Consider the following 72,089-nt stretch of genomic DNA (forward strand, 5'->3'; position numbering starts at 1 on the left):
AGGACAGCATCTGGTGAAAAGACTAGCAAAGTGTGTATTGATTGCCCTGCCAGTTAATTCAAAGAAGGCCTAAGAAGGTTTGGGCCTGTCCTTACCCTGCCAGCATGACTGGTGTGTATGGCACATTCCTTCCTTCCCTTCAGAACTTGGAGATAAATCCATAATGTCTCTGAAGGACAGTGTTCAGCAATATGAAATACTGCCTGGGGAAGGATTGGGATCATCTGACAAGTGTGTAAAGATCACCTGAAGGGCAGGTCACATCTCAGGAGATTTCCATGCCCAAGTGGCCCAGTGTCCAATGAGCAACTGGTGCACATGGCCTGGGTGGACGTGGCATTGTAGGTGTCCTTGTGACATTTATGTTTAACTACTCATCTCCCAATGGGAAGAATTATTTTATTGACTCCTGAGTGCGCTCATCACAACCACACCATTGTAACCCAGGACTATTCATGTGGAACTTCATACAAAGAACAGGAGGGAGAGGTGTGGGAGGTGGCAATTTTCCTATTAAAGCAATTCAATGTAGTCTGTTTTGAAAGTTTTGAATTGTTTCCCTAGCACAGATAAGGTCTTCAAATAGGAAGAGATCTAAAGAGTTTTCAGTTTAAACTGGATTTTTGGAAACTGGAGACAGCTGAAGGCTATGGCTATTAACGCAGCAAAGTGATGTTGAAAGAGTGAAATGATACTGGAATGGATCGATCAGTGAGGGACTGTGAAAGGAGACAGTTCATGTTGCCATTGTTTTCTCTTGGTGTTCTAGCTACTGTATTCATATTGTGAGTGCAAAGCTACATGCCTTTCCTACTTATAACAGTTTCTGGGCAGATTTCTGTTTTTGATTTACTTGAGCTGCATATTTAATCAGGTTAAGTAAAAAGGGGGACAATTGCTTTAGCTAATTTGAATTTGCTTTGAATTGGCTGTAGGATTCTTTGTTCCTTGTCTCGTGCCATATGACAATTGCATCTCTGGTGTGAGATGGGTATGTTAGAGCATTCCCTTTTACTAAGCTCCATAAAAAAGGTTTTTAAGAACGAAAAGGCAAATTTTATTTGAATGTAGAAAGAAAGAAAAAAAGATGAAATCCGTCTTTTAAGCATCTATACTGCCCAGAGCAGCTGGGGAAGACAGCACAAAGGTAAAAAGGCTTGTTAATGAGGTTGCCATCACCCTCGCAGCCTCACAGAGAGCCCTGGCTCCTAGCTCACTCCATGGTTCTCCAAGAGCTTGCCGTTGGCCACAGGGACATTCCCTCCATCCCAACGAGGTCCTGAAGCCCAGGGATGTCCATTCCCACCAGCTGGGCTCAGGAGACCCCTGGGTATGAAGCTGCCTCCCCCTCCCACACATGTGTGGGAGCAAGCCACAAGCCGGGAGCACACACGTAACACCGATGCCATCCATCATGGGCGTCATCACCAAAGAGAGGCATTGCGTGAATGCTGTTTCATGTGTCTAAGGTTTCAGGCTGTCCCATGCAGACTTGTTACATATTTTCAAACTTGAAGTTTTGTTTTGTTTTGTTTTGTTTTGTTTTGTTTCCCCCGCCCCCTCCCTTCATTGTTTTCCAGCTATGCTTATAAATGGATACCAAAACATGACACCATATATGCAGAGAATTGGAAATCACTGCTATTGGACGGGAACGAGACGTTGGCGTTTGCCCAACACATCCCCACAGCCCCATCTCACAGTGCCAAGCACGCTGCCCTTCCCGGAGCACTGCCAAGGAAACCTCCTGTGTCAGGGCTCAGACAGGAGCCCACTCAACTTACCAAAGCCAAACGAGGTGCCATGCCTTGGCCATGCTGCCTGAAGCGTAAAATAAAACCAGTGCAAAGCCTTGAACACTACAACTGTGGTGGACTGCGGGTGGGTATGTGGTCACACGTTGTGGCTCAGCCTGCAGGGCATCTCACTGTGCTGGCATAGCTCCAGGGTGTGGGCTGGGCCATGGTAGGAATTGCTCAAGTGGTCTTTAACTGAAGAAACTGAGAAGTTGAACATAAAGGATTTTTTTTAGTTTTCGATTATTGGGTGTAATAGGTCCAGGACAGTTTAATATTGCAGCTCCTGCACAAAGATATGCAAGTTATTTGACAACCACATGTGGTTAAGACCTCAGATTTACGTACCATGTGAAAAATGAAACTTCCAATAATGTATGTCCCTCCCTACCAGCAGATTTTAGTGTTAAAAGCAAAATCAGAGCAAAAAATGTACTGGAACCACCACTCCTTACAGTATGAACATTTTTCTTGGCTTCCTCTCCTGAAAAATGCTCATCTCCAATCCCACTGACTTTAAGTACTTTAAAGCCACAAGGCAACATGAGCAAATGCCAAATGTAGAAACATAAATGCTCCCAGAAACTATTTTTTACCAAATAGGGTTATTCTTCTTCCTCGGAAGATCTCATCTCTTCTGTCTTCATATTCATAATAGATGATCAGATGGTCCAACAGGCAAAAAGTCTTTGAGAGAGAGGTAGACAGTAGGGCAGCAATTACAAGGAGCTTTATGCATTTAAGAGCTGCTCAGAGTTATTTTTACCAGCCTGTTAGTCTGTAACTACTTGAATTATTTTTCTGTGTTTTTCACAATAATGTTCGGTATCAGCATCATCTTCAGTTATACTATTCCCCCAATGGGAAATTAAAAAAATAAATTAACTAATGATTAAGATCATTAACCTAACCAGTGTTAGAATTTACAATTTGCACTCTGCACTAGTTTAAATCTATTTTGTATACATTAGGTGATTTATTCATGGGTACAGATGTTAAAAATTGTGCTGTAAGACCAAGGCCCAATTTTTCTTTTTCCTAGATATAATGCTTCTGTGCAGGGCACCCTGATGGTGTTTCTTAGAACTGTTTTCTTTATGTCTCCAAAACAGCTTAAAAGTTAATTAATGTTCTTTCTTTCTTTCTTTCTTTCTTTCTTTCTTTCTTTCTTTCTTTCTTTCTTTCTTTCTTTCTTTCTTTCTTTCTTTCTTTCTTTCTTTCTTTCTCTCTCTCTCTCTCTCTCTCTCTCTCTCTCTCTCTTTCTTTCTTTCTTTCTTTCTTTCTCTCTCTCTCTCTCTCTCTTTCTTTCTTTCTTTCTTTCTCTCTCTCTCTCTCTCTCTCTCTTTCTCTCTTTCTTTCTCTCTTTCTTTCTTTCTTTCTTTCTTTCTTTCTTTCTTTCTTTCTTTCTTTCTTTCTTTCTTTCTTTCTTTCTTTCTTTCTTTCTTTCTCTCTCTCTCTTTCTTTCTTTCTCTCTCTCTTTCTTTCTTTCTTTCTTTCTTTCTTTCTTTCTTTCTTTCTTTCTTTCTTTCTTTCTTTCTTTCTTTCTTTCTTTCTTTCTTTCTTTCTTTCTTTCTTTTTCTTTCTTCTCTCTTTCTCTCTTTCTTTCTCTCTCTCTCTCTCTCTCTCTCTCCCTTCCTTCCTTCCTTCCTTCCTTCCTTCCTTCCTTCCTTCCTTCCTTCCTTCCTTCCTTCCTTCCTTCCTTCCTTCCTTCCTTCCTTCCTTCCTTCCTTCCTTCCTTCCTTCCTTCCTTTATTTTCTGTCTTAGAACAGAAGCTTTCTGAAAGGTCAGGAAATAAGAAGCAAATATTAATAAGACAATTAGGCTGATAATAAATAGAGGAATAATCTATCAGGATAAAGCAGATGTCTTGTTCTCACCTCTCTTTGGATGCAAGTCACTTTTTTCTTTTTTATTTTTTGATTATTCTAAGAAAAGTCTTCAATGTGTGCACACTATTCATAAAACAACATACCTATTTTCCACTGCCTCCAAATTATTTTTTATGTCTTTATTCTTTCCCATTCTTAGAAATTTTGAGCAATTCCTTTTGACGGGATTCTCTTGCCTGAAAAGCATCCTGGGTTCCTCCCATTACCTGTGGAGCAGATTTGACATGCAAAGCAGCATCAAACCATCACAACACCCCTGCACTAGAGAATTCACCAGGACACTGCACACCAGCAACTTTTTGAGCTCAAGGTTTTCCCACATACCTCCAGTTCTGAGAAATTAGGTCCTGTTTTGAGGTTGACAGTCTTTCCAGAACTATCAAGAAAGAAAGATTTGATTTAGCACCAAACCCTCACAAAGCAGGAGAGGGATGCCAGTTATCACTCAGGAAACTTCCCATGAGTTGACTGAAAACCTACTGATGCTCTGGACGGTAGGCTTGAGCCATTTGTCCCCCAACGCACTAAGCAGAGCACAGCAGCTGTCAATCTCATGATGAACGCTAGGCTTGAACTACCATGAGCTACTACTACTTACCCATTCCTCTCTCTCATTCCCCAAAATACCATTTCTTAAACAGAAGTGATTGCAGTGCATTTGCTGGAATAACCTCATAACGATGGAGGGGCTAATTATTGATCGACTGCCAAGTGGTAGATCAGCTTCCTTTCCATTGCTTCATTATGCTTCTACATGTGAAAAGTGAGGAGCATTTGGATCAATGCGAGATACAACAGGATGCTTAAGGCTGGGAACACAAGTTGTCGAGCTGACCTTGCCTGATAAATGTCAGAACGTTTCTGCTGTTATGGATGGGAGAGAGTAATTCAGAAGGCAAGTGCATTTTTGATTGTGTTGACATGAGGGAAAAGACTTATCCTTGTAACTCTTCAGCAAGTCATTCACTTAATTCTTTTTGAGTCCATAACCAATAATATAGCTATCATAACACCAGCAAGAGACCAGGTATCACGAGAAAACAGTTCTTGAACTAGATGCTTCCTGGGTACAAAATCCAGTGAACTGTCTGAAAGCAAGTGGAGGTCTCACTTGTCATTTAACAATAAGATGTGTCGTGCCAGCTGCATACTTGTGCTTCCCTTTTCTCTAATACAACGGCAACACCTTGGGAAAAAAAGTAGAATAAATAGGGGGTAGGAGATGGAGGGGAGGTGTTCTTTGGGATCTCTAACAGGGTGTAGGAAGATTCAGTATAACAACTAATTTGTACCTCTAAAAATCTCTATTTTGTATTCTCTGGTTTTATAATTGTGGTCTCATACTTACATATTCAAACACAACTATGTACTTACACAGGTCTGTGCAAAACTGACTCAGAGCAAGAAATTCAGCAATGTATGTTTGGTAGTTTTTTCACTGTATGACAGGAAAATATTTTGTTTTGGTGTTTCCTGAAGACTAGCCTAATCTCTGAGTGTTTGGTTATCTCATGTGACAGCACCTATATCCACAGTGCTTACAAACGTGTGAAGAATATCAGCTATCACTAGATGCTGTCTGGTTGATAGAGACCATGGAAACCTAACCCACTAAATGACACTGTTTTATTCTAAGTGGTGTAATGTCTGGTGTCTTCAGTGTGATTCATTAGCATGATTGTTGTTATTAAAAGTGGCTTACTTAGAGATGTTGAAACATAACAATGTTTTGTTTTAATTAGCAATCATCTCAACTATTGGGAACAATACTCTTTCCACAACAGCTACTTCAGGAAACTTCTGATCAGAGAAGCATTGTATGGATTAACCTTCTTTTCTCCTGCCCAAATCACAGTCCATTTTACCTAAAAGCATCCCTTCTGTTCCTTGGCTATATCTCTTCTTTCCTCTCTGACTTTTCTTTGCTTCTTTTTATTTATTTTATTTTATTTTATTTTATTTTATTTTATTTTATTTTATTTTATTTTATTTTATTTTATTTTATTTTATTTTATTTTATTTTATTTTATTTTATTTTATTTTATTTTATTTTATTTTTAACACTCTATACAATGAAGTTTGCATAATGCAATGCTGAATTAATTAAATGAAATTACTACTGACATAGGTGTGTTTTCATCTTGTGCAGACTAATAGGCTAAGGTTGCAATCATTATTTTGCAAAGTAAGGATTTTCTTTAGATTTACTATAGTTTGTCTTGTAACACGGATTATGCCTTCACATGGTGAGATCTTTGACCCGATCTTTAAAGCTTACTGTAGCTCATTTGGATAGCTGTATCTTGGGGTTGCAGGCAGTTCTTCAAGCTGAAATCATTCTTTTCTCTCACCAGGTATGTTTCTGATTAAAACCCAGTTTTATTGTTGGTGTGTATTTCCTGTTTTCCACCTATCCTAATTCCCACACGTCACATAAGGACTCCCCTAATATGATGGATTTGCAGAGAGGCCTGTTAACAGAGCAATAACCGCAGCTTCCCTCTCAGCTACTGCCTGTCAGCACACCCACCAAAGTGCTGCAAGATGGCTCAGGTTTAGCCACGTCTCCTTCTCCCCTTTTTATCACACAGCCTGGCCTTTGCGCAGGTGCAGTTGAGATACTGCAGTCTGCTGTGCATCAGCTGGTAGATGATGTGTGCTGCTTGCATCTGGAAGTTCACTTTATGTGGCCAAAGAGTAGAAGATGGACAGGTGTTTGCAGGTGATACCACCAGGACAAAGCAGTTTGGACAGAGCTTTTATTTATTTATTTATTTATTTATTTATTTATTTATTTGCCTATCTGTATATCTATTTATTTTTTCCTGCAAGAATTACTGGTTAGGGAAATATGGGCCCTAAAACATCACAACAAATGATCTTTAGTCTTGAACAGTGACACTGACGGCAACAAAAATCAGTTGTTGGTTGATAGAAGTCCTTAATTTCTGTGCTGATGTTATCATGAAGGAAACTTTATTTATTATTTACTTCTCTTGGCTTTTCTAATACACATCCTGTTTACCAACATCTTGGAGTTCACAGTCCACCTTAGGAGACAGTCAAAAAAATTTAAGAAGGGACAATATCAAAACATTTTGATGTGAAATACAGGTATGAGTGATGTGGAAATAAAAAATACAAAGGGACAAGAAAAAATCAGTTAAACTCTATGGTGGAGATGCAATGACTTAAACAAACCTGTTCTGATCTCCTTTTACAAAGATTTCTTGTCCCATGTCTCCCATTCTACCATGTACTGAATACAGACTGTGCCAGATTTTTAGATATTCCTGCTAATGTGTTAGGCTGCTTTGTGTGCTTCATGGGTAAATAGGTGTGGAGATGCCTCTGCAATTCTCTCAGCTGCCATCAACTGACCCTAGATGACCCGTCTTTGTGCTTCTAATACCCAGCCCCTACAACAGGAGAAAAGACTTACAGAAAAAATGGGACTGATCCTGAAATGATGTGTATGAGCTCCTGCAGTCAACCTCCTGTCAAAAACCCAGCAAGTGCCATGCATCTTCAGAGCAAATATGAACCAGTTTGGGTATTAAACTTGACAGAGGCTGGTCTGTTAGTAATTTCTGAGTAGCAGTGTTGTTAAAAAGCCTATAATGCCTGTGTCACATCGCTTTTTCTCTTATTGATTTTGACTTGGATAAGCAGATGAATAATCTGAGTGGTGTCTGATGTTGCCTAACATGTAACAAGCAGCATTATTCAAGTCATGGAGAATGCACAGACTACACTGGAGGAGGCGTGTCACTTGCAAAGCTGTCTTCCTCATCACTGCATTTTCCTCCTTTATACTTGTGTTATTAATCATTAGATCATCACTGGAGCAAAGCCACCAGAGGTGTGGGTATTTAAGATAGTGTAGTTAAGAGGTTAAATCCATTTTACCAAAAGCTGGGACTTGTCTTTTTTTTTTTCTTTTATTTTTTTTTCAGTTCCTTCCTGCTCAGAGTCCATCATAGCTGTGCGTCTCAGAAATGGCTCCAGTAAAAGTCTTTTGTTTCTGATCCCCTGTGTTATGGCTGCATGGAGCAACTCAGCCTGATGTAAGATAACTTCCTGCAATGTAGGGTAAACTATCTGAGCAGCTAAGAGGTACGAACCAGATGGAGAAGGATTTCATCACCACATTACTCCAGAGATAGCCTGAACTCATTCATCTACAAAAGAAACAAAGTGAACAAACAACCTGATAATGTCTCACGTCATGATGATTGCTTCTAGATGAATGACTTACTTGTTTGCAAGTATAAGTGTGTGGCTGCTTCTCCTGCATGTAATAAGAATAGATAATCTCTTTCTGCAAAAGGGATTTTGTATTTAAGGATATCTGGTAGGGGAATGAGGTTTTGAAAAATATTCTCCCGTGCATCTTTGTTTCACCATTAATTGGAATTAAATCCAAAGACACAATTTACATTCAATGCATTCAGTTTGGTTCTCTGTCCTATTTTACAAACAAACTTTGATGTTTCTGTTTGAATGTTTACTAATATATTAAAAGTAATTCAGTGAATGATTAATGTGAACATATAATAGACTGCAAACTCTCAGCTTGTTAGGTTAATTCATTTGCAGTTCATAATTTGCTGATGGGACCCAGTAATTATCATTAGCTCACCTGCTATTCTTTTCTACACTGTACCCACATGACCTCTCAGACCAGAGCTTACAAATACAAGCTGGCCACATAGACCTTTCTGTAGTGGCTTTGTTAGCCTGTGATTAAACATGTACTCATACAGGCGTTTATGCAAATTGCTTGAACAAAGTTGCTCTGCTCATTAAGTGCTGCATCACAGTGTTGTGGGAAAATTTGTATTGTTGTCAAGAAGCTGCCTGGAAGGAGCTTTGAACATAAACTGCATTCTGCATCTTGTCTTGGCTGTGGGATGAAGGAGGAATCTGTTTGCCTTCCCTAAGAGGAGCAGTTTACACCCATTATTGCTAATATACCTTCTTTCTTTAAAATCAAATATTTTATTACTACTTATTACCTTCAGTGCTGCTGATTGTATTGGCTGATGGCATGGATATACTCCCTGGCTGGCAAGTGTCTGTCCAGCTGATGTTACTGAGCTCATCCAAGACAGGAGCTTCTGCAAGGGAGACAGCAGTGGCTCCTGCTTCCTGAATGCAGTCTGCTGTCTCAGAGGCCATATCTTCCAGGAGGGAGGGTGTGTAGCGAAGCCCCTGTTGCCTCAGGTCTGCCTTTGGCAGTGCGGAGGGGGGACAGCCGATGGGGAGGTTTGGGCAGGCTCCTGTTGGAGACTTCCTGGTGCCTCAGCTGGAGGTTCACTTTCATTTGTCTCAGATAATTTGCATGTGTATGTGTGTGTGTTTTTTTCCAGTTTTTATTTTTTGTTCATGGGCATATATTGAGAGGAGGCAGATCTGAAGGCTCCCTAAATCAACTGCACACCCCCTGCCACGATTTTTATCACACTGACATGAATATCTTTGCTGCTAACATAGCTGGGGCTGGTGTGAGAAATATTAGGCACACTGATCAACCTGCCTCCAGACCAGCCAGCCCAGTAGCTCGGCTCACATCGGTGAACTTCTCTGTAAACCGTACCAGCTAATTAGAATGCATTAAAAATGACAGTGCCTGTTGATTGTAGGGCTGGAACCCAGAGATTATAGTGTCATACAACACCATGCAATGCGAGCTGGCCGGCGCCCTTTGAACGCCCGTCACATCTGGCTGGCAGTGAATGGACCCACTGTCAGAGGGGCTGCTGCCGTGGTACCTGGTTCCTTATGTACTAATTACAAGCTCCAAACTCAGGAGTTAGGGGAGTCTGGGGACTTGTGGCTGGAGTTCACACGGGCTGGAGAAACAAAGGATGCCCTGTTCCTCATTACGCTCCTACACTTAATTAGGAAGTGAGTTTGTTGATCACTGGCTGCACTAAGAATCACTCATTTATAGCGAGGCACTTTGTGATTTTTGTGAAAGTTTATTTAAATGACATCTTACACTTTGGCCATGAGGGACATGCCTTCATTTTATCTGAGTTTAAATATGGCTCTTGTAGTCTCCGGGTCTGACAGAAAGGGAAACAGGAGTGTTTTGTTTCACGGGGCGTGCAGGGAGGAGAGGGGGAGGGACCAGGGGAAACATTTCATTGCAAGGCTCCCTTGATTGTTTTGGGATTGGCACGTTGCTGTGTAAGTGCTGGTAAGCCATTTAAAGGTTTGTGCCTTGAATTCAGAGGAGAGGGCTGCTGGTGGTGGTGGTGGTGCCACTCTCTTGCCTTCTGGTGAGGAGTTCAAGGTCAGAACGTTTTATTGGTCTGACAGCTTGCCGTGCTGAGCCTGGATGTGGAGATCTGCCAGGTCTGGGAGCTGGGCTAACACTTTCCCTGCTCCTATTGCTGTCTGTCTTGTCCGGAGGTCGATGAGACAGAGGTGGAGGCTGCATGGGGTCCATTGATGCTCAGCGATGTTTCATCCTTTGAGAAGCAAATGCTGCAGCAGTCCTTTCAATGCAGCTTGTGTTGAGAGTCAATTGCTTCCCCTTCTCTATTACAAGGATGTCTTTAAAATCCAGTGCCACTGTAGCAGCTAGCAATTCTTCATTGCTAGAGCCAGTGGAGATGAATGATGGACTGTTTTCCTCGCCCAGAAACAGAGTTCCTGGGCTCCAACACACAGTGGCAAGGGAATCACAAGAAAGCAGAGTGGAGAAAAGCTTTAAGAGAGGAGCCAAGTGTGAGATATAATGGAAAAAACAGACACCCATCTGATTTTTCCATAGTAGCACTAACTGGGATTAATCATTCATTTATGGAAAAAAATTTACTATGATCTTTGCTCAGATCCCATACATCATTATTACTTAATTACAGAGGTTTACCCTGGCATTGCTTGCTATCCATTCTCAAGAATAAAATGCCTCCATTCTCAAAGCTATTGTGTAAATTCTTCTGCAGGAAAATCAGGAAGCAGTGATGCAGGGGAGTCCATGGGTGTTTTGGTGGGCTGTTTTTGTAAGGAAGAATAGGGTACATGAATTCAGCTCACCAGGCTGAACAAGAAGGTTTAGTGATGGGAGGAAGGGAGCAACCCCATTTTGGCAAAATGAAAAACGTCTTCTCACTAAATTTAACTAAATTAAATTACATTTCTACAAAATTTTGTAAATTACCTCAATTTTTTATTACCCTCACCTCACGAAAAAAACTCTTTTTGAGATGTTTATATTTCTTCCCTACCTAAAAGAGTAAAAATCAACTGATAACGGCTTCAGATATAGCTGAAGGCAGGTAATAGCTGATCCTAACCTTCTGCTCATGTAATATTTTCCAGATGAGAGACTGAAAGTTTGCCTTGCTTAGAGGAAACCATTCATTCAATCCATACGGAGTGCCTGGCCCCTGCCCAGAACTCTGAGTGGGTTCCTTGTTGTTACTGTTGTTGTTTTCAAATAGTATCTAATTGTATATTGAGGAAAGTGGAGGGAAAAAAGAGATTAAAAACCTAGCCGATCATGTTAGTGTAGATGGTTTGCATAAAGGCTATTTTCAATAGTAAAATACTACAGTACTCTTGTAAAGGCAGGTAATACCATGTTTCAGTTTGTTCAAAAGCATGGAGCGTTTGCAGATTGTCACGAGGAATTATGCAAAGCTAACAATCCACCAGGAAAAAACAGTGAAGTATTTGATTAAGTTACAAAAGTCTTGTTTCCAAAAAATTAAGTTCAGTATGGAGTCTATAAACATTTACACATGCATTTAACTTCATTAAATGGCAAACAGCTGTAACTTCCTTTACAGTTACCCGTTTTTTTCTTCTCTAAAGAGCTCTTTTGATCTGTAAGATACATGGAGTTTAGATCTTCCTCAGGTCCAGCTCTGACCAGTAGAAGAGGAAATTCTCCCCTTTGATTAAATCAATTCCAGAAGAGGTCTTGATCCTCGAAACACAAACTTCTATGGGAGCTTCATTCCACAGTATATCCCATTGCTTCTACAGGAACTGTCCCTGTAGTAAGTGAACATGAAACATATAAAACAAATGAAGAAAAAAAAATCAACAAAAGTCATGGAGGGATGTCAGGCCAGATCTTCCTGTACAATTATAAGTGGTCTTTAAAAAGTAGATGTGTAAACACAGCAGAGGGCTTCTGTATGATGAATACTGACTTGCTCCAATTGCTGAACTGTGAGAAATTGCTAGTTCTGGGCTGTCTGATTCATGGACACAGTCAATTTAAATCATATATCTACATATACAGTGTTAAAATGTTCTTAAATTGGCACTATTGTCAAGGAAAATAGGCCTGGAACTAAGGTGCCAATCACAATCATATTTTTGTCGTCCCCCCCCCCCCTTTTTTTTTTTGTCATTCCATTTAAAAATATCTCTTTCAAATATTTCCTATTCAATTGGAAGATGTTATTGCTCATCTTCTCATAGTATAGTTTGGTTTCTTCTATGTTATTTAACTCATTAACTCGCTATGTGTTTTGTGATATTAGGATAGCACAAGAATAGTACAAGATGAGAAACAGGGTTTATAGCATTTACCTTTTGAAAAGGATCTTGAAACAACCCTAGGAAAATTTCCTAACAGTCTGTTCTTCTGGAGTTAATCTCTCTGCCTCCTTGAAAGCATCCTCCTCACATTATACTACAAAGCAAATTCTAACATCTATAACATTTTTTCTGCATAAGACTCTTGTACTTCAGGTATCACCTAGCTACCGAGCAGGACCATTACTCTAATTTCTCTCAGATGACCTTTATTCATGAGTGTTATATATGGTCATGTTTGGGCCCACATTTCTTGTTATTTTACAATTCCAGTTCTGGATTTGGCAGATTGTGAAAAAATGTTGTGGATAAAATCCTGTATCACAGCAGCAGAGCTTCTGTTGTCTCAGTGTCTTCAACATTCTCTTTATGATATTTTTGGGTAATGGCTTTGCACACTCATATGGAATATGTGCTTCAGCCAGCTCTTGCTGACATAATTATCATGCTGCCAATAGATGTTGTCTCCACAGAGTAAATCCCAACATTATCCAAGGAATACACTGACTCTTCTACTGGGGAATGATCTAATGTTGCATTTTCCCACACATAGAATAGGAAAAAGCAGTATTTCCAAAATTCTGTGGAGTATGACCTGAGGGTGACTTCTAAAGGATGGCTGCTCTACATGAATCTGGGAGTTAAGCCTTTGGTGAAATGCAGTTTCAGAGGAGAAGCTTTGCCTTTCCATCTGTTCCTTGGAGCTTGATTTCTAGTGTTTCACTATGTTCATATTATCATGCAACATTTCTGTCTGGCATAGGTATTAAAATGTCTGGGCGTGCAGGTTCCATAATCCTACCATTGGCTTCATCTTTCATAGCCTGTAATAATACTTGGTTTGCTGTATTTTTATTGTTACCACTGTAATTGTATTGTGAGGGCTCTCTCTCCAGCTCTGGCTTGTTAAATAAATAGAACATATCCTTGTGTCTCATGCCTCCACGTCTGGAAGGGATTTAAATCTCTCCTTTTGTCTGAATGTTTTGGCTGAACTAAAATTTTCTCTTGAAAGACCCTGCAAGTTTCAGGGTATGTGTGCAATATACTCAGTTTGCTTTCATTAGGCTGTGAGTTATTACAGCTTTGTTTGTTCTTGGGACGTAGGGAGTCCTGGAGGCTTGCTCCTTTTAGGCACTGAAGTGGACGAATGGCCCAGGAATATGTGTCTTGATTGATGTAGTTGCTGCTACATCTCATGTGTGGTGTAACTCTCCATTGTTGTGTTTTCTAAATAGTGAATTTCATAGTCTGCATTGTCCCATGGTGGCATGTAGTAAGAGCTCAAGAATTTGTAAAGAGAAAGATAGTCTCAAACGGTGCAAGGTAGTCAAGGATATTCTTCTGAATCTTCACCTGCTGCTATCATCCAAGCATACTTTGGCCTGCTTACTTTCCACCATTCACCCAGAAATCAACTCAAAATATGTATATCACTCAACAATTAGCATAAAGAAGACTACAGTGAGGTGGGAATCGGTCTCTTCTTCCATGCACCAAGTGATAAGACAAGAGGAAATCATCTTAAGTTGCCTCAGGAAAAGTTTAGGTTGGATATTAGGAAAAAATTATTTACTGAAAGGGTTGTAAAGTATTAGGACAGGCTGTCCAGGGAAGCAGCTGAGTCACCATCCATGGAGGTCTTCAAAAAATGTGTAGATGTAGTGTTTAGTGACATGGTTTAATGGTGGACTTGGCAGTGCTAGATAAAAGGTTGGACCAGATGATCATAGAACCATAGAATGGCTTGGGTTGGAAGGGACCTTAAAGATCACATAGTTCCAAACCCCCTGCCATGGGCAGGGACATGTCCCACCAGACCAGGCTGCCCAAAGCCCCATCCAGCCTGGTCTTGAACACTTTCAGGGATGGGGCACCCACGACTTCTCTGGGTAACCTGGTCCAGTGCCTCACCACCCTCAGAATAAAGAATTTCTTCCTTATCTAAACATACCTCCTTTTAGTTTAAAGCCATTACTCCTTGTCCTATCACTACATCTGCTGACAAAGAGTCCCTCCCCAGCTGTCCTGTAGGCCCCCTTTAAGTACTGTACAGTTGTTATCAAAGAATCATTCAGTTTGGAAAAGATTTCTAAGATCATCTTTTCCAACCTTTAACATAGTACTAAAGTCCACCACTACACCGTGCTTCTAAGTTCTACATCTACACCTTTCCTGAAGACCTCCAGGGATGGTGACTCCACCACATCCCTGGGCAGCCTATTCCAACATCACACAACCCTTTCAGTAAACAGTTTTCTTCTAATATCCAGCCTAAACCTCTCCTGATGCAACTTGAGGCCATTTTCCCTCGTCATATCACTTGGTGCTTGGAAAAAGAGCCTGATCCCCACTTCTTCACAACCTCCTTTAAGGTAATTGCAAAGTATGATAAGGTCTCCCCTGAGCCTTCTTTTCTTTAGGCTAAATAAACCCAGCTCCCTCAGCTGCTCCTCATAAGACTTGTTCTCCAGACCCTTTACCAGCTTCATTGCCCTTCTCTGGACATGCTTCAGCACCAAGATATCATTGTTGTAGTGAGTGGCCCAAAACTGAACACAGTATTTAAGGTGAGTCCTCACCAGAGCAATGTACACCCATCCAAGCCTTGAGCAGCCAGTTTTTCCATGATAATGCTGTGGGAAATCATTTCAAAAGCCTTACTGAAGTCTAGGTGGACCACATCTACAGCCTTTCCCTTATCCACTGAGCACACCACCTTGTTGTTGAAGGAGCTAAGGTTCGTCAAGCAGGACCTGCATTGACCCGTGGTGACAGAGTCTTATCAGTTATAAGGTATCCCCAGAGCTGTATTTTCTTCAGGCTGAACAACCCCAGCTCTCAGCCTGTCTTCACAGAAGAGGTGCTCCAGCCCCTTTATCATCTTCATTATCTGAGAGGTCCCATGATCTTAGAGGCCTTCATGATCTTAGAGGTCTTTCCCAACCTGTATGATTCTATGATTATGTGATTCTATATGGGAAAGGTTCATTCTTCACATAAATTCTGATATTCAGCAAACACAAGACAAAGTTTCTGTGAAAACTCCACTTGGAAGATGCTTGGCAGCTATTCTCATGTGCCTCACCAGCATATGTCAGAGGAAGGAGAGGTGCAAACTTTCTTCATAAAGTTTGGGTAGGAAAAAACAGCTAGTCTACCTTCTATCTAAGCAACATTTAAAATCTTTCCAGCAATGTTAGTCTAAAATGATTTTAACAGATTAAACTGATTTATTTATTTATTTTTAATGAGATGAAGCCTAAGCAGCATCCTTAATCAATCTATTAACATAGTAAATTTTTAGTCTTTTAAGGTGCGTAGTCAATCTATCTTCTCCTTTTTCTCATCTCTCTATTTCTCCTCGCCCAGTGTATGGTTTCCTTGACTCTTTTTCCTACATGTAAGGGACTTTTCTGCAGTAGACGTACATTTTTGAAACCCTCTTGCTTTGCTTTCTGCCAGCTTCTCTATTACAGCATTATTCCTCCCAGCCTTTTCTGTGGACTGTGCATCATAGACTTCGCAGTGCCTTTCCGGTTGGCTGACATCTTTGTCGACGTGCTGTGCTCAGAAATTGACACTACGCTTCATCTGAACATTTATCAGGACAGAGTGGGTTTGAGGGATTACTTCATGTATCCCATCTCTGGCAGTCCTTTTGGACATCCCCCTAGGGTGTCCCTCACCAGTGTGGCAGTGTTGACTCATATTCAGTTGTGGTCCAGGACAGTCCCCAGCTCCTGTCTGCACAACTGATCTGCAGCCAGACACTCCCTATCTTCTGTTTGCACAGTTGTTTGTTTTTTATCTCTCTGATACTTTCACTGTTTATTTACATTGTCTTGTCTTCTATATATTTCAGACAACTAGCCTGGTTGAAGAAATCTTCTAAAATTTGATTCCTTTCTTACTAACTGGCACAGTTACTGTCTGATATAATCAGCAAGTGTGACTGAGATACCCTCTTCCAGTGGTTAGCACAGATGGTAATACCAAATACTGCCAAGCCCCACACAGATTCTTCTGTACTTGATTGTATCCTGGTTTATTTATGAGTTGTAAAGCCTTTGTATTACTCAGAATGAAAGATACATGTGGAATATTGTGATTTATTACTAAGTTTGCATAATATAATTATATTTAATTTATCAATATAATTTATTTACCAAACGGATCCTTTTCCAAAACATCCACATATGTTTTTTCTTTCCTTTCATCTATTTATCTATTTCTCTTTCGCTGTTCCAATGCAGAGTAGCTTTTTTTTTTTTTTTTTTTTTCCTGTGCATATTTTGTAGTTAAGTGAAGGCAATGGAGATTTTTTTCCTTAGTGTTTTTGGCCTAAATGGCCTACAGAGGGGAAAGAAAATTTCCAACATCTGACAATTAGGAGGAGCTCCACAGACTGCAGATAGGTCATTCTTCAATGGAGGAAGTATTTTATGCAAGAGTAAATGATCACTTACAGGGTTTCATTCCTTCCTGAGCTCCCAGCTCAGACTGCAAACCCAGCAGCTTCTCCAGCTTCACGAACAAGAACCGTGGAGGATCCACCTTATGCACTGTGAGCTAAGGAAAAAACAAGCCACCAGAGGTGTCTGGAGCACAGCTGCAGTAATAACCCCATCCACACGTACATGCATGCAGGGTTCAAGGCTTCTCAGCACCACCAACAAAAATGAACTTTCCTGACTGAAGGCTGTGAAGCAGGGAGCTGGAGGAGGCTGGGGAGAGCAGTGGAACTGACCACAGGATCAACGTGCTCTGCTCTTCAGAGGCAAGCTTGATGCTTTTGCAGCTGTGTCGGCTGGGCTGGTGGCTGCTAGGTAGGCTCCCTTTTCCTCCTGACCTTTATGGACCTTTGTCCCCATTCCTGCTTCTTCCTTTAGTGGCAGCCAGACAGCGGTGTTGGCCCTAAGAACAGTGGGGCCATGGGCATTTTGAATAATTGGAGCAGCCTGCTGTGCAACACTTGCATTGCTCATGCTTCAGAGTTAGACCCAAGAATTGTTGGTAGAGATGGTGTGAAATGGTTCACTCTTCAAATCTATATTTAAGGTGAAATTGTATGATAATTTGTAACATTTTGCCTGGTTGCAGATCAATGGCTCATCCATATTGTTAAGGATATTGTTGTTCTTTTCTGAGGCTTGCATTTCCATGTTTGTGTCAGTTCATTCAGTATATCTGTTGTCACACTGATCTGAGCTGTAAAGAGGAAATTAATTTTGTCTGAATTACCCAAGGTGTTACTGGCTTTCAGGGAGCTTCTCTGGACTTGGTTAAAGTCACTTGCACAAAGATATTTTTAATGTGATTTACTCTGTGGACAACTGCCGTGATAACAAAAGGAGTATCCAAGGCACACATGAGGATGCTCACCACCCTTGTAGGCCCATGACAGCACAAAAATCTTGTGAGGACAACTGTTTATTCTTCTTGCAGCATATCTTATGCTTTCCAAGTAGGAAGAGCTCCACTGGTGTGTAGAGGTGTTAACTTTGTGTATGTACCATAAAGTGTTAACTTTCAGTAAGCATACCAATAATTATTGTGTAGGACTTATTTAATTTTTACTGTGAGAAAAGGACCAGGCTATAGTTAAATTCATACTACCAAAAAGTTACAGTAACAATATAGCTTCATGTATTAAATCTAAGTTTGGACTGAAGATGAGAGTCATTGGAAATGACTATATGGAAAACTAGGCTAAGAAAGAAATAATAATCTGAAAATCTGTGTGGAAAAGATCCTACCATATGAGAAACCATTCATCATACTAATATGGTAACAGAATTAACGTATAACAAGATGTATGTTTTTTGGAGACCTTCTTTGATGGTTGAACTAATTTCCTTTTCAGACAGAATATACCTTAACGAAGAAACAGAAATCTGTTCTCGGTGACCAGAATCATTCCAGCTTCAATGAGTGTGAGAGGTGAGTTTTGAAATGACCTTTTTTAAAGCAATGGACAACTTCCATTATTTCGTGTGAAAATTAGGTGGCCTTATTATGTAATAAATTATGTAATAAAACATGTAATATACGGAATCATAGAATTATCTAGGTTGGAAAAGGCCTTCAAGATCATCAAGTCCAACCATCAGCCTGACCTATCATTAAGTGAAGTACATTTTAGTAAGTATCTTTAGTCAATTAACAAGCTCATACAGACTAGCAGCGATCAGCAGACAGATGCTTGGAAATGTCTAGATCTGCTTGCTGGATTGCATACTTGTCTTGTTGTTTTGTGTTATTCCATCTGCTGTTCATAGTCTTTCTTCCCCATTATTTTGAAACTACCAGTTGCCAGGATGCTTGACTGATCTCTGTCTAGATCCCTTTTCTGCAGGTTTTTTAGTTTAGCAAAATTGGCAAATAGAGACACCAACATAGACAAATAACATATAAGTTTGAAATTTCCAAAGATATGCCATTTTGACAAAGGAATTTTTGCTTGTCAGTGAAAAGAAAAAGTCAATTACAAATAAATTTAAATTAATTGAGGAAGAATATGTATTTTCATCTTAACATTTGATCCCCTACAGAAGCGTCTAGGTGAAATGGGTCTGCAATACTATAAGGGTATAAGTTCTCCCGTGGAATAAGAAGGCAGGTAGAAAGTGCAGGAATAGTCTGTTTTCACAATGGAAGAGAGTCAAAATCTGTGCTGGGATCCAGGCTCTTGAGTATACTCAAAAAAGTTCTGAAGAAGAAACAAGAAATGACATAAAGTTTGCTGCTGATGAAAATGGCTCAAAACAGATGAATCTGAAGATGTTTGTAAATATTTTTGGAAAGATTTTGCAATGTTGACTGGTTGGTAACCTGATGAAATTCTACCTATAGGGAAAAAAAATCTATTACTTTACATGCAGTAATAGCAGACTCATTATAGAGATATTATCACTCAGAAGAGAAAGCTTCAGGAATTATTCTGGGTAGCTCTCTAAAACCTGACCTCATTGCTGCAGGGTTATGAAGTCAGACGTAGAAATGAATCCTCTAGGGACTGAAATATATTTAAGGGATGTGTACTGTTTAAAGGCCTTTTAGGACTACTGCACCTAGGCAACTCTTAACTCAGTCCCAAAAATGCTTGTTGCCAGAGACAAGGGAGGATATGCCAGGAAAGATAACACTCAAGACTTGATTATTTATTTATATTTAAAATATATATAGCTGTTCATATTTCTTGTAAGAATGTGCTCCTGAGACATAGAGAGACAGCTAGCCTAAAAAGATGACTTGTCTGGGTGGAGAATGGCTATTTTCTTGCTTTTATGGGCATTATCTAGCTTACTCCTTTGTCACATGTTTCCAAAGCAGTGCAGCCACAGCTGGAAGAGGTCTAGTAGGGAGCATGTTGTGCAATCTGAGAATTTCCACTTTGGGTCCGCCTCAGGAAATATGACCCAAAGTGGAAGTCTGTCAAGTTTCAAACCCACTTGAATGAGAATCATCACTAAATAGACAAATTCTGAAATGACTTTGAAAGCTGTCTGAGATAATACATAAATATCCAGCTTTGTCTTCCTTTCCAGCTGAATTATGCAGTTACAATCTGGGGAAACAGAAGCCCAGGCAAAGTCAAATCCTATTGAATTTGGACCGTTTCTTTCTTTCTGTTTTTGGTGAGCAAGAAAATTCTGGATTTACTCACTTAATAAACACTATACCCTCTGAACAGCTTCTGTTTATAGTGTATTTGAAACTTTGAGTTGGATTAGCTGTGGTGTATAAATTTGAACAAAATGGAATCTCTTCCAACCAAAAAAATTAATGATATACTTAACCACAAAAATGCTAAATTGCTTAATACGGAAACAATATTTCTTCAGTTATGGATAATCAAACATTTTTACCTGCCAAAGATAATAATAAATGTATTATAACATGGTTATTACTGAGAAGTAATACATTATTTTTCAAAAAAGAATTCTGTTCAGAAAATCTGGATTTTTTTCATCTATTCTTCTCCACTTTTCCCTCTTTTCCTTTTTTTTCCCCATTAGTGCTACTTGGGAAAAGTGAGGGAAAGGGAAAATGATAATCTAGAAGCTTAAGAAACCTAAACATTGCCAACATCTTACAGTTAACAACAACAACAACAACAACAACAAAATAAAAGAAGCTACAGAATTTTGGCATAACATAGGTTCTTATTAATGGCTGTTTTGCTGGGAAAGTATTGTTCACCTCTAAAAAAGAAATAGTTAAACAAACTGCAGATGGTTCAATCTTAACATCCTTGCTTAGCTCCAACTGTGCCTTGGAGAATTGCAAATGAAGCGGCTGTTTACACAGGCTTTTCCCTCCTGCAAATAAACAGCACCAGCACAGTCATGGCAGCTTTTCTCAATCCTTCCTCACAACGGACTCCTCCAAGAATAGTTTTATATCAGTTGTGAGCCTGAGACTGGGCGAGGACACAGTAAGCAAGCTGTGTGACTGTACCTAATTGCATGTTGCCCTCAAGCTATGAAACCCAGCTTGGTGTATTGGCCACGGTACAACTGGGATCGAGTTTTGTCTGGGAGATCCTTCTTCTTTGGTGGAGAACCTGGTGGCACAGCCAAATCCTGTAACAGGTCTTCCATTTATTGACTAATTCGGGAAAAAGTACCACAGTGAAGGAAACTGAATAAGAACTCTCCTCACTTTGAAAGGGACAAAAAACAGCTTATGCTCAAGAGTCAGTCAAGAAAGTTGTCAAGGAGCAAAACATGGAGAAGAACATCATAAATGTGAAATTTTAACCTCTGTGCATAAGCAGTGATGAAGCCTTACATGATAGGTTTGGTAAAATCATGTGCATAGGGGTACAGACCCAGGGATCCCACAAGTTTTCCTGTTCTGGGATTAAGATGGCAGTGGGATTACAGCATTTCTTTAGGGTGTCAGGTGTCAGAGAAGGGCTGGAAAGTGTTTGTTCCTCTCCTTTAATCCCTTTGTAGTGATCCAACAAAAAATCCCACACATTTTCAACCTCTCATGTGAAGAGGGAGCCAGGAAATTTCCCAGATGGACTTCTGGGCTAGAGTTCTGTCTGTAGAACTGTTTGAAATAATGGACTCCTCTTTTCTGAATTAATAATTTCTTAACCTAATAAAACCCTTTTTCTTATTTATTTATTTACTTTGTTATGCTTCAGTAGATAGCTGTAGAGAGCTGTAGATCTTTCAGGTAAGATGAAATGCTGTTTGCTTTTTTTTTTATTATTATTTATTTTTTTAATGGGGACCATGTTCTGAAATTAATTCCCATTAGTGTATGTAAGATTGACCTTTAGCTTTGGTTTTCATCCAATAGCTTGTGAAGATACAGCTGCTTTTGGTCATTTTTATGAGAGAAAGTCTAAATAATGTTTTACATCTATTAGACTAAATAGAAGAGAAATTTGGAAGTCATTCAGTGATGCCAGAAAATAGAAGGATATAAGCCGGAACGTAAATTATATGCAGGGATGCTATGGTTGTAAGAATAAGTGAAAGCAGCTGTTAAAGTAGTGGGAAACTAGTGCTGCTCTTTGTCATCAGTGACTTAGGCCAGGATTCCCCAGGCATGACCATCATACTTAGAGGCAATCTGAGCTGGTGGGTCTGCAGTGGTGACACGCAGCTGCGTTGGCCCTCTGGGGTGGCACTGCCAGACACTCAGGGTGCCACACATGGACAATCAGCTACCAGGGCTTCTTGGTTTACGGGCAGCACTGTGTGAGTGCAGTGTCCTGCTCTGTGGTTTGATCTGATGTCCCAGCTGCTCTGTGCTGTTATCTTGTCTCATTGTCCCAGAGACTGAGTACAGTGTACAAAGGAAGAAGAAAAATTCTTCTCCTGATCCATGGAGGAGTACTGAGCACAGCTGCATCTTTGTGTCTTTGATGTAAAATCCCCAAAGTTGTTAGCATTGCCCAATTTCTCTTGATGGATAAAGAGGAGAAGAGACCTTAAGAGAGCTTCTTTTCAGGTCTGAGGGCTGTTTGTGTTGGCTGACATCTATAACCAGCCACGTGTTGGTCCTGCATGAGCAGATTGCAGTGTTTGTCCTCACCTCCTGAATGCATGTGCTGGAGTTGGAGCTGCGATGGCCGTGGGAGTGTTGTTCATGTTAGATCAACCTCTGTGGATGGCTTTCCTTCTTTCAGTGAGTACAGGGACTTATGACAAAAACGTCTCAGGAAGACAAAAATACAAAATAAAGTAATCTAAAACCTTCTTCAATCTTGCTTCTGCTCCATAAGAGCAAGAACTTACTCTGGGAGATATCATGGGGTTTTAACTGACTTAACCCGTTGTTAGCCTTTGGAAGAATTATTTGGGAAGGTTGAGAGTAAGGGGACTTATTTATTAATTCACAGTTCATTGGATTAACTTTTCTTTTTTTTATTTTAATGGACAAAAAATAAATAAATAATAAATAAGTCCTACTGGAAGACCACAAGTAAGAAACATATAAAGCTTTTGCCAAAAATCTGTCCTGACTGTTTTGCCTATGGCAAATTATGAAGTATGAAATAGTTCACGATGAACTGAGACTTTCAAGAGGAGGGTTTAAGAAGAGCCCCTATTTTTCAGTCACATTGTTGTGTGCTTGATCTCCCTTTCACTTTTGTGGCAGTAAAATGATCACAAGTCCGCAGTTAGCAGGGGAGCTGGAGAGCTGTGACACCGGCAGGAAGGGTCAGAGTATCTGGCTCTGTTTGTCTGAAATGATTGAATTATATATTTTTTTGTTTATGACTTGATTATTGTTGATGCTGATTAACCACCAGTACTAGGGAGGCAATGAGCAGAGAGCTCACTGCTTATTTAATTGGACATTAGCACATTAGCTGAAATGGCACTGCAGTGCCATACCCAAAACATGAAGGAATGCTAAACTAAAGGTCTATTTCCTCCTTTTCAGGCACATCCACTATTCCCAGTAACCCAATTATATGGCTTTCTTCACACTTTATCCATAAAATGCTACTAACATCAAAAACAAGTGAATCCTTACATCCTGCAGTTTTATTGCTCATAAAGCCAACTTTACCCATTTTATCGAAAAGAGTGTGCAGCCAAAAACTGGACAAAGCCAATGAAAAAAGAAGTGTGTGTGTGTCTGGCTCTATATATGAATTATGACTATTCAAGGGAAAAAAAAAAAAAAAAAAGGAATGGTTGCCAAAAAGCCAAGTGTGTAAAGGGACAGCTGGAGTTTTATGCTGGAGTTTACAATGCATTACTGTTCAATAAAACAGGAGTCCTTTACAACAGCAGCTCACACGTCACATGATACATAAGCTACCTCTGAATACAGAGCACCTTCTTCAAAGGAAATGTCATTTTCTATTGAATTTGTTATTAAAAGAACAGTAGGTGATCTAGCTAGAATGGTGTGGAAAAGATCTGATTCCAATGTTTATAATGGTTTGGTAGTGGACATACTAGCGGCAACAATCCTTTCCTTCCCATCACATTGCTCATGTCTCAGCACTTAACCTTTTTCTCTTTTCAAGGGTAACAAACTTTAAAACCCAGGCCAAGGTTTCAGATTTGGCAAAAGCAAATAGCTGTTTGGGTGCTCACAATGACGGGGAGAGAGGAAGGAAGAAAAGGAGGGATGCAAGTTGAATCTTTGGCCAAAAGGGAAGCCAGCACTGGTCATCCAAGTCATCTAAGAAAACTGAATTTTCAGAGGTGTGAGGCCTAACTATTTTATTTTATTTTATTTTATTTTATTTTATTTTATTTTATTTTATTTTATTTTATTTTATTTTATTTTATTTTATTTTATTTTATTTTATTTTATTTTATTTTATTTTATTTTATTTTATTTATTTTTATTTTATTTTATTTTATTTTATTTTATTTTCCCATAAAAGCCAATTGAGTTCTGTGAGACATTTATAAGTTTTTCCGCTCTCCTCCCTTTCCCCCTCCCCCCACCTCCTTTACTGTTTTGTACTCTGTTTTGCTTGCAGAAATGGTGGCTGTGGATGTAAAAATTCCATGATTCTTCCTTGTCACTTCCGTGTCACCTGGGGATACCAAGAGATATCCTGGAGTAGGAGGAGAAAGAATGGGAGACCAACAAGCAAGAAAATAACGAAGTTCAAAAGAAGAACTGTAAGGAAGAGGAAGAGCTGGGACAAAAAGAAATGTTAGGGGATGATAAAGACTGCTGGGTTATGGATGGTTCTTGAAGTTCAGAAAAGACTGAGGTTGTGAGGAGAGCAACAAAGAGATGCATTTGTTTGGCCTGGCCACAACTGTTTAACCTTTAGAAAAGATTCCTGCCTTCATGTGTAAGCAGGACAAAGAGATCCTGTAACAGTTGTGTTGCTCACCCATCCCACGCTGCTATCTCCTGCTGTTGTCCACAGGTTTGATCCAGTTACATCTCCCTTCTCTAGGCGCAGTTGGACCTTGGCTCAGACCTGTAACTTACCTGAGCTGCCCCCTTGTATTTGCTAGTATTTCTTTACATATCTGCTGATTTCAAGGTTGTCTGCTTGGGTTTGATGCAAAGCAAACCCCAATGTAGTGCTGTCCTGCATACTGCTTCTAGAGAAAACAACAATTTTCTTGTCACTGATGTTCTGTTTTATCTTTGTGTTCTCAGAATCTTTAATTTCTTATTCTACTTAAAAACTGGCATTCCCTAAATGCTAAGCCCTATGTGCAGAGGGTTAAAGCTTGACAAATTACAAGCATTTATGACGTGCTTATACTATTAAAGATATTAATTATTATTTCAATAATTCCACGACTCCTAGAATAATGTGAATATAAGTAGAGCTCAGCTTTGGTACCTGCAAAAAAAAAACAGAAGTGTTGGAGAAAAGCAGAATGTGTGTCTTGTAGATTCTGACATGTGGAATAGGAAATCTCCTATATGATAAATGTCACAGCAAAGTGCGATAGAGGAACATAGATGCAATAAGTAACAGCTTCCTGCAAACAGTCGGAGAGCTGACTATAACTGGTTTTGATGTATTTATGAGCAGTGCATAGAATCTGTCTCAAAATGTTGCTCTTGAACAGCTATATTTAATAGCCATTAGAGCATACTCAAATTATATATACATATACATATATTTTCTCCTAGGAGAAACACTACGTTAGAAACACTAAGTGTTTAACTACGTGAAAATATGTTTAACTAAAATGAGGAAGTTTCTAAAAAGGAGATGGAGAGGAAGAGCCAAAAGAGTAGAATACTTACAGGTGGTGTGGATATTTTTTAAAGAGTTTCAATGTAGCTTGTAACTGTCTATCAGCAAATAAAACAAACAACTTTGAAAGGAAACTCAAAGGAAAAAGCCAATTAAACAATGGTGGAAATAAGGTTGTCTGGTGATGGAAGCTATCAGAAGTAAAACGAAACTTTCTTCAAGGAGATGAGTCTGTGCCAAAACATGGAAAACAGGCAAGGGTTACCAGGTTTCCAAAGCTAACTGGAAACCTTCAGAGAAAAAAGAAAAAAAAAAAAAGAAAGAAAAAAAAAAAAACGAAGAAAGAAAGAACAAAAAGGTCTTGAGGAAGAACTTTTTAAGACAAAAAATTAATAATAACCCCTTTCTGCAAACACATCTATCTTCCAAATAGTCTGCAAAGCCAATGGAAGATGAAAGGATAATGGAAGCGCTTGGGGGAGATAAGGACCAGCACAAAGCTAAATTAATTGTTTGTATCAATGCTCACAGAGGAAAAGCTTAGGGAGTTTCTCACAGCAGATGAGTCACAGCGGCTCCCTCCAGTTGTGGTTTTGTGATAGGCTTAAGTGGATCTAAATCCATGCTGCTTCCAAAAGGGGCAGTCCTGGTCTCTCTGCATTGACCCTGTCTGTGCCATTGTGCTCCCTCCCTGGTGCCAGGATTAGGATCCTTACAGCTATATGCATGGCCTGATCAATAAGTAAATTCTGTTAAAGATCAGGCATTGAGTTTCAAGACAAAATACATCAAGTAAATTTATTTTTTGGCCATTTAGTGTGTACATGTAGTTAAATGGTGCTATGGGATCTATCCCATAGTTAAATGGTTGCTATCCCCCTTAAAGGGATCTGAAGTACAAGTGACTGCTCTGTTCATATGCACTTCCTAAAGTATCTTCTGTTGGCCTGTGTCTGGGCAGCAGGGTGAATGAAGTTCTGGCCAGAAAATTACCATATTACTCTTTGTGGAACCAGACAGAAACTAACAGGGTAGCTCTCTTTACATTTTGTGATTTTAGGTCAGTCTCAGGAGAACTGAAGATGCAGCACTTTCTCTGGTATCATGTACTTGCATGTATTTCTAAGTAGAATAAATAAGGTGGTTATTGCAGAAGTAAGGTAGTTTTTTGAGTGTAAAAAGTTAATGACACATTTTGATAGAATTTTCACAAAATAAAAAATAAAAAAAAGACAAAGAAAAAACGTTTTCTTTTGTAACTTACTCTTCTGTTCCAATGTAAAAAGAAATTGAAAAGCATGTACCTTTTACTCTGTGCAAGAATTTGCAAGACAAGAGGGTATCGCTACACTCTCCCAGTGACTACAGTTAAAAAAACCTGTCCTTTTCCCCTGCAAAATAAATCTTTTGATCCACACTGAGACTAAACAAAGATTTCTCTGTTTACTTTTGGAAGCACTAAGCATTAAGACACTAACACCAGGGGATAATCTATTAAAGAAGCTTTCTTTGTGTTTAAGTCCAGCCTTTGTAGAAGACTTTGTCAACAAAGCTCACTAAAATATTGCTATATTACCTTAGTTTTCTGATGGCAAAAGTGCATTTGTAAAATGTTCATTTGTGCTTAATGGTGTTGGAAACAAAAGTGAATGAAAGGAGTAAAAAAGTGCATCTGGAAATGTTTTGTTTCTATCAGCAATCAGTCCCCCCACAACTAAGGACATCAGATTTCTGCATCTCTTGTACTTGGTTGTTTCATGTTGCAAAATACAATGTACAAGAACCCAAAGTTTAGGCAATTTTCTTCATGACTCGTAGGTTCCATAACCAATGAAAAATTACTGTTAGGCAGAAGAATTAAGCCTTCCACACACTTCCAGACCTGAGGCTGCAGAAAATATCAGCTGCAGCCAATGGGCTAAGTAGTTGCATAGAAAGAACACAATTGATTTCAGCTACTGGATCCCTACAAGAGACCGAGACTTATTAGAGTGCAGAAGAATGAAAGCAGATGGGAGATTTAAACTACATCAAGTGATTTAAAGATGCATGGATGAGCCTTTTATTACATGGGATGATTGATGATGCATCAGCAACTAATGCTGACCACAGTTTTAAGAATTAATTTGAAGGCCCAATTAAAGCTAAACCGTTACTTAGACCCAGGCTGAGAAAGAAAATCCATCCATTTGTCCAGGGGCATCCAAAGGTTTCAGATAGTTACCCGAAAAAGGAAACATGCTTATGCCTGGCTTTACTGTGTTGTCTTTAGCGTGTCTGCCTCTCATTTGGTCTTGCATGTTTACTTTTCTTCCCTTTTAATGTAAACTGCACCACCTGCCTCAGAACAAGAGTCAGCATACAAGTCTCAGTAAGAGTCTCTATTGATGTAGACCATAACTTTAATACTCAAACAATTTTACGAGTATTATCTGGCTGGACTGCGCTCTGTATCTCACAGACAATAGCAGTATATTGGTGCTGTGGCCCCTACTGTGGTGTTCATTGTCAGCATGCTTGACAAAGGTGTTTTGTTTACCTCCAAGCTTACACCAACGAGTCAGGAGGTGCTGGCCGTGTCTGTACTCAGGACTTCCACTCTTAATCCCCATCAAGTCCTGGGGGCAAGGAGAAGGATTTACTGCATGTGAATGTGTTGGCTTGTTTTGATTAAACATGCTGTGGAAAATCCAAATTCAAAATCTATACAGCCATTGGCAAATGGTGACAGTATTTCCACCATGAGTAGTACAGCTTGTGGAAGAACTTTATTAACTATACACATGCCTATTGCAGACGGGGTGAAAATGAAGTGTAACACTAGCATGCTCACTAAATAGACAATCAAAACTTATTTTCTTTCACATTCTCTGCCTCTGTGAAAGATGTAGCACTCAGCTAATTAGAAAAATTGACTTTTTTCTACTACTTCTAAGTCAGTGTGTTGAGCAGGGGTTTTGAAACCCCAAGAAATGATGGTTGAAACTGTCATCCAGTGAATCTGACATCAATGTTGTCACAGATTGCTCCAAGCATTTTGGTCTGAATTTTCCTACTGCTTTGCCTCTGAGAACTCATGAATACAATAGAATAATCATTATAAAACTCATAAATACTATATAATAATCTTTATAAAAACTCATAAATACTAATAATAATCCACAGCAAGTTGATTCTGCCTAGGGATATATTTTTGGAACACCAAGCCCTGATCAGCATTCCAGCAAAGCCCTCTTGATCTTTTGTGAGCCATTGGCTACCCAATGATTGGCTCCTCCTCCTCCTACGATGATTGTTCGGGTTTACAGCTTTCATGATGTTGATCTCCTTCAGGATGCTCTCAGCTAAGTCTGTGTTAGTTCATGGTTCAGTCTCAAATTTATTCCAAATGTGTGACAGCCAAATGATGTTAATTTGCTGTTGTTGTTCTGAGGGCTGTGGCTGGACAAATGGCCTAGTACATATACCACTGCAATACTTCATAAGCAAAACCCCTAGTCATCCAAAACCCATGGGGTTACTACCATCTTAGGAGACTTAAACTTAAAATTATCCTCTGAAGTGAGTTATGGGTTTTGGAAATGCATACAGGCAGTCTCTTAGAGGCACAAAACCAAGTGCATGTTGGATTCAGAGCACAGCAACATGGCTAGGTAACTTCTCTGGACAGTTATTTCAAAAACCATAATTAGGTTGCTGTACTTACAGCAATCAACCCAGTTTGCATCCAGGTCTTCCACTTCCACTTTGTTCTCTTGTCCTAATTGTATTCTGGACTGATACTACTGGTAGCAGACAGTCCAGATTTGTTTAGTGCAATGGTAAGGTCAGATGTCCACATCTACATGGGGTGGCATTATAGAAAATGAAGGCTTAGGAGAAAACTGGAGAAGATATGTAACAGCTTAGCTGTGTCAGCTCTTCATATATTTCTGACAGTTGTCACATGGCTAGCACAGATACCTGGATACCAGATACCACATATTTATGCTATGCTATCACTAGTATAGACACCTGGAAACAGCTCTATGCACCTTTTGGTTGGCTTGATAGAGACAGCTTCTTGGTGTTTCCCCCACTTTCCTGATCTCCTGGACAAAAGGGAGTCAACCCAGCCAAGGATATTTCATCAACAGACTATGACCAAGTTTCTTGTGTAGGCTGACTTCTGCTTGGTCTCAGGTTTTTTATTGGCAGAGTAATACATTAAGTTTTTTTTTTTTTTTTTTCCGGTATACTTTTGGATGTTCAGCATTTGTGCTGTAGGCTACAACTGATAATAGCAGAGATTTCCTGTGAGATGTATTGTGCTACCATAACATTTGTTTTCACAGCAACAGAATGAGGTACACACACTGAATTAACTTAGCAAATTTTGTGTAAGAGAAGTGCCCTTACCAGAAATCTTGCAAGCTCTCTGTATTTACGAAAAAAAATTTGCAGGTGTGAAACAACTGTGTATTTCATTTTCATAGAGATGGAAAATGCTCTGTTCTACAAGATTTTTCTGTTCTTCAGAATTTTCTTCTGCAATACTTATTTTTGTGCACCTGGCCTTGCAGTCAACCCTTGATCAAAACGGACCACCTAAGCCTTCATTCTCCTTCTTAGCATTCAGAGTGAGGAACGGGTAGCAATAGGAAGAGTAAAACCCCTATGTGAATATATAAATACTCCCACTGAATGTTGTGCCCCATCCCAGATGAATATTGTAACTGCTACAGACATAACCTCTGCTGAGGTTTCTCTCCCATATCACTTTCCTTTCTTATAATCTTGGATGTACTCCTTCTCATCCTTGTAAGCTTTTGAATATCTTCCTGCTCATCATTGCCTTTTGTACTGCTGACAACAGGTAGTCCATCTGGCTGATGTCCAAGTTCTGATGCTTCATTTCCCTCCATCTAATTTGTGGTCCGATTCTCTGCCAGTTTTTATTTGACCAAGGACATATCCATTCCTGGACAATAACATTGTCTTAGGCTGCTTCACTTATTGTACAACTCAAAGGGAGGAAAGTATTTTCATTTGCAGTATTTAGAGTTGAGAATGCTAATGATGATATGAAATGATGATATGAAATGATGAACAAAGTCTGTGAAAATTATTTTATTTAATTGCTCTTTTGAACATTTCACTAAAATTGATATTAGAGGGACAGAACTGGTTGGATCTAAAGGTCATTTTCTAGCTGGAAGTTGTAACAGTTCAATAAACTTATTTTAATATCAGGACTGACAAGCTTATACAAAGATGTTTGCCACATTTCCACTTCCCTTTGTTATTGTTAAATGTTAATGTGTTTTTGTTAAATTATTCATTAGTTAAACAGGAGGCACTAAACACTGCTCTGTCTTTGAAGGAAGTTCAGACTATTGCATTTGTCTCTCTGCTCAGATGAACTTGCCACCACACACAAAGTTACTACAGTGCATGTTGAATAGCATTCACAGTACCCGAAGAAGCTAGTTACATGCTGGGATCAGCATGAACCTGAAAGTGGATATGAAGGTTTATTTTTCCTCATTTCTCTTCTTGAATGGCAGGGAGGGATAGATTTTTCTTTCTCTTCTCTCTCTCTTATTTTTCTGAACAGTAAACACAACAAGATACTCATGTTCACATTAGTAAATGGACGGATGTTCCCCGTGTTGTAAAAATAAGCAGCAGTTGATCGCTGAATGTGTGGCCGTAATAAGATACATCTATATATCAGATGTGTTTTCATGACAAAAGATGAGAGAATAAAGGCCTGAGTCTAATTCAGGAGGAACTCCACTGAAATCACCAGAGCCAGATCTGGAAGGTTATTTCTACTGCTGTTTCCAGATGATTGGTTGTATAATCTAAATCACAACAGCCTGGATTACCCGTTTCTAAAGTTCTCTGGAACCTCTTTCTACTTCCCACCACCAAAAACTCATACTTACATGGCACTTCCCTTGCCACAAGACCACCACCTTCTTTTCACTGTGACATGCTAAAATCTAAGTAATAATGATGTTATTGTTTGCTACATCTGATTTTTATAATGCAATCATTGTGTCATCCTTTCTGTTCATTACACCTTTTGGCAGTTTAGGGCAGAAATTGTGTGCTTTATGGACACAAAACTTACAGTGCACTGACTGTACATTCCCAGAAGGTACAGAAATTATTACAGTTGTGATGAAAATTTTCTTTTCCAAGTCTTATGTTGAGTCAGGATCTAGGGACTGCTAATCTGCTATTACTTGTGTGGCAACAGATGGACACAGAACAGAGCTGAAATATTTTCTCCTGTGGACCTTTCTTCATGGAAGGAGAATTTCATTAAAAGTACATGCTAGGGTCATCTTTTGATGGTCATGGTGTGATTGATCTCATTGACCACCAGTTGTCCAAAATGTAAGTAACATAATCTAAACTTCTGGAGCTCTCTCTGTTGTTGATGGAGAGCTTTGTGATCTTTCAGAAAGTGTTTCAACTCACTATCTTAAGATAGAATGTATTATCCACCTGTCCCTCTAATGACTACAAACTATTGAGTCAAGATGAGCAGTTTAGACTAGAAACTGATCATCCAAAGTGCAAAAATTGGTCTAAATGAATCCCAGCCCAAATCCCAAATCTAGTACTGAACAAAACAGAATATCTTGAGTTTGAAGGGACCCACTAGGATCCTTGAATCCAAATTCTGGCTCCACACAGGACTACCTAAAGGATAAACCAAATGTCTAAGGGCATGGTCCAAATGTTTTTTTTGGAATTCAGCAGGCTTGGTACCATGACTATTTCCCCGAGGAACCTGTTCCAGTGCCTGAGCACCTTCTCAATGAGGATGCAGTGACTTATGTTCTAGGTAATCAGATTCCATCTATTGGGATCCCTACCAGACTGGAGGAGTTTGAGGTCAGGAACACAGAAATTAAATCTAATATGAGAACTTTCAGTGAATCTGGGAAAAAATGCAAGCCAGTTTGCTTTACATTATCATTCTTTAATCAGGTGCAGAAAAAGCCAGAGTCAGGACCTGCCAAGCAACATTTATAATCTGCAGCAAATACATTGTAAAATTAAGATAGATTTTTCTATTTTATGGGTTGATGTTGCTAAAGAAACCAGAAAGATAACAAGCCAAGGAACACATTTTATAAGGTAGCAAAAAACAAACAAAAAAGCAAACAAAATAACAAAACAGTATTTTACATTTGGGGCAAACGGAACTACAAAATCTAGCAAAATCTGAGAGCTACAATTCATGGTCTAAAATTTATTGAAATACTGCCTCAGTGCAAGTAGGGCTGTTAGCTTCATTCCCACTAATGCAACCTTCCTTTCTGTGCCATGATTAATCCCATCTCTTTTTTGTACAGAGCTTTTTGTACAGAGGCACAAAACATGCAGTTTTCAGAATATCTTGAAGAATCTCTGTGTGGATAGGTGAGGTGTTTGATCTGCAGCAGGCAACACCAGCTGGCTGTGAGCTGCAGCACTTCCAGACAAGACTTGTTCTCCAGTCGGACAGCAAGAAGCGCAGGTGGACCGGATGCACAGCTGTCTGCACCTGGCTGTCTAGACGTGGTGTTCAGATGAACTGTTGTTGGTATTGATAGCATCCATTGCCCTTCAAGCAGTCCCTTTGAAGACCACATCCTTCTTACATTTTTGCTGTATTTGTTTATAGTGTGGCCTCAGAGGATAAAAGTATAACTGAAATTTTGTTTGAGAATGCAACATAGCTTGCAGCAACGTCATAAAATGGAAAGGCATTGCTGAGTGTTTAGACTCTTCACTCTCTGAATTGTAAAACCTGCATGGCTATGGGTTCAAAGCTACAGAATTAAACAAATCAGCCATATCTCACAGTTATATCCCCCTGTGTGCATGAAGTTCATATAACTCAGATCCTAAATTCATTAGGAAGGCAGTCCAGGTTTGGTTCTGGTCCAGTGGGGTTGGGTTTAATCTGGTGAATTTTACACCAGAATCTCAAGCAGCCACACTCCCTTCTGTCTTCAGGAAGAATACATGTGACTGATGTTACTGTAAGCATCCACAAACTCAGGCTATGTACATTCGTTCTTTTAGTAGGCACCTACAAAACCTAAACATTATTTTGAATTTGGTTATGCATATGTTCATCACCTATGCTCATCTCATAACACTCACTCTAATGTAGATAATGCTCTTTTCCACAAGAAGTAACTTTATATGACATTTCATTTGTTCAGAAACCTGGTTACATTTATTGATATAAGTTGTTATTAATGTCTTTAGAATCTTAACCTCATCTAAGAGTACAGCTATGGAGTTTTCCATTAGCTGTTCTTTATTTCTTACAGTCTGTGGCAACTTTTTATATTTAATATTTTTTTTATATTCTTATGGTGCTTCATGTCCTGAAGACACTATCAGCATATTTTATTTACCAGAGAAATGGATAGTTAAAGGGGTTAAGCAGATAATTAATTGCTTGGGGAAAAGTCTTGAGGAAGGAAACTGAGTATAAGGAAAGGAAAGAGACACGGGAAATTAGTTATACACCTCCCATGTGTATTTTGCACTAGGAAAGCTTTAACAAAACCAATCCACAGAGAGTTTCTGTCTCCAGCAAAGATAAAACATATTTTCTAATCAGGAAGTTTCATATTAAGTAGTTGGAAACCAAAAGAAAAATCTGCTTTTTGCATATATATTGATCACATCTAGAAGGCTAAATATTCCTTGTAGATGTGATGAGAAAAATTACTGCCATAGTATGCATTCAGATACATTGTTTGCCTTTTGAATACTCCTAAATAATTTTACTGAGACTGTAGTGAGAAAAACTGCATTTATTTTTTGTTGGTCTATGCTAAGTTACAGTTCGTATAAATGCAGAAGTCACAACCTTCCAGTTACCTCTTGTAAGTATGAAGCTGTAGTTCCTGAGAGACAACCTGGTGATGCAGAAAATATCATAACTCCTCAAGAGGCAAAAGAAGAAGAGACATTTATTAACAGAAATTTCATTACTGAGTTAAGCAGAAAGAGCAAATGTTCTTCATGCTCTCAATCTGACACCTTAGTCTAACCTTTTGAATATGAATAAAATTGAGTTTTTGCATATATAAATCAAAACACTGATAGTAAAAACACTCATAGTAGACATAACACTTTTTTTTTTTTGTAAGACATGGTGTAAACTTCCTTCATAAGCTTCAACCACATGAAATGTTTGTGTTCCTTTTGGTGTGTTCGTCTTTTGTAAAGGAGAGAAGTTGTAGGTAATTTATGCCTGAACAAACATAAAACTAAGCCAAGCCAAACCAACCAACCAACCAACCACCACCACCACCACCACCACCACCACCAAAACAAAACAAAAAAAACAACCACCACCACCATCAAAAAAAAACCAAAAAAAAAACAAAAAAAACTTTTTTATTTTATTTTATTTTTTTTTTTTTTCAAGGTAGAACTAGGTCTTAAGCAATACATTTGCAGATCTTTAGACTATTGAGTATCTGACCTTAGAATTATGGATATGTTTTTGTCTATACAGAATTTTTCTTGCTGTGATATTATTGCCTTTCGTTTTCCATTTATATCCTGTAAAGACAGCTTTCCTTTTCTGGTATTTCATATCTTGTCATCCTTGAGAACATGGCTAAAGGTACATTTCTTACAGTGTCTGTTGGTCCCTGAGCCAAATACTCTTCTTGGTGGACAGAGTAATGAGAAATGTTTCATTGCTTACCAAGATTTTTCTCTATGTTATGTAAGATTTATAGGTTTCATTTTATGGACAATATTTTGTTTCTGATCTGTTCTAACTTGTTTAGGTCTATGGCATTTCTAACATACGGGGCACTTCCAAGAGCAGGTGTTTTAAGCAACTATAAAATGAACTACATGTTTTGAAGTTGGGTGGATCACCTCTTTTGGATCCTGATCTCAGGAAAGACTCAACAAACTCATGAAAAGCCCCTTTTTGTTTAAGAATGGTTGTTTGTATAAAGCCCTGGATGAGGTGCAGCTGCATGGATGTGGGTCATGGAGAGTGGTGTGCACAGACAGAGGAAAGACTTTGACCAGTAAAATTGTTAAAAAACCTTGCAAGTAATACAAAACTGGTTTGTGGGTTATATAAGTTTTGTGATTCTGGGGACTTTGTCCACAGGCTGTTTTCTTGCACACTTTTTCTTCTGCCTTTCTGAATATAAGCTCTTCAAGGGAGGGATGCTGGAAATACTTGGGCAGCACCCTGTCTGTTTGGGGAGCTACAGTAGGTCAAGTTCCCCTGAAGATCAGAAACAGGGACAGAATAAAGGAAATTACATTTCATGCTCTAGCTCTAAATCATGTCAGACATGATAGCTCAGTATTCCCTGGCCTGAGCCCAGAATAATGAGTATAACCCCGAAAAAGGAAAGCTGATATTCAATCATATTTTTCTTTGAAATGTTAATCTAATAAAAGGTATCTTTTTGTTGTTGTTGTTATTGGTTAAGGGATAACTACTACCACACCAGGCTGAAGGTATTAAATGTTTCCTGTTCTTCCTGCTACCTTTGTGACCACATCCAAACACCCAGGAAAATTTATCAAGCTGGAGGCATTTTGCTGTCAGTTCCACATCCTAAAATGAGCTAAGAGTAGCCTTAATCCAGCTGTTTTCTGGGTACTTAACTATGCAGTCTGATGGTGATAGAACAGTTGCAGATGCACAATGTAATTATGTCTGTATGGTCCTAATTATTTTACCAGCTGCCATTTAGATTTTTCCAAGAATGAGTAGTTTGTGAGCAAGTTATGGAATGAGATATTTTGCCTTTCTGAGATGGTGAATTTATAACTGCACAGGGGACTGCTTTGGATTCTTATCAATTCTTTCAAGATTTACAGCATATTATTTCCTCTGTAAATGGATTTCTAACATATAATTTGTTTATGTTGTAATCCCACCAGTTTTTGCGGAAGAAATCTTTAAAGTGAAAAACCTTCTTTGAAGTAGAAATTGAAAGCAGTCGGTTCATATTTAAGGGGCTGGAACTGATGTTACTTGAGGAATACCATATTCATATATGTGTTAGTCAGGTCACCTAATGAAACTCACATGGGAGAAAGGACATGGGCATTATGGAATCCACAGAAGTATTCCAGATCTGGACAGGGATGTTCTGAAAGAGTCTATGAAGGACAAAGCAGACACAACTGCTCTCAGAAGATGTACAAAGGGCTTTAACAAGTGGAAAATGTTGGTTAATAAGTGTAAGATCAAGGTCTTTGGCTAATACAGTGGCTGACACACCACAGGATCATACAGGTATCTGAGTATTAATTATAAGTGTTGCAATTGCTCATCTAGTCAGAGGTTATTATTATTGCTCACTTTGCTGGCTGCTCATCAAGAGTGGGGAGAAAGATGTGGCTTATAATCTCAGGAAGGGGGTACAGGGAAAAATATTTATGAGGTATAAACAAATGTTGTCTTGTGAATTCAGTTCACTCAAGGCATTTATTTATATAATGTCCTATTTCAGGAAAGCCCTCAGGGTGGTGCTTAAATCTGCCACTGCTTAAATCTACATCCAGGAAGTATAGATTTCCAAAAACTCAACTCTTCTGAAAACCTAGTAATTTTATACATTTTATAGGCATTTACCAGACACAAACATTTAAAAAACTATTGTAAAAATGTTAACAATCATAAGATAGGATTAAAAACAAAAAAAAAATTCTGAGACTTCAAGAAAATACAAGTGCATATCACAAGGACATTTGTTCCTTCTGGTACAGTAATCTTTCTTCCTTTATAAATCTCCATGGTTGCTGAGGAAAGTTGGGAAATGTGACCAAAATATATCCAAAACAGGACATCTAAAATCTGGGGATTCCAATGTCATGTTAGTAATTGTATTCCTATGCATTAATTTTAAGTGGACAAGGATGACAATATTTGAATTTGCTTCTGAAACAGGGCTCTGCAAACACTGCTTCTCAGGCCATACATGGCCAGAAAAATCCTCTTGGCCCATGGCCTCATTGTTGTAGCCCTCTTTCTTGATAACTTCTTGGGGTTACAGAGGTGGTGAGTTAAGGTGCTGTGGTGCTAGCTGCCCCTCCCCAGCCACCAGATTCCTCAACTCAGAGCTTGTGATCCCCCCCAAAATATTTCAGCTTCTAGATAAAATATTTTCTGGGTAAATGCCATTTTACAGAGATCAGTCGATAAATCAATCAACCAAGATTTCTGGGTAAATCTGTTGTTTATGTGAGCAATATTCTTTAGTCAGAGATTTGGGTTGTCATTGACAAACCAGTCACCTGGGAGTTTTCTTCTGAACAGTTTGGAAGAACATTGAGAAATAGCAGGAAACCATCAAAAAAAAAAAAAAAAAATTTGGAGTCTGAAATCAAATAAAACACAGAATCACTGAGGATTTAAAGGAGTTACTGAGGGGAATGATCCATTAGCAGTACTTCAGATGGGAACTAGTAAGAGAACAGCCCAACTAGAAGAAACTAAAACCATGAAAGTAAGCAGTTAAGAATTTGTGCTAGGAAGGAAGACTTTAGAGAGACTTAGAAACTGACATGATCCATTTATGATCAGTTTTCTATGACTGTTTCTCATCTCTTCACTGCAAAATATCTGAAAAAGGGAAACTGTGCCATGCTTTGGATCTGACTGCAACTCACTGGCAGATCTCCCTTCAGTCTTCTGAAAACAGCAAACCAATAAAATATCACTAGCAATTTTCAAGTGTGGGGTTAGTGTTTTGCTTGGACACCAATGACAAGTTAAACCAACCTCACACTAGAAAGTTGGCATTTGCTTTTAAAAATCCAGTTTTAGCACTGGTAGTTTCAGCTACAAAATTTTGCCAAAACAATAATTAAAAAAACTTCAAGACACTGCTTGTGCTTTCTGTGTACTGTGTGTTCTGATTTGTTACATAGTGAAAGCTGCAAAAACAAATCTGGAGTTATACTGTATATGTGACCCATAAACGTCTTTATGTAGGACAGTACATCATTACTCCTTGTTTCTGATATGCATCATGTTAAAACAGTTTCTCAGACCATTGTTAATTCCTGTTCTCCAAAACGGTGTTTACTGAGAGGAAAATTCAAATCCCAAAGTTCAGTAAATAAAGCCTGAATTGTTTCTGTCTGCTCTAGCCACTGCTGTTCTTCATTTTCATTTCCCTTCTCTTCTCTCCTGCTTCCATTGCCCCTGTTGTTTCAGCTGCTGTTCCATTTTCCTTTGATCTTGTTGATCCCTCTGTCATCAACAAGGGTCCAAATTCCCATTCCCCTGGGCTTAGGGGCAGCATTCTTGCAGTTTGACTGGACTTCTGAGCTGAAAAGATCATTGCATTGCTTACCTCCTGTGGTACTGCTTCCTTTTGGATACTTCACTCACATGTGAAGTGTCCCCTTCCAGAGGATGCAGCATTTCCCAGCTTTGGAGGGAACAGGAATGCCCACTTCAGCAGGATATTTACCTGTTGGACTTACACCATGCCGGCAACTCAACTGTACAGGTAGGTTGTCCAGGAGGCTTTCACATTCCTAACGCTGCCACTATCCAGAGAGAGGAGACAAGCAGGACTGCAGCCCACTGCAGTTCATAGGGACACTGTTGCAAACCAGGTCATATCAGATGGCTTTTGCAGGCCGTTTGTACACTAAGACCCCACCCCAAACCTACATCGCTTAAGACAGGATCTCATTTTCCTGTCATCCTGCCTGTCTCCAGCCTGCCATCCTGCCATCTCTTCGCCAAAATGTGCAAGCAAACTGATTGAGTTCATGGTTTATGTGTGTTCATGCAGGCTCCACAGGTTCCTGCTCATGTTTTCAGCTGACAGCAACAAATGTTAGCAGCTCACTGCCAGCTATGGCTCAGAGGGTGTCACTAAACAGCAGAAGGTGGGAGGTATTTTCTTTGCTTTGCTGTAACAGGTAAAAGGACCAGGTGTGAAGCCAATATACACATAATGAAGAATTTCAATTATACGGATGATTACAGCAGTATTTGCATATATTGGAAAATATTGTCTCTGATTCTCCTTTGTTGGATTTTATTACTATTAATCTTAAGCAAAAAAACAAACAAAAAACACAACATGTGGCATTAGGAAAAAGTGCTCCTTTGTTTTTGTTCTCTCTCTTTCTTTCTTTCTTTCTTTCTTTCTTTCTTTCTTTCTTTCTTTCTTTCTTTCTTTCTTTCTTTCTTTCTTTCTTTCTCTCTCTCTCTCTCTCTCTCTCTCTCTCTCTCTCTTTCTCTCTTTCTCTCTTTCTCTCTTTCTTTTCTTTGTCTATTCATTAAAAAGATTAAAAAATAAACAAACATAAACACTAAAAATACTGGCAATGTAGTGAATGCATTAGTGGAACGTGTCACATTAAAATAAAGTCAAGTTAGCTAGCATGCACACACACAACTGTGGGCCTTAGTGTTGTTTTAATGTAAATGGAGAAAGAACATTTCTGCTAGGCTTTCTGGCGGAGGTATAAGAGAATGCTGTGTGGGAAACCAAATAAAGAAATTGACGAAATTGAAACTAAGGATAAATAAATATTAGCAAAAAAATAAAATGAAAGGCCAAGTAAAAGCTGGCTGTGAATGTGAAATAGCACCTTGAATGAAGTTCCAATTTGTTCTTGTCTGTGATTTATTGATACAGTCTCTCGGCACTTGTGGTTTATTTAAACAGGAAAAGTAGTTGCTATGTACAACTACCATTGCTACTCAGCAACCTGTGGAGTTACTGAGAGCTGTGCTGAACCTCTGAAAGCAGATTTACCGCTATGCAATTAGTGGCTTCTGGTTGTGGCAATATCTACTGTTGACAATTCTTACATCTGATTCCCCTCCTGATATGCTTCATTGCTATAAATCAAATCATGCTATTTGTTGAAGGACCTGCACAAATGATTTGTGGTATGAGGGTGAAAGGTTTCTTTGCTGATCTCTCTTGGGGATCAGATGTACAGGTCCTGAATAGCTGAGTAACCTGACCTGTGATTTTAGAGGATATTGTGAAAGAACTTCTGCACTCTTAAAATCAACAGCTATTATTCAATCGAGATAATGAACCATGGGAATTAATTCAGTACTTGTCTATTGCAAAGACTAAGAAGAGAGAAGCAGATATTTACGACACTTCCTACAAAGAATTAGGGGATGCTTGTATGTTCTTGAGAACTTAAAACCAAGCCTAATATTTACTTATTTAATTTTTACAGAGTCTTAGCTTTGTGCATAAGCTTGTGAGGATCTATGAACCTTAGAACATTAGGAGAAACTAAGATAATAAATGTTAAATGACTGTTTAGACTGTTATGCAACATAAAATTCTATGAGAAACAGCAAAAGTCAATGAGTTGAGGCCCTTTTACTCTAAAATCACAGCACCCACAAGGAGCAGAGGAGAGAAAACATTTATGTATGTTTGGAGGAATCACAGAATCACAGAATGGTAGAGATTGGAAGGGACCTCTGTAGATCATCTAGTCCAACCCACCTGCTAAAGAAAGGTCACCTAGAGCATGTTACACAGGAAGGCATCCAGGTGGGTTTGAATGTCTCCAAAGAAAGACTCCCCAGCCTCACTGGGCAACCTGTTCCAGTGCTGATCTAAACTGTAAAATTCTTCCTCATATGGTGGTGAAACCTCCTGTGGTTCAATTTATACCCATTACCCCTTGTCCTATCACAGGCCACCACTGAGAAGAGTTTGGCCCCATACACTTTATATTTTCCCCTTGGATGTTTATAGAGGTAGATAAGATCCCCTTTCAATCTCTTCACTAGGCTAACAGGCCCAGCTCGCTTAGTCTTTCTGCTTAAGGAAGACATGAATCTCTTCAAAGGCTTCTGGATAAAATCCCCTTTACTTTCTTGAGTGTCACAACCCAGACACAACTTAGGTAAGGGCGTGCACTGTTAAAATTCTTCAAACCGTATATACTGACTTAAGCCAAAAAGCTATTTACTGTACTGTCCTCTGTGCTGTGGAGAGTTGTCTTTGCCTTTAATCAAACCAAGGAGAAGATAACCTAGAATAAGATAAAGAAAAACCTAGAATAAGACAACCTTCTTTTTTTCTGTAGTGAGTGATAGTGACATTTCATTTTCTCTTTCATGAGTTCAAGAAAGAGACAGGAACTGGCTGCACCACTGTCACTGCAGGCTCTGAGGCATCTTTGCATCTCACCAGCTCTTCTGAGAGGGATATTTCCTATGTACAGGCATAGCTTACCATTCTATGGTAGTATTTCTGACACTGCTGCACTGATGAGCAAAGGGATGAGGAGTGAAATGTTCAGCTATGATGAATTTCTGCTCAGAATTGCCAATGTCTGGGAAAGGATGCCATGGGGTGACTTGTCTTCCTCAAGGTCCTCTTTACAATTTACGTATGGCCTGTGGCAGGGGATGTAAGTACCTGATTGGTAAGAACTAGAAAACATTTCTTGAAACCTCAGCAGGTGAGTGTACCAATGGAAATGTATCAAATCCAGCGTATGCATTAAACATATCTAATATTAAGGGAGGAGGAGCCTGCAGTGTGTTGAGCCATACATGCATCAAATGAAAACGGCTTGTTGGTAGTTACCCAGTATGCATGTGAGCAAGACAGATATTCAGACAATGAGAAACTGTGGTTCTGAGGCTTTTCTGTGTTTATGTGACTTGGTCTGTGCTCTAGAAGTGTTTGCACCAGCTGTGAGTGTGCTGTCTGAAGAGCGGAAGCAGCAAATACCATAGCACAAGAGAAGCAGAGCGTGAGCTGGGATAGATCAGGCATAGATAATGCAGTAGATAATATGGCTATACAGCTTTCTGCACCTGCACTAATTCTCCAGAGCTGGCTCATGTGTCTACACAGCCTCATCTTGCGCCATCCAGATGTGACAGACTGGAGGGATACAAACAGCTGGTGAAATGCCTGTCTTCAATGGAAATGACTTTCATGAAAGAAGCTAAGTTTTGCTCTGTGTTATTATGACACCTTAATTACAAATAACAATATTTATAGCTGAGTCTTGAAATTATCATGGATTTGCTTTTTTTTTTTTTTTTTTTTTTTTTTTTTTTAATTACATAAAAATCACAATATTTGAATAAATCTGTTATTTTGCCAAAAGCATGCTGCAAGTACAAGGAATATGAGATATTGGGAGTGATTCAGATGTCTAAGCCTTTCTCTCCAGTACTATTTGAGTTACCTCTGAGTGAGATATTTGTTTGAGGCTGCCAAGTACATAATAGGACTTATTGGAGACCTACCCTTTTTGGAGCATAGCTGTAGGCCATCTGGGATATTTGTGGATGCATGTGTATCTGAGAACACCTTCAAGATGAGGTTACATGCTTACATGTAAGCACCTGAATCGGCTTATCAAATCACACGAATATAAAGCCTGGAAACAGTGAAACTGAAATATTGCTCCATAAAATGTGAGATTGTAGAGACATGTGAGGATGAGTGTATAAAAATTACAAAGCAGCAATAAATATTTGCAGATTATTGTCTGCAAATTTAAATGCATACTTTATTTCTTCATCCAGTTTTTTAAGGTAAATGTTTACAATAAAATGAAAACGTTTACATTCAAATTAATAAAATATCACAAAAATAAAACATGTAAAATCATACCCAAGAGATTCTTTCATTTTAATGAGGAACGGATAAATACACTCCAGTCTCACACAGATTTCAAGCAGCTGATAGTATTTTCTTCTAGACATTGCTTATACGTTCTATGAAGTGTTTTCAAAAACCATCATCAAGTCATGATATAGTTATGCTTTTCCTAGGAGTATCACACTTTGTGGAATCATGAGAAAAGCTATTTGATTTATTTGAAATGTCTTGGGTTTTGCTCAGCACTTTTCTGTTGCCTGTTTATTCATGTTTTTCTTCTGGCATCCAGGTGGTACATACAACGTAACTATTTCCTCTGGTATGTTTGTAGAAACTATAGTCAAAGTGATCAGCCTCTCTTTTCCTGTTCCATCCTCTTCACTTTTAAAGAGTTATGTTTGACCTCTTCACCTCTTCTGGTGCTTCACCTGCAGACTGCAAGTTTTCTGAGAACTAAAGTTTATACCCATCTTGTTTGAAATAACTAAATTACTTGTATGGCTTACTTTTTATTTATTATTTTTTTCTCCATACCTGGTAATGTCTTTCCTTGTTGTCGTGTGTGTTAGTCATGATAAACTGATGACAGCTCACCTTTAAACTGAAGATTGATGCAGAAAACAAACAAACAAACAAACAAACAAACAAACAAATGTTATATTTGCACAGTTTAATGTATTCATATGGTGAAACAATATCAATATATGAGTAGTGAGAAAGCAGACGATTGCCACGTGCAGTGCCTGAACTCAATAGGGAGGAACTTTCTCTTTGAAAACCACCTATTGAAGCAATCCTCTTAATAACAAAATCTGTCATCTCTATTGATTTCCTGGGCCCTAATTAGATTCAGAGCAATCTTTCCATTCTATCAGCCTGTCATGATGTTGTTTTGTTTTAGGTATTAAATGTTTAATGTTTTAGCTATTAAACTATATTCAGGTGAATGTGGTTTAATATCTGCAACAAATACACTTTGTATGAAAGCACAAATACTGTAGCACAAATAACCCTAGGTGATAAATACTTAGTCCCAAAGAATATGGCTTGATTCTTTAAAGAAGGTTGTAAAAGAAAATTAAAAAACTTTATATTTTATGTTGTTATTAAACAATACTTAGGTCAGAGTGGTGCAGACTAAAGAGTAAACTCAAAAGAGGAAAGTTTGAGCTAAAGATTTAGGGTCCCAGCTAATGGGAAGAAAATCTTGATGTATAAAATCTGTGACACAGGAAGACAGACCAAAGCACACAGGATCTCATTTTTTGTGGTAAGAAATTTTTACTTGCAGGTGAATAAATTGTTGACAGAATTTAACATGGGTAGATCCCTTACCAGTTTTGGCAGTATGGCGTGACAGCAAAAGCTGGAGGTGTTGGACAAAACCCTGCTAAATGTTCTTTTATATGGGTCTTAGGAAATAGAGAGATTGCATTGTAGAAGGGGATGATTTTGCACTATTCTGAAAACTCCAGCAAAAGGAATAAAGAAAGAGCTCTGTAAAGAGAGCACCATATCTTACCAATGGCAAATGACATAATTCCTACCCTGAATGGTAACATTGTATTTCTGAAGCTTGATGTCATCAAAGGATATCACCAGCTGCAATGAGCTTCTGCTTTCTCTCTGCCAAATGTTTCAGCACATACTCATCTGAGACGGTAAGAAAGGCAAGCATCTGGAGTTTATTCAGCCACAGAAATTTTTCAAGATATGCTTCCAACTATTATTTTAGAACACCTCCTATATCTTCAATGGCACTGGTGACATCATAAAACACGATATAATCCACAATGTCATGTTTGATTGTATTACTGTATGTATATTCCCCACCCAGGAAAATAGAAGTGCTTCTTAAATAAAGCCACCCTTTAAGTTTTGGTCATATTTCTTAACCCCAGTGAACACTTTTTAACCCAAAGAAGGTAACAGCAACAGACACAATAATAGCTCCCAGAGATGATAGGGAAAGTTAGGCTTTCCTTGTGGGTAGAACCATAATGTTTTACATAAAATAATGCTCTTCACTGGCAACTTGATATTCATGCTACTTTCTAGTGTTTGCCCCGTTCATGCAATAAGGCTTTTGTGAACAAGCTTTTTGAACAGATGGGCTCATAAACAAAAGTTATGATAATAGCAACTGCATTAAGAGAGTCACTTCTGTGGGGAAAATGAACAAAATTTTATGACAGTATTTCCCATTAAGGAGTGGCCTGGTTTTTACTCAGAGTTATACTCAAGTGAGCTTTAATTAATTTGTTTATGGGTTGCAGTGTGGCTATACAAGCACAGACTAATAGCCAAACCAATTACCCAGTGTCTCAAGTACATTTTGGAATTTGTGCTAAGAACTCTACTAATATGCTGAAAGTAAAGGCTACATAGTTATGCTGTTAACTATTATCAAGCTAGAAATTAGCTAGTACAAACTTTCTCTGTTCTGCTCAATCTGGGCAGATAACACCTATTTTTGATGCAGATCTGTCTGTGAAACTAGTCGTTGGCAATGTTACAATGAAGTCCAGCTCACTATAATCAAGGAACTGAAACTGTAAGATATGTGGAACATGCAGGCCATGTACAATACAGGTAGAAGAAAAGGATTTAAATATATATATGTATATTAAAAACAAAAACAAAACAAAACAAAAACTGATAGGCATAATCATGAGAATGATTTGAAGTCCATAAAACAAATCTTACACTGAGAAATTCGAGGAATTCGCCCATTTATCTCATCAAAGAGAAATTTAAAAGGCAGTTTGCCTGCGGCCTACAATTAGGATCTTCAAGTCCTTTTGTGAACATGCAAGTGCATAACAATATCCCATAGTTAAAAGAGAAAGAAAAAAAAAAAGAAGGAAAAAAAAAAGTGAATGAAAAGCATACTTATCTAGACTTTTTGCAGAGAGAGGTTTTTTTTTTTTTTTTTTTTTTTTTTTTTTTTTTTTTTTTGTGATGACTGATTTTCAGCAGTGAAATAGTTTGTCATGGTTTTTGGAACATTCTCTGTCATTTGGGATGTTAAGCTTAAAGTGGATGCTTTCCAAAAGATATTTGTTTAGTCTAACTACATGTCACGTACTTTGTGTCTAAATAGTTGGGGTTAGTCTTCAGTCACAATGGCTTTGTGTGTGTCTCTGTATGCCTTGTTGGTAACATGAGAGAAGAATAATGCTAGTGAAGTGCCTCCTGATGAATGGTTTTTCAGTTAAAACCCTAAAATACATAGGATGGCACTGTAACCTTGAAAACCTGGACGAACCATTCAGCATCCACTACTGCCTACAGTAATGCACGAGCTGTTTGGAAAACATGCAGAAATCTTGTGTTTTGAGGGCTTCGGCTACACATACAAACCTAAGGTTGCCAGGGGCTATTATCTGGATGACTTATCTTGCCACTTAATGTTCTTTTGATCATGTCATTGCATTGAAGCTGTAAACATCGGTGTCTTATGCAAGCATCAGGAGGCATACAAGGACCATGAACAACCTTACACTGAGGGTTTAGAAGTGACAATCAGATGCTTATTGGAGACACAAGTAGCATGAGGTTATTTCACACAAAGATTACCAGAGATGTCGCCGTCTTAACTGTGATATCATACATGATAGCAGTGAAAACCTTCTATTAGCCTTACTTGCATTGCCTGCATTAATGTGGATCTCTGGTCTTCATGTTATTTCCTTCAGGCTCCAAGGTTCAGACCTAAGGAATTGCCAAATCTCCAAATTCTTTCCAAAACAGGAATTGCATTAAGACACCATTGTTAAAACTTGCTAAAAGGTCTGTGATGCTCTAGATGATCACTGTTTGCCAGGCTATTAGAAAGGAGTCTGACTCAATACCTTCTGACAGCATAAGAAGGAAAATATAGCAGTTCAGAAATATTACCTCAAAGTAACTTTTTTTCTTCTTTTATTATTATTATTTTTTCTACCCATGTTGAGAGTGGGCTACAATGTTGTTTTATCAGCAAATGCTTTTCTGCTTCTGCTCTTCCTGTGGTGGCAGTTTGGAGTTTTCCAGGGGGTCGCTGCAGAACTGCAGGAAGCTGGGGGCAGAAGGACTCCAGGAAGCTCCTCCAGGGTTGTTCTCTCTGAGCAGTTTAATGAGGACTCCAGCAAATAGGATCAGTCAGGTAACCTTGAGATGGAGGGCTGGAAAGACACCTGATATCCATCCTTAAGGCTCACTGCAGGGCTTTTAGTCTGTTCCTGGAGTAATCCAAGCCAAGAGGCCGTTCCACACTCACTGAGCTGCTCTTTGCTTTGACCTTGTAAACAGGCTCTTTTCTTTTCTGTAGCACTTGTGGTTTCTGTGGTCTTCTTCTTTTTATTTGAACGTGTTAGAATGCATTAAAGTCCAGCTTTGCCTTGACATCTAATTCCCACTGGAAGCAGGATCTGGTATATTATTACTGACCTGCTCTGTTGGAAGAATTGCAGAGACAGTGTAATAAACCATGGAGAGATCGCTTGCCAGACAGGCAATAGACTCACAAGTTACCAATGCCAAATAGAGAACGAGGTTATTTTGTGTGATCCAGTTTGTGATTTTTCTCATTTCTTCACATAGAGCAGAGACCGCAGAAAGTGACCATATAACCACATTAGTCAATGACCCCTCTTTGTTCTCTAAAGGTTGTTGTTAAGGGAACTGAGGAGGTAATGTTTTTGTGCTCAAGAGCCCCCAGCCCCCCAAAAAAAAGGTCTTTTTCTTTTGGTGTGTGTCTCTGTTTTCCATAAATGGGCAGGAAGCTAAGATGTATATCCTTAAGGTTGTGTTTTGCTAGTGGCATCCTTCCCAATTACAACTATTCTAAATCTGTATGTCTGGTAGGCCTTTGGCATGATGGCTTCTTTTGGTTTATTTGTTTTGCTTTGCTTTGCTTTGCTTTGTTTTTCACGTTTTCAGTTTAGTATCTCAGAGTGATCCCCAGGGTTTAAGAACTTCCACATTCCATGTATGTGCAGAGTAGCACTTATCAGAGAACATTTCCTTTCTTGATGTGTGTGAAAGCAATTCACAGACCAGCTAGAACATCTTCAGTAGGGATACTCTTTTTCATTCTTTTGACTCTGGATAACACAATTCTTCTTCTCACCCACTTTGCTAGGGTTTAATTTTTAACAGACTCCTTAGCTGGGAAGCTGGTTTTCATGTGTTTTCATACGAAGTTGCATTCACTGGTAGGTACCTTTCAAATGCAATTTGGTGCAGGCAGCTAAAGCATATTTTTCCTTCTCTTTCTTTCCTGAGTTCCTGTGAATTTCTGTAAGCACATTGTTTATTTAGCATGTAAATAATTCTAAATATTTTTTATTGTCTAACATACTATGCAAATATTAATGTGGCTTTTGTGTTAGCCTAGCTTAAGTTAATAATTACTTCAAGATAAGTGGTTAACAATAAGTTAAGTTCAACCAAAGGTGGAATAAATTATATAATGAGAATACTGGGATATCTTAATTATTACCCTGGGGTCCTAAGCTTGTTCTCCAAAATGGCCAAATAGCAGAAGACTGTACCCTGCTGTGATCAGAAAGAAAAAAAAATAAATAAATCTCTTTAATAGAAAAGGTTGCATGGAGAGCACCTGAGTGGTGGGGAGGTCAAGAGGTCCATCACATCAAGGCAAAACTGTTGGCCAATACATAGGTTTTTAATTTGTGTTTACCTTTGTTCTTCTGAAATCCAATGCATTCTGCATCCATGTGAGTAATGCACCTTCCTTCATCCAGTGGGTATGAGTGAGAAACAGTGATTTGTTCTCGTTAGGAAGTTCTAACATTCTTCTGGAATGAAGATCATTTTGGATCTTAGTTTCAAGCTTTTTAAGTGTTCAGCTTAAATTAAGACTCTGAGGATCCATTCATTCTTCATATCCTGAATGGTGTCAAAAGCCAGCTCCTGGCACTATGGAAATATTGGAAGTGACATCTTCATTTTTGCTGTTTGCCATTAGAAGTACCTCCAAACATCTTCAGCACTTTGCTTATTTTTATATGTATCTGTGACCCTGGAACTCATTTAAAGTCTTAAACTAATAAATCTGAACACCAAAACTGCATAAGAGAGCAATTTGAAAACACAACCTTTGATCTCTAACATCCTTTCTACCTTCAGTTATAAGAAAAACATATTTTGCTAAGAGATATGTATTCTTATTGGCAATTTAAAATCTAAACATAGCAGAAAGAAAATATTCTTTGGCTTCACCTGTATAAGTTTTTGCTCATTTCAAACCAGAAAAATATAGTTATATGTTTATATATAAAGTTATACAGTTATATATAGTTGTAGTTTAAGGTTATCCCATAATTACAGGGATATATTTTTGCTTTTTTTTTTTTTTTTTTTTTTTTTTTTTTTTTAGCAATAAGACAGTAGTTTAAGCATGACAGTAATATACAATCAGAACACCAATCAGAGATCTGCTCAGCTCCATTACCCCTGTATATATATATATACATATATATATATTACCCCTGTATCTATCTCTATATATAGATACTTTATATACAAATGAAAGTTAGTGTTACTCAGTACCTTTTCCCAAGCATGATACTGGAGGTGTAAAGGATGCTGTAGATAACATTTATGAATAGACATCAATTTTTATATGAAATGATACTGTCTAAGATAATTTATCATGCAATGGTGAAAAACAATGGTGGCCTATCTAGTAATCATTCTAATTATATTTTGTGCAATATGAATCCCATATAAATGTTGCCTCCCTCAAGACAGGATTTTAATGGCAGTCCCAGAAAGACATCATATTCTAATTAGACTACATGTAAATGAGCACTAAGAAAACAGAAGTAATTGTAGCCCATAAAATTAAACATGGTTTGTCAGGCCTGTGGTTTTATTTCTATAACAGAATATGGTTCATCATAGCAATGGGTCTTCAGGTATTTTGGAAGTGGTGCATCACCAGAGATTGTCCTACTCTCAATTAATCACCTGTTTTGATTAGCTAATTTAAAAGAAAATCTCATAGAGTTTTACTAAGCAGAAGTCAGACTGGTTTCCACAGTGTGGAACCCACAGGAGGTTGCAGGTTTGCCTGCTCTCACTAGCTGAGCTAACAGGAAGCTGCTGAGCTGTAGAAACATTTGTGCTAATTTCCAATTTGCGAAGGAGCAGAGGGATATTTATAATCATGGTCGCCTTCTCTTACTTCAGACTTTCCTCATCCAGACAGAAATTCACCTAGCACAGAGTTCAGTTACTTTGGTCAGGCATTTATGGTGTGTATGTTGGGGGTGGCCTCAGTTTAGGGTGCTACATGGCTTTTTGTAGCTTCTGGGGGGAGGTTTATCCATTAGTGCTCATCTCAAATCTGTGCATTCATACTCTTGTTATGGTGACACTGTGCCTACCAGGAAGACTATTGCAATAGGGCAGCTGTGTGACTTATATAATATACATAATATATAATATAATACATATACATAATATATATATAATATACATAAACATATATTTAATGCATAAAATATAGTTAATCCCAACTGGCATTGCTCATCCAAAAGTGAGGCATGAAATTGAGCAGAGAAAGCCTGTTTTACTGTCTGGACTGTTTGAAAGAAAATTGCATTTGAGCTCTGATTAGCAGCACCCTATGCTTATTATCTGTGGAAGGCTATCTGATAGCTTGTGTGATGAAGTGACTGCAGACCATGGCTTACTCCTTCACAAAGAATCACCTGTGGCCATTTCCTGGCATAAATGCCAAAATCTGAAGGTCCAGAGGGCTGAAATGCTGTCAGACCCGCAGTGACCCTTCCTAATGATTTCCACACTTCTAATGGTAAAGCTGTAACACTTTGCTCTGCATCAAAGCTCTCAGATCAAAATCAGAAAACTTTCTTCTTCTGCAAGCTCTGGAGAAACCAAAATCTTTTCTCTAGGTCTAGGAAAAGGCATTGACACTGCACTAATAACCTGCAAGTGCATCATGTGTCTGTGTTTTAACTGTTCATTACAGTTTCAACAATGACTGACTTAGAAAAAGGGTAAGAACAAGAAGCAGTACTTTAAAAGAACAAGAGCTGGTGGTTTAGCAGAGCATGTGGTGGCAGATGGTGCTGATTACAGGTATGTGCTGGACAGAACAGGACATGAGTCATCGCTCTGTTTACATGAGTGAAACCTGAGAATTGATAGCAACATTTACAGAAATATCCAGCAGATAAATCAGTGAACTAATACTAAATACACATTTATAAGCTTTGCAACTGTACTTCACTAAAAACTGAAGGGAAAGACATTTCAAGAGTGAATGAAGAGTACACACTTACTGTACTATATATGGCCACATTAGGCAGAGACCCCAAAAGAAAGAGGTTGAAAACTAATGCACATTTTATTTTGGGATTAAAAGGTCAGTTTGGCATCAAAATTGTGTAATTGGTTTAGGCAGAAGGAGAACCTGGGTGCAGTGCAGAGTAAGCACTCATCTCTCCATCTCGCACTGCGGAGGAGACCCCCTCCATCCTAGGGACGTGGCTCCAGCCTTTGAGGTAAAGTAGTGGCAGCAGTGGAAATCAAGCGTGAAATTAAGTCACAAAAGGTCAAACAGAATTCTCTTTTCAATCATCACAGCCAAGTTTTATGGTCCAAGAAACAGGACCTTAAAGGCCTTTAGCTACATTTTAAGAGGTAGACAACTCTCTGAGTATGTTTCTTCTACCAAATCCCAAACAGTGTAAAGAAAACAGTCCTTATTAAAATAAAGCACTTGAAGTATGTTGTCAGAACATATATGAATCAAAGGGTAAGGCTTCATGGAAGAACTTGGAACAGAAATGTTAAATTCCCCTCAGCTGAAGTAGAGTAAGAATGTATACAAAAGAAAATTACGAATGGAGAAAAGTGAAGGGTTATTACATTACTGGCCAAGGGGAAGCTAACTAGGGGTGATATCCAATATGGGAAATGATGTATTTTTTACAAATAATACCTCGGAGGCTGATGAATTAATGTGTTCTTTTGCCAAAGGGTGCTTTGTGGAGTGTTATAAGAAACATGGTTTCATTTTATTATATTTATTTATTTATTTTTGTTACTGTGCCTTTCAAAGGGACTATAATTTACTCACACATACATAAAGCATTTACCTACACAAACTGAACATGCATCAATGTAACATCTTTCACCATGTGGAAGAGCACCTATCCTGTAATATTTGTGGCAAGATACTGGGAATATATTTACTTGACGAAAATTGAAGAGCCAGTAGAGCATTTAGATACTATTGATTATACTCTTTCTTTGGTGAGCAGAAGCTAATTTTTAGATTGCAGAAATGTCACTGGCAGCAGTCCATTCCCTTTAGGAACACCTGAGTTTGCCCAGTACCACCTCATATGTTGGCATCCTGCCCAGGCATGTATCTTTTATTTGCTCCTCTGGACATCTTAACATCTTCCTGAATGACTTTCGGCCTTTGCATTCTTTCCTGTTCTTGGAAACATCTGATGGGTGTTTACCCATGGAAATAGAGCTTCTGCTTGTTTGTAAAGAAAATACAGGAATTAAATCCATCCCAAATTTCTCCCATGTGTCTCCTGTCATCCCCTCAGATTTCTATTCCTAAAAAAATACTCCCATGCCAGTTCTCTGCCACATGCTTTTTTAATAAACGGTCACCATGACCCTTTCAATGGGACTTCCTTTTTTTACTGTGGCTAAATAACTGTTAATTGCAAGCCTATGTACTCATTTCTCTCTGCTCCCAATTAATTTTATTTTTCAAGCAGGCCTGTACGTTGATGCTTGTAGGCAGTTAAAAAGTTTATGTATTGTTATCTGATCTACTCCCTTATCTACATTGGTGTGACTGGAAAAAGAGAAGCCACTGAAAACAGGAGAAATGGTTGTCTGAGCAAGTGCCCAGTATGACAGTCTATAGAAAGTAGGCCACCATTGTTTAACTGAAATATCCAGAGTATTGAAGTATCTTCAGTACTGGCTAGATATTAACTTATTGGGAGTAACTTATATATGGTGCATCTTTTCACTCTAAATGTTACAGATAGCAAAAGCCTTCATATCCACATGCAGTAATGGCCAACTTTCTTATACTATTTACTAAAATCCCAAAATACAGATAACCCTGAATAGTTAAAAATTCAGCGAAAACAGAATAATTGAGGGACACAAGATCTGAAAAATTCTTAATAAATTACAGTAATTAAAGATTTGCAAGTTTAAATTGAAACGCTTCCTCACCATTTTGATTTCTGATAAATTAATGCAATAAAACAGTGTTTGTTTGTTGTTATTGTTTTAAATCCTGTTTTTATGCTCTTTTGTCACCTGTTTTAGGAATAATGCTTGTTTTTAGTTAGCAGATTTGAAAAAAACATGTGCACAATGTAGTAAAGTTTTGGCTTATTTCATCATATAAGAAAGCCTAAGAAATACTAACTTTTCCAAAGTAGAAGTAATGATCAGTGAAATGCTGCTTTACAGGAAAAAAATAGAGCTTGTAAAAGATCCATGAGAATTTGACCGGATTCACTTCTAATTCCCACAGTCTGATTCAAACTAAAATGTGGGCTTTGACAACTAAAACAATACTGCAGAATAAAAAGAAGCTCTTACTGGAAGAGATGGACTTGACCATGGATATTTTAATGAGGGGTCACGCTTCTATACCAGAGATAATAATCCCCTTTCATGGGTGAGATATCTTTTATTTCATCATGAAAGCTATACTTGAGTATTACATTTGTTCACATTCAGTTATGGGATCCAAGTGTGCAATACCGCTTTGTCGTCCCCCAAGCTTTGCTTCAACTCACAATGTGCATGTCACACTGGGGATGGATGACTTGACATTGACAAGTGATTTCTTGGCTTTTAGAAAAAAACTTCTCAACATGACAGGTCCATCATTCTATGAGGCAATTGTGTTCTTTCATTCTATGTCCTACACAACAAGACATACCACAAATAAAATATTGTGCAGGGCAAGGATCAAAAGAATGATTCTTTCCCCAAGACACTAATAATCTATTTTTTCCACTGTGTGCTTTTTTGTTTAATACCTCATAAATTAACAGATTTATGAGTCACTTAGGGTGTTTTACTTGTTATACATCACAAGATATATTGATAATGCCATGAGATTATTAAATGCAATACTTCATAACACCATACTGTGTAAGCCTTCTGAAGTAATTCACTGATTAAAGTCCCACTGAAATCAGTATTAAAAACATTGGATTTCATAAACTTTGAATCAGTCCTGGCTTAAAGTGATTATGTGTATTCCAGTCTTGGTCTTAGCTCCTTGGTGAATATAGGTGCTCCAGATGGAAAATTTGCATTGTGAGCAGTTAATTTCATCCAAGAGTTTACTCGGATGTTGAGTATTATTTGCAAAAGTCCACATTGTGAGTTGATTGTATCACAAAATGTATTAATCTTTATCCATTCAGAGCATGTCAGAATTTTGAGTCGCCTGTGTAACCAGCCAGTCTATAAACTAAAAATCACAAGCAGAGAGGAATGTGCATTAATTGCAATACTTTGGACTGAAACAATGAAGTCAGAGATGAATGCAGTAATCAGTTCTGTTTTTTTGTTTTGTTTTGTTTTGTTTTTGTTTTGTTTTGATTTGATTTATTTGATTTATTTATTTATTATTTCAAAAACAACCTACTACATACAGTGGTTGAAAGTGCATGCAGCTGTGGTCCACAGTTTCTTAATCAACAGTTCTTATGTTTGTTGGCTCCATGGAAGCCAGGGAATTTATTACTGACTTGAATTAGTGATTCAGATCTAAATCTGTAGCCTTTGTTTCTGATGTCAAATCCACCTGAATACAATGAGCCAATATATAAAGCATGTTCTCTTGTTCTCCAGCAGTATCCCAGTTTTGTAAATGAGAAAAATAGGAAAAATGAGAGTACTTCCTAATTTCGCATACCAGTAGGAATTTAAAATTTTGAGAGCAAGTGGTTAAAATAAAAATGGCAGAGATCTGACAGTAGAAGAGATGGAAAATAAGAAATAGAAATTCAAGTGGAAAAAAATACCCATTTAAAAATTTCCCCCTTTTAAAATTTCTCTTTTCAGTGTGTAATTTCAATGACATCATTAATCCAGAATCACATCACCATAAGAACAAAAAGGCCAAGTATAAAATAGATGTAATTTATAGGTCATTCGTCAGTCTTACCAGATTTGGAACAGCTGTGCATGTTTTAAAAATGCATTTACTTCTCTTTGATTAGGAGAATAACTTAATGACTGCATAACCAAATTTTAGGGAACAAAAAGATTTGAATGAGTAATAGCAAAATAATTTGAATGGAAGTTAAAAGATTTATTCTTTCCCATATCTCTCCAGGTTACATGTAGGACTTGTCTTGTAAAATTAAAAATCTGGCAATGACCATTACTGGCCTAGATGGAAGCCTTGTTCTTAGCTCCTACATGTGCACAATAACTTCCCCTGTGCTATTTTTTATTTCAAAGCTTACATTTTCTTTTAGGTTCCAATTTTATTCTGTTTACAAATCCATCTTCAAATTGCTCCTAAGTTTCTTCACCATCTTGAAATCTTAATGGCATTCTGATAGCAACAAAATTGTGCAAGGTTGCATGATGGGCAATACCTAAATTTCCTCTGTTTTCCAGATAAGGTGAACCTTGGTCCCTGGGCAAAACACCTGTAAACATCCTCTAAGATATTGTTTTCTTGCAATGGGAATGAAATGGGTAACTACATAGTGGATGTTAGGACCAAATGATGTGTATATGATGTATATACAATCAGAATAGGATGTGTATATGGTGTGGATGATCAGAGTAGGATGGCTACAGTAGAATAGTCTGGATATCTCCCCAGAGTTCAAGGAGACTGGTTAACAAAATACTTTGGCCTCCCAGTCACATCCATGACTGAATATCTGTATATTAATGCAGAGACCTGTAGCTGCATTTTCATAATAAATATACATGTGTAGTGCCTACTGGATGAACAGAGCCCCATATATTTACCACATCAATTCTGCAGGTTTAGCTTGATATGAAGATTTTCTCAGGAGTTCCTTTGCAAGAGGAATTAGGCACAGTCTGAAATAATCTTTCCTATGAGTGTGAAGTTTGTTAGCAGTCGAAGTATTGCTTACTGTGCTTTGCAATACTTGCTTGCTGTATGAACATACATATATTAAATGTATTTGGAGCCAAGGCATGACTTATCACAATCAAAACCAGAGATGTGTCTGCTATGTGTGCCACACTGTTGCAGGCAGTAGGAAAATTTGCAATAATTCTTTCCTTAGCACAAAATGGTTTCTTTCCAGATAAAAAGGTATTGTTATAACATGTTTTCTTCATGGTGTTGTCAAGCGTGACCTTTGGCACCTCCTAAACATGAGGCACTTTCTCATAATCCAAGAAGTATGCTCAAGATACATAGGCACATTAACTGCTTTTTTCCAGACAATTCCAAAAAAGTGCTAAACAGGGCTCTGTGCCACATGTGGATGGTTTTGTACAAACTGTGGCTGCTGCATAGCCATGAGTACATTGCACAGCTTGCCAGCACCCAGAGCACTGTGATCTGCCCTAAGGTCTGGCCACCACTGAGAAACTAATCAATTTATTTTATTAGATTTATTACTAATGCATGAGGGCCTTTAATCTGAAAGCCCAGATTCTTGTTGTTTCCAATTAGGGTCGGATGGGGTCCTTAGGAAGGCATATTCTGTTTAAAACAATGGATATCACGTAACAGTATTTTACGTGCTGGCAAGCGGAGAATATTCCTGTTAAAGCTTAGCTATGTGGTGGGGTCTTGAGGCCAGCAGGGACCAGCAGGTCAGATCATGCTGTCTGACCTCACAGGTTTTAAATTTCATCCAGCATCCAGCATCTCCTAAACAGAGTACATTAACTTGGGCTGGAGTTTTTCAGCTTTAATTTTAACACAAGGTACTAACCTGTTTGTATCATGGGCAGAGAATGGGAGCCAAGAGAGATACCCCTAGATCCCAAAAGCTGCTCCAAAGGAAGGAGCTGATGGGTTGATTAGTTCCTTATACTGGAGGGAGATATAAAACATATCTATGGTGTTCTGGCTTTAAAGGGGAAATCCTTTTAGCCCCCAAATCCAGCACCCCCTTTAGCTCTTCACATGCATAAAATGCTGGAAACAATTGGTTGCCACACACAGGAGCCACTGTCCACTCCATCAGCAGGTGGTGGATGCAGGAAAATGGAAGTAAAGCTGTGCACAGAGAAAAGAAACAATTCCTGGATCCTGAAGGCATCAGAAAGGGAATGGCAGTTAGGCTTGTGGGAACAAGACAAAGCAGACTTGTGCATAGTCTGACCTGTTGGTCAGTGAAAAATGGATTGTTAACCAATAGTTTTTGGAAAAAGTTGAGAGGGAAATTTAAAAATTTTACAAATTATCCTGTGAAGTTACTAAGTAAAATTCTGACTTTGGAAATGCCATTTTCATTCAAACCTGAAGGTAAAATAGAAAAAATAAAATAATCTTAAAATAAATACAAATACTTCATTTGCTTACTTATTTTAGCATAAAAACATATTTCATTTATTTTGAATTGATTTTTTTTTTCCTGATTTTGTTTTTAATTTTTTTATTTAGACAAAAAAAAAAATTCTCCATTCTAATTTTTACTTCTTTTGTGCTTTGAAACCTGTCATGAAAAGCCCCTAATGGTGGCTAGGTGGCATTACTATTATTTCTACAGTTTTTACTTGACTTTTTTTATCCAAAGACTAGACTGTACTACCCCTATTTCCAAAGATTGACGCTCAGAGCACATTTTGAGGCAATTATTTATGATGCTCCCTACTTTCTTCTCTGACTCACTGCTTCCTGAGAAAATCTTCTCTATTCTAGGAACAGCCTTTACTCTTTGTTCCCAAAGATGAACATCTTATTATTCATAGTGTTTACAAACATGACCATTAGAACCTCTAATGAGTGGTTTCCAAGAAGAATTTTCTAGCTTTTTGCTTTATTGTCATAAGGTATTTTACATGTTGTAAGCTAAGTTTTCTGTAATACAGGAGGTTGCATAAAATGCTGAATAAGAAATAATCACTATTACAATTTTGCATATGAACTTCATGGTTGTTACATTAATCATATCCTCACCCAAGGGGGTGTGATGATATGCAGCCTAACTACTTCATGTGACTAGCTTTACTTAAAGACATAAAGAACAATCCTGAAAGTGAAAAGATCAAAATACATGCATGTCCCTGCCTTTCTTCCAGACACATTTCAGTTTGTGAAGGAAGCAATTGTCCCAAGAGCTGACTCTAATTACAGAGTATTCCCTTGGTGCCAACTGGTGCTCTCCCAAAAGAAACTGTGATGAAAACCAACAAGGCCCATTCATCTGACGCAAAAATCATTCTTGAATACAGCAAAACCAATTGTCAAATTGCGTTTGTGTGCCATCTGAGAGTCTCTGGTGTAAAAATGTTACATCTCTTAGTACAGGTCTGTTGAATGATTATACAGAGAGTGTGCCCCTTGAAGTCCTTTTGGAGAAATTCGAAGGTGATGGAGAAGGTCATATTGATTTGGGCCAAGAGAAGCTTCTGTCAGCAAATCTGAAAACATGTCTTTATCCCTAAGTAACATCAAGGCTAGATGCAAAAGATGACTGGGACAAGACCATCTGTGCTACTCTCCATTGCAAGAAACTTGCTGCCTTTCTGCATTAATGATTAATAAATGGGTGGGGAAGAGAGGCATTTGTAGGTGTCTTCATGCACACCGAAAGAGCAAAAACCTTGTTGAGATCTAAGTTTTCTTCTGCCTACAAGCTTCTCTGAGATGCATGCTTTACCTCACTTGCAATGGGCCCATTCACTGGGAGACACGTGGAGACTGTTCAGCAAGATTGCACTGACAACCTTCAGTCTTCCTCCTGTCTTGATCAAGATGCAAGAGGTGGAGAGAGGAAACCTCTTCACTTGTTGCTTTCAAACCTTCTGGGGTTTCTTTCACTGCCGTGCATCAATACCGAGTTTTGCCTATGAAGAAAGGGGAGTTTTGTCCCTCTAATATCTGCTGCTGCGCTAAGGCTGTTCCTTCATGCTTTGTGCTGTTGTCCCCAGACCTTACAGGAACTGCTGCTACACAGAGGTACACCATGTACTTGACAGGGTGCACTCACTAAACCACATGTTTGTAAGTAGTGTTCTTGTAGGAGGTTTTCTCAGTAATTGCTGCTGGCCAGTTAAATGGAGATGAGTGCAAACTGCTGTTTGGTGGGTCACTCTGTTTCTTCCCCTACAGCTAGCATAAACAGTGAAGAATTGCTTCCAAGAAGTGGCAGGAAAGGAAAAAGCTATTATCACAATAAACACCAAATTGCGAGCTGCTCTTTGGAAGCAGTCATTTGGGTTCAGAATGGTGTGATGTCCACTTAAGAAATATTATTTTCTGTCAGTAAAAGGACTTCCCTACCTTTAGCACAAACAATATGGATCAATAGTAGTAGCTTTGTTAAAAACAAACAAACAAACAAAACTCACCCTGTAACTATCATCCAGAATAATTTGCAATGAGAAAAGCAATTGCACCAGTTACAAATACAGAGAGACATTTAAATGTACACCCACTCTCCTGTCCTTATGAGGTATAGAAACATTACTAGGAATTAATCATGGGCCCACCAACTAGATCAAACTAGGCCAAGCAGCATTTCTTTAAAATCTGATGAGGGACATAGGTGTCCAAAAGCTTGTCTGTTCTGCCCAGCTATATCCTTTGATCCAATAAAAGCCACAAACTCTTTTCAGCCCTCCACTATCCCTGTTCAGGGGATGGGATTTTAGTGTGGCCACCCATTTGACATAAGTTACTGCAGCCATAAATCTCCTCCGACTTATATCTGAGCCAAATTTACTCGAGAATTCCTCTGCTAGAAGGAAAGTTTGTGAAGTCATTCATAAATCTGCTTTCTCTTTTTTTTTTATTTTTTTTTTATTTTTTTTATTTTTTCTTTTTTTTCTCATATGTCAAGGCCAACAACTTCACAAATTTGCTCTACACCTCAAAACACATCACGGTAGTTCTGTATTGGTTAAATATCTTATTCTCATTTACATCACTTTGTATCAGTAAAATCAATGAGTGTATTTACTAAAATAATCTGTCACTGAGTGCAGAATGTAGATGTATGTAATGAACACAACTCACGCTGTTAAAGCAAAACTACTAAAGGTAAACATTCAGGGTAATGAGGGTGTTTTGAAAGTTTACTCTGGAGGAGCAATGAAAGAAACTGAATTTGGGTCCTGTAATATGTCAAGAGTTAACTAGGAAATGAGACTCAATTCTTCTGCACTGTGAAAGTGAAAAGATAGTGGGTTGACAGAGAGATTTTTACATAACAGTGGCAAATAACTAAGTAGCAGGTGGTCGCAGGTAACTAAGGTAGCTTGGGTTTTGTAAGAGTTCATCACAGCAGGTTGGAGCCTGTGAAAAAAATGACAGGCCTGGGGTGCATCCAAGGCACATGTGGTGCTGCAGTGCCTACAGTACAGACTTGTTCAACTCCCCTGATATCTCTTAGCAAGGAGCACCACTGCAAGAAAAGCTGTGGGGAAGAGAGAGATTGGAAAACGCACGCCTTCCATGGAATTAGGAAATCTGGTAAACAAACCATCTGAAAGGAACCTTCGGTGTTGTTAAGGCTAAACGTCTTTCATTTAAAATGGTAGAGAATGTTCCTTCCTGCCAAGACCAGAGAGCATTGGAGAATCTGTTGGAGTCCAGAATAACCACAAAAAAGGTGAGATTTAGAAATAAGCTTTGCAGAAGGGAACAAGAAAAAGCAAAACAAAATAAACTGAGCTTGTTTGGATCTGCTCCTGGAAGCAAATTTTGAGCCAAAATGAATATAGTGTACTAAGTATACAGCACGTACAGTACAAACTTAAGAGCTCACATGTACGTAAAAAAAAATATAACCCCACAAACTGAAAAAAACACAAACCCCATCCAAAACCACCACTGCCACCATAAATCTGATCTATAAATGACTTTAAATAAATATATTTTGTATCTTCTATACCTTTTAAAGCAGAAAAAAAAATATGGAGGGAGGGAATCATGTCATGAAAATGTTGATTAAAAATGGATTCAACCATAAAGAATTATGGTCTAAATCTGTGAGATCACAAATTTTTGAAGATCTCTCTCTCTTTCTTTTTCATAGAAAGAGTAGGGTTATTCAAGGGTATGTCTTTCAGAAACAGATGAATAATTCAGAACAGCAAGCCCCATTGAAAGGAGAAGGTGGTCCTACAGTAAAGACTCTGCAAGCCCACGAGAGAGAATTCAAAAAGGTTCTTGCCTGTTACTGTGTTTTGAACTTGAAATCGAAGTGCTTTGAAATAAAAAAGACAAATGAGCAATCTGAGGCAATGTCTTCCCCTGATGGTCCTTTTGGGAGTGTGTATTCTGAAGAAATACAATCTTGGCTTCACTGCTTGCCTCCATTCTATGGCTGCACTGATAACACTAGGCAGTAACACTTGGGAATGCTGTGACTTGATATAATCAAAGTATCTTTCAAGGTAATGTCTACAGACTAGTGGCAAAGGAAAAGTGTTCTTAATAAGGAGGAAAAGAACCAATACAAGGGACAGGAAACATGGGAAAGAAGAGAGCTATGGGAAGGTAGAAAAAGTCAGGCAAATATGAGAAAAAAGATGAAACATAGAAAAGAAGGATGACAGCAAAATTAGAAAAGTGAAGAAATTCAAAGCTGTCAGTGAGGAGACAAAGGAGAGACGCTGAGATGATAGAAATGATGCACAAGGGAGGCTTCCCCTGTTGAAGATATTGAGGGTCAGATGATGATCCTTAGTGGAAAGCCAATAAAGATGAGACCTGAGAAGCAATAGAGAAACCTTGGTTGAGATCAGCTGAGGAGAAACAGCTATTTGCTGCTAAGAACTGAGTGTTAATTCACCCAGGGTCTGGAAGATGAAATCTGCTCAGAAAGCCTGCCTTTCTGTAGTTACTTCCCACCACTGTAACAAAAGATCTGAATGATGACAGCCAAACTGAAGAGGAAGAAATGTTACTTATGGACTGAAGAAGGAGGCAGACTGCTCTTCCAGTGAGTGTGCAGGTGACACCAAGCCATGGGGACCAGTGGATGCACTTAAGGGCAGGGCTGCCACCCAGAGAAGCCAGACTGGGTGAAATGGAAAGCAGGAGTCATAAAAAGGGACAAGTGCAAAGTCCTGCCTTGGAGAGTGAGAGCTGTTTTGGGGTCTCCAGTTCAGAAAAGGCCTGGATAAACCAGGGTGAGGTCAGGGGACACCACTGCACTGGTCAGGGCTGGAGACCCTGCCCTCCAAGAGGGTGTTGTGGGACATGGGTTTATTCATCCTGGGAAAGGGCTTGCAGGAAAGGGGACAAGGAAAAAGACATGGACCCTTCACAGCAGTGTTGAGGTATCTAGCCTCTCAGGTTTTCAAGACCTGACTGAAAAAGGCCCTAATCTGACCTTCTAGTTGCACCTGCATCAGGCAGGAGGTAGGTCTTGGGATCTCCTGAGGACTCTGCCAGAGTCAATTACCTTGGAGTACTATGAGTACTCCAAAGCCTACCTTGATTACTTGGTCTCCTGATTGCACCATACTGCAGCTCATACCTTACCTAGATGCCCATTTTTCCTTCCAAGGTAAGGTGTACACCCTTTATTCTAAGCTCTGATTTCATTTAGATATGTTTTATCAATTTTTAGGAAGCATCAAAGTCTATGTGGATCAGGACACTGCATGAATTCACAATCTGAAACACATTTTGGGAAATATTTTATCTGAGTAACTAAGATTTTAAGAGGTCAATAACTGAGTAAGTGGTCATTATCTCTACACCTTGTGGAATAAAATTTTCCCATGCCAGTGCCATTTGTATTAAACACTAAGTTACACTGTATGAAAGTTACTCAAGCGCATTACCAGGGAAGTAGCTTGTAGCCTCCTTACATCAGATATGTGCTTATAATGGCAATTTTAATTTGACTATGCTTTGTGCTGTAATTGCATCAGACACTTAAAGTTACATTATAGTAACTAATTCTATACTTGCCTATGAATATCCAGGACATTCAGAACATGTTTTCCAGCTGTATGGCTAGCAAACAAAAAGATCTCACCTCCAGAGAGCTGCCATGTACATTTCACGTATAGTCTAGACAGCAATAAACAATAGCATGTGGAAATCCTGCCTTTCATTATTTTCTGGGACATGCTGTTAAAAAAAAAAAAAAAAAAAAAAAAAAAAAAAAAAAAGCTTGTTAGCCTTGTTAGCCACTTTGGTGAGCAAAACAGTGCTATACATGATATTTAACATAAGAAACAGGCAGTCTTTTATTTGTGTGTTGCATGGAACTCATTGGCAACACTACTAATTTTGACAAGTGTTACAATTTCTAAGTTTGTGCTGATTCACTTCCACTAAAAGCAAACAACAACAACAAATGTAAGAAAGCTGGAGGAGGAACCTGCATATTTTTAATGGTGGATTATTCATTTTTGCAAAGTGCCTGATTCAAGGCCCTTTGTCTGAAGGGAACTGAAAGGCTTTTACTCTTTTTGATGGCAGTTGTATCAGGTCCTAAGAAAAATAAAAGACTTCTGAAAAGCTGCTGCTGTTGCTGTATTTAAAGAAGTAATTAACAGCAAGGTTAGAGGGAGATCAAAGGGCTATGGTTGATAATTAGAAAAGTTGGGGAAATTGCTTCTTATAAAACAAAGCCAGTACAAAAATGAATAAAAACTACTACTACTACTAATAAAACTATGTGTTGCTTTCCTCTCAAACAAAAAATATGTTTCTTATTTCTGTTGCAAAACAGGCTCAGAAGATAGTCTGTAATTTGTTCCTCTCTGCTACTCTAGCCCGTCATGGTAAAATTCAGTTATGCCAATAAGAAGCAATAAGAGCAACCTAGACATATGACTGCCTACTTGCTTTTTCATTAGGGGAGCAACAGTGAGAGCCCATTTCACTGCAGGCAGAGAATTAGAGGATTAGGTTCATTTGCTGCACTTTTACTTCAGCCTCCATGTGGTCCCCATCTGGAGCTGTCGGATGCAGAGCTTGACAACACATGCTTGCCAGCTCCTTTCCACCAGTGCTTCCACTTTGTTTTGGCTGACGTGACTCCAGGCCCTCCCGGGCTTGCCTGGCCACCCCCAGCCCAGCCCTGTGGTGGGTCGGTGCCGCAGCCCTCCCCGAGACCCTCCACACATGGGCGCCTATCCTTGCTTTCGCCCCTCCTCAGGTTTCCTGTTTTCTCCCACAGAGCTTCCTTCTTTGCGCTGAAGCTGGAAGAAGGAGTATCTGCCAGCAGGATGGGTCCTTCCCTTTGTAAAATACCCTTTTATTTGGGATTCTGCACAGCAGGTGACTGCTGGCAGGGCGGTGGGCCTACAGTACAAACCAAACCTGGGTGGAAACATCACCCCTTCCCCAGGTTCTCACTCACTGTCCCCCCAGCTGTCTCCTTGAGCAGGACATGGGGGAACAGCATGGAAACGCTGTGTGGGGATGCATGACCACAACACCGGCTGCTATTTACTATCAAAGGAAGGACCATCGTGCTGCAGCAGGAATCGGGATGGACCCAGGGCAGCGGGTGAAGATGATGTGAAGTCTGGCTAATAGGCATGGTCTGGGGATAAGGCACAGGCAGTCACGCAGGATCAGGCACATGGCATGCAGGAACGACAACAGATGTCATAAAAGCCCCCTCTTCATTCCGTCTTCCTCAAGGAGGTCATACCGATGGGAACTGTGCCAAAATTTTCCAGAGTCTCAATGTCTGAGTAAAGGGTTATTACTTTTCCATGATTCAGAAAGCAAGCATTTTCATGAAATAAGGATCAGTCTGTTTCGATCACTTTGGCTCCTCCAGCTGCAGAAGACCCCACACATTAGCTTTACAAGGTAACTTTGAACCGAGGACAGATGTAGCAATCTCAGACAAGAGTGCCTGTTCTGTGCTCCTAGCACTGAGACAGTGCAAACACTGATGATGTGGTGTTATCACTTGTCTGTGTCATTTTTTCTCACCAGTACAAGATAGTGCATCCCCTGGGGAAGACACGATCTCATTAGACTTCAAGTCTCTTGCATCACATTGATGTCAGATGCTTGTTTTGCCTGCCCCTATCTAAAACTTACTCACTTTTTCTCTGTTTACGAGATTTGTGCTTGTGTGCCGCTGTGGTCCCACCTGGTCTTCCTGTCTCCCTAACCAGGTTCAGGCCCTGGGAGCTCACCAAGCCAAACCCGAAGCTCAGCACAAGGAAAGGTTGCTAATGCTGTAGGTGGCACTCTTTGATCCCACACAGCTGGTGGCTGAGGGCCGCCCCTGTCAGCCATCACAGTATGGTTGGAGGTGCCGCTGTTCTGCAGAGACATAAAACAGAGGTTCAGGCAAATTGCCATTGTTAAAAATGCCACTGTACTTTCCTTGCAACAGTAGGAGTGTTAGCTCCAGTGATCAAGCCAAATTTTAATTTGAGTAATTTGTGTACTACCTACCAAGAATTCTCCTGGTGGTTTCAACTAGATAAGGCATTTAGGGTATTTTGTTGTTGTTGTTTGTTGTTTGTTTGTTTGTTTGTTTTTTGTTTTTTGTTTTTTTTTTTCTTTTCTTTTTTTTCCTGGTCACTGCCATGTTCCATGGTGCTACTGCATGTTGTTGCACAGCTGTTGCGTTTCACCTCGAAGTGGCTGTACAGCAGCTGTTGACAAAGTGATTCTACATTTACAACATGTGTAAGTCTGTTGGTGGAGCTTGTAAAGCATGTTGAGCGCTTTCTGAGTTAAAAGCATGGTGTGCATGCAAATGCATCGTAATTACCATTGTGCACATCTTCTTCTAAATATACATACGCAGAACCATTAGCTCTAATGGGAGCTACAAACATGCTTCCTTAAAAGACTCTTAATTCTCCCAGAGCATAATAGCTGCATCAGTAAAGGATGTGTTAATAGCAAATGGCCCTATTCATGTGAATTTATCAAAGAAAAACTTCAACAATTTTACTCAATAGAGCAACTTCAAAAACATCTTCATTCATTCATGTACTACTATCCCAGCCTCACTAAGGATGAACTCTGAGTAAACAGTGAAAGAGAGAAAATAAGATAAGGCGCTTGGGAGATTTTAAAAAGAGAGAACACATTTCACTCTTCCCACTGCCCTACATGGGCTTAAGTGCCTGACCATGAACCCCCAATTATGTTATTGTTGAAGTGCCTTTGAAGCACTGTGCGAGCTCTTATATCCAAGGAGTCACAGGAAAAGATATTGCCATTGTTTTTATGTAGTTCACCAGTTCTTAATGGACTTCATATGGTCTCTGCTCTTTCAAAGCAGCCTTTTTTAATCAAAAGTACTGCATGGCTCTCCTGTCTTCCCTGCAAATTCTTCATAGCAAATTTATCATTTCTGTCTCTGCAAAGCCATACACATGTAAAACCCTTTGAATCCTGCAAAGGCATGTGAAGCAGCATCCTGAGTTAACTATTAGTTCAAGCAGCAATGGTGCAAGCACAAAAAATTACTTTAGATCAACTACATTACTATCTGTCCTGTATATCATAGAACCATAGAATCATTAAAGTTGAAAAAGATCTCCAAGATCGTCTGGTCCAACCATCACCCTGCTACCAATGTTACCCACTAAACCATGTCCCTAAGCACCACGTCCAACCTTTCCTTGAACACCCCTAGGGACGGTGACTCCACCACTTCCCTGAGCAACCCGTGCCAATGCCTGACTGCTCTTTCTGAGAAGAAATGTCTTCTAATTTCCAACCTGAACCTCCTCTGGAGTAACTTAAGCCATTCCCTCTAGTCCCATCACTACTTATCTGTGAAAAGAGGCCAAATATTGTGTCTAGACCAAGCATAGAATCCAAACTTGATACTAGGGGAACATACTCAGTGACTTACTTTATGAAAATGCCACCAGACTGCAGTATGACAGTGCCAACTGATGATTATTCCTGCTTCAGTAGCTCTTGGCTGTGTTTGTGAGACAGCATCAGGAGCAGGCCCTGGGTCTGACCTTTGGGGTACCCAATTTGTGGTGATCCCAGAGGGTCATGGAACTGAAAGTGGAACAAAGCTGCTGAGTGGAACAGTCTGGTCTCTTGGATGTGCAGAGTTGTTCTTATAGTCATTTTTTGTTTAATTCTATGCATGACCTAGGGGATGAATTAACTATTAACTTTGACTTCAGTGTGACTCAAAGAAAAAATAGTCATGAATAGTCCTTGACTATTTCAAAGGAAGATATTATTCATTTAATCCTGTTGTGAAAGTGACAAAGCTACAGCCTTTTTTACAGCTGTGCGTGTGACATAAGCCAACTTGGCTTCTTGCTGCTAGGCTTAAAAATAAAAATAAAATAAAATAAAATAAAATAAAAGAATAAATAAAAAAAAAAGAAAAGAGAAAAAGGGAAAGAATGGGCTTATTATCTCGTTATCAGGCTCTTCCTCTAGAAGTAGCTGCCCACTTTGTTTGAGTGAGCCCAGCTTCCGCAATTCAAAGCCTGAAGCCTTCATCTGAACCTCATGCTACAGCTGGTCAGGATTCTCAGCTGTGCATGCTGACGGCACTGTGCAGATAAGGCAATATTTGACCAAACACGGGTTGGGTTTGGAGGTGAATATGCTTCGGAGGAAAATGAGAGCCTTCAGCTTACACCAAATTCACATAGAGGAAAAATGTACTAGAATGGGGATTTCTTTTAGGGGAGGTGGTTATTTTGTTCCTATTTTCTGACAGCTGGAGGTTGTAGTCCACAAAATGTTGTCACCATAGTTCTGTATATGAACTAAGTGTTAAATAATGCATTTAGTAATCACAAATGTTTAATATCTTATTGAGGAGAACAACACAGAAGCTGTGAGCTTGTAAAAGCCAAGTTACTCATAGTCATATTCTGGAAATCTAAATATCACCTGCCAGCTTTGTTTTTCACTGGCTCATTTATAGCTAGGTACTGCTTTGTCAAAAATAATGGCCTATGTAACCCAGTCAATCTTTTGTAGTCCAGATTTTTACAGGGTCAAACTGTTTTCATCCTCAGTGCCTGGAGACACTGAGCACAGTTTTGTTCACCAGCAGCCACTGAACCACTGGTTCACCAGGCAGCTGTTAGGCAAGTGCATGGTGGGCATTGAACCCAAGCAACCAGTCTAAACATCAGCCAAGGCAAACCCACACAATATATGTGATGTGGAAGTCTAGGTGGCCTCAGTACCACCTGCTTTCATTTATTGTGCCAAGCAACATGTTAATGTGGAGCCACTCAAGAGTGGGTGCTGACTCTGTCTTCCCATGGAATGTAAAAGGAAGATGGGGAAACTTGAGAGGGGTTGGAGCTGGTAAGGTATGAAACTGCAAAGGAGAGACAAAGCTGCAGCCAAATCCAGTATGTAATTCTTCAGTCCAACTCTGAAAAAACATGAACTTTGCTCGGGAACTACCAAGATCCCCCTGGAAACCTTAGTCTTTCTCAAGAACCATTTATTTTTTTGTACATGAAACCCAGAACATGGTGCAAACTTGCAGAGACCATTTTGTCAGGCAGCACTGCAAACATCTCACACTCTTTTTATTCTTGTTTTCCTTCTTCTCTCTCTCTCTCTCTTTTTTTTTTTTTTTTTTTTTTTTTTTATCTCCTCAGGTTTTGTTTGAGCCTGTAAATAAGAGCACTATCTCTAAGAGCAATCTTGGTACGTACATCATATTATAAGCATTCTATCTTCTTGATGTCTTTTATTTCAGTGTTTGATATCTGAAAACTTGTTAAAAGTGGGCCTTTCTGAAGTTGTCTGTGCAAAGAAACACTGATTTCCTGGTCTGCAGCCAGCTTGGCTGACTGCCCATTTCTAAGTAGGGAGACTAAAGTGGATCTTTCAAACTTAAATTTAAATTTAAATACTCTTTTAGTTGCGTAGGAATGAGATCACTTCCTTAGTTAATAACTACCAGGGATGCTGGTTTACATTGCTCAGTGGAAAAAAAAAGAATAAAAATTGTAGACCTTGTTAACTACGCAAATTTTTGAGAACTTCCCATTTTATTCTGATATGATTTTAAAAAAGAAAAAATGTTCCATGACTGGCAAGCATGCTATTTTTTCAGGTGCTGGAATGTACATTAATAATTTACACTGTAAGGAAAAAGGAGTGTAAATGACATTTCATGCATTGTTAGTCACTGACTGATTTCTTCTCTTTGTATTATTTCATATATTAAATTCAAGTGACAGTCTTTCACTTAGCAGAATTAAGTAGCAAGGTACTGTCATTCACAAAGAGCAGCCAGGCAGGTCATGAGGCTATTTTGCTGCAGGTGTTAAAGTGAGCTTTAAATGAACTGACCTGGGTACCTCCACGCAGCACTGTACTGTCTTGCTTAGGCATACCCTTCCCTGCATAGTAGGTATAGCTGCCTGCTGTACTGCACCATTTGAAAGCTAGATCAGAAAAAAATTGTTTGTTTTTAGTCACCTTACTTTTAAAAGAAATAAATTTTGTGAGAAATTAATTAATTAATTAATTAATTTATATATAAGGAATACTTGCAAAGTTTCCCATTACTTTCATCCACATAAATGATATGTGAAGCATATTTGTATCTAGGCTGTGCTTCTTGGAGGACAAAAGAAGAGAGTGTTTTAATCCATCCATTGGATTCTTTTCCCTGATTTTTGCAGTCAGACATAGTACAAAGACAGGCTGGTTACACAGAAAGGCAGAATCAATACACAGGAAGAAGAAACATTTCAGAAATAAACAATGAAAAAGATAGTGTCTATGATATGAATTTTACCAATTGGCAGATAATCCTCCTGGTTGTGTATTAAACACCTTTTGTTTGTTTGTTTGTTTGTTTGTTTGTTTTGTTTTGTTTTGTTTCTTACCCCTACAAACACAGCATATTTTATTTTATATGTAATTTGCAGGAAAGGTGTAGTAACAGCCAAGCAAGGAAGTCAAGTCTCTTGCCAGCATTTCTCTGAGTCTCACCTTCATTACCAAATAATTTACTCCTGGCTGGGCAGGCCTGTGAAGCTTAGTTTGCCTTGAGAAGGAACTTTGAAGCTAACATCCTTGCAAATTGGATAAGTGTTGCATTACAGTGGCTCACAGCCCTTGATAGAGCCCTTATCTTCTTTGAACTTCAATAACAACCTCAGAAGAAATCTAAATGCCCTTAGCAGGCAAGAATTCACTTTCCACACTCAGGTTCAGGTTTCCAAAGCACAAAAGGACTCCCCCCACACCCCTAGGTGCCCTTCCCAAAAGCGGTGCTAGCACAACTGTAGCAAAATCCTTCCAGTTTAAGCTCCCCCAGAGAGGCAGCCCTGTTGAGCATGGACATGCTTCTAGTATCAGAGGAATTGCCTCTGCGAGTATGAGTTGCTCGCCGGAGCAATCGTCGTGCTGTGAGGCCCTTCAGCATCATTTTACTCAGCCTGAAACAGCTGAAACCTTTTGAAACTGTTTGGACTGTGTGTGCCAGCAGCTTAAATCAAAAGGGTTTTCTTTCACACAAAGTCGGATGGTCTTTTTTTTTTTCTTCTCCCAGAGTGATAATTACAAATGTAGTTAATCCAGCTCAGGCTGTATTGGGATATAGCTATAATTCATTCCGGCAAGTCAGCCTTGCCAGCCATTTATAAACTCTGTGAGAAAGGACTGGGCTCTGCACTTCTCCCCTCCTCTGAGGAAGGCTTGTCCATGCAGCAGGACCCTGTGGATGCTGCACACCCTCCCTGCAGCTTACGAGAGACTACTGCTTCCACAGAGCTGGCAAATCAGTCCATCCTCAGAGCAGAAATATCCCTGGTTGCTTCAATCATAGTAAAATGCTATTTCTTACCTTCACTCTGACTTGTTTGCAGTTATTCCTCATCCCGGTGTTGCATCCCTGTGGATGAGCTGGGCTCTTTGATGCTTTACATGTTCTTTTGAGTCAGAGAAAGGGAATCTCCGCCTGCCTCTGTCTGCCCTTGTAAACCCATGTGCCTTATGGCAGGACAACACCCTAAGCAACAGTTCCTTATCATGGTTCAGCACAGCTTGGTCTCTCACCAGCACCCCTTCCTCACACAGTCCCCAGAAGTCATGGAGGATCCCAGCAAAGTGCATCTGGGATCTCCACTCCTTGGGTGAAATCTGTGCTCCAGCAAAGTTGTGGGGAGTTTTGCCATTGACTTGCCAGGGGAAAGACTGCATCACCATTGTTTAGTGCTGGTTTTATCTAGGTCAGCATGTGTCAAACTTTTAGTTGCTTGTGTTTCCTGTGATTGCACACTTAATTTTCTTTGCAGGATGCAATAACCACAATTGGTTGCTGCTCACACCAAGCAACACTGCATGTCACGCAGGCCTTTGTGGACATTTTAACCTCTGCTGCAGCGCAGACTTTTTGTATGGCTGCTCCACTCAGAGGGTCCTTGCAAGTTCAGAAGTTCTATTTTTATTAGCTGTGAAAGCTCCAGTAAGTGAGAAGTGTGACCGCTCTGAGATAACACAAATATAGCACACTAGCAAGTGGTTAACGGGATTGTTATAATACTTGAAAACTTAACTCAGTGCTTACTAAATCTCAATTAACTTTTTCTTCAGATAATTTGGGGCTGATTCTGCAGACTCTGACCAGTCACCTGGCACAACTCTCAGTGCAAACCCAAGGAGTCCTCTGAATGCAGACACATCTTTCCCAGGCTTAAAAATCAACCAGCAGCCTGAGTGCGTTGCTGGAGGAGGGCCAGAGTGACCAATGTCTTGCAGAATTAAGCTCCCAAATGCAGTAGTAAGAATTTGAAGGGACAAGACTATAGTTTGTAAAACTAAACCCAGTTCTGATCCCGAAAGCAGTCTAAACAAATCTCCTATAGCCACTGTGTTTCTCTTTTAAAGAAAGTTCCGCATAAACAACCAGACAG

Source organism: Aythya marila (assembly GCF_965140915.1).
Source record: "Aythya marila genome assembly, chromosome: Z".
NCBI classification, from domain to species: Eukaryota; Metazoa; Chordata; class Aves; order Anseriformes; family Anatidae; genus Aythya; species Aythya marila.